At 38.2% G+C, this 72089-nt stretch overlaps 1 protein-coding gene across 3 annotated transcripts; it reads right to left on the bottom strand.

Annotated features, from left to right (window-relative positions):
* Positions 1 to 27819: 27819 nt before the first annotated feature.
* Positions 27820 to 63099, bottom strand: LOC134842438 (uncharacterized). Of its 3 annotated transcripts, none has more exons than XM_063858778.1 (5): positions 62872 to 63099; positions 48738 to 48962; positions 38711 to 38856; positions 37816 to 38170; positions 27820 to 28538 (listed from the first exon to the last, which is right to left on the bottom strand). In XM_063858778.1, the coding sequence occupies exons 1-5, from the start codon at positions 63030 to 63032 to the stop codon at positions 27980 to 27982; spliced, it is 1446 nt and encodes a 481-aa protein (XP_063714848.1). In that variant the 5' UTR covers positions 63033 to 63099; the 3' UTR covers positions 27820 to 27979. The 3 variants fall into 3 exon arrangements, with proteins under 3 accessions (XP_063714848.1, XP_063714847.1, XP_063714849.1); XM_063858777.1 differs by lacking the exon at positions 27820 to 28538 and adding an exon at positions 35638 to 36423; XM_063858779.1 differs by lacking the exons at positions 27820 to 28538; positions 62872 to 63099 and adding an exon at positions 35638 to 36423 and having other exon boundaries at positions 48738 to 49563.
* Between the last annotated feature and the right edge of the window lie 8990 nt (positions 63100 to 72089).

Raw genomic sequence — 72089 nt, 5'->3', positions numbered from 1 at the left:
GCAATTCTGGGATGCAGTGGCAGACATCAAGCATCCAAGACATGAAGAAGCTTTGTCAGGAGTGAAAGCCTGCAAGGCTCGACTTTTGAGTGAAGCGGAGGCACGCCGAAAGGATAAACCTCAAGAGCTGGCGGCAAAGAAAATGCAAGCGGTGACAGAGGAGACACGTGAACCAGAACCAGCAACTGCGGCTGATGACTTCAAGGTCGATTATAGGGCAGCCGCGAGGGATGCTCTAAATAGAGTGCAGCAGGAACTGGTGACGAAAGAGATCGAACAAAAAGTGAAACTTGAACTGGAGAATGAGAAACTTCAGGAGCAACTGAATACCTTCGAAGCAACGGAGTTCGAAGAAACTAAAGCACCAAGCAGTTTGAACATGAAACTTAATGTGATCTCCGGTCAGAGGTTCGGCATGGTGCCGCAAGGAAGCAAGATACAGTCGATAATCTCAGTGGCTGGACATCAGGTGATCAGAAATCTGAGTGAACCATCCGAGTTCACTTTGATGCATTTGGACACATATGCAGATTATCTGAGGCAGGTGGAGCCACGCACCGAGTCGAGAGCCGTGCGAGCACTACTAACGACGGCTGGCCCTCGCATGAAGAAACTTCATGGACGCTACCTAGAGGTCTATGGGCCGTATCAAGTGATGCTGAACGTGGATGGAATCAGTATCTACACCAGGACTTATGTAACAACAGATGATGACAAAATGGGGCAAATCTATTTGGGTGAGGAGGAACTCAAAGTCCGCAGGATAGGCCATGACGCCATGATGGAACAAGACGCAGTACACATTGGGTATGAAGCAGATGTGACCGCACATCTGCTCGACACCAACGGAACAAAAATCGGAGTCACAGGGCTTCTGGACACAGGAGCGGTAGTGAGTGTGATGCCGATAAAAACTTGGGAAAGAATGGGCTTCACGCGGGAAGATCTAATTCCAACAAATCTCCGACTGGCCGCCGCCAATCGAGGAGCTATCTATGTAGCCGGAAGAACACCAATAACGGTTCTCCACATGGGAGGACGGGATATTTGGATGAGCTTCCTGGTGGTAGAGAATTGGGACGACGCCGACCAATTCATCTTGGGCAGAGATTTTGTCAGGAATTTTGACGTAATGATTGACTTGAACAACGGTCTGATACGGATTAGAAACCCGGACCGGAAGTATGTTAAGAGACCCATTAATAGGATAATAACAGACGAAAACAAGGTACCAATTTTTTTGGATAGAAAATTAAAACTACAACCAGGACAAGCTGTGGTAGCAATTTTTAGAATGAGAAATTTGAATTCGTTAAGTGATAGTAAACATGTTTGCTTAGTACCGAATCCAAATAGTCAGAGTTCGGTGATTTTAGGCCGGAGCTTCTCGGTAACGCGAAACGGACTGTGTGTCAGTGTGTTGTTGAACACACTGGACACCACGGTTTCAATCCAGCGTGGAAAGAAGCTTGGCTACGCTTTGCCGATGAGGACCGACTATGAGGAGACACAAAATTTGAAGAAATATAGTGTGAAAGACTGTCCTTATCATGCCAAAAAAGATAAAATTTTAAAGAGGATTAATGAATTAAAATCTATTCATAAATTGTTTTCAATGAAATCCGAAACGGACGACGGTTTATCAAGCTGCTCGAATTTTCCGGAACGCCCCTCGTCATATGAACTAGAATCTGACAAACCGGTTGTGCCAGAGATAGAACATTTAAAAAGGAAAATAGGTGAGGGAGATTTCGAAAAATTGCGGGACCTCCTAAATCGGAACGCAGATGTATTTTCAAAACACAAGGCGGATATCGGTTGCTGTAATTTCGTCGAACACGAAATCGAACTAGAAGAGGGCGCCGTTCCCCATAGGGATGGCGCAAGGCGAATGACGCCACACAAATCGGAAGCGTGCCGAGCGGAAATAGAAATGTTGCTTGAATACGACATGATAGAACCCTCGAAATGGCCATGGGCTTGCGGGGTAGTAATGGCGAAAAAGAAAGGGGGGCAGCTTAGATTTTGTTGCGACTTTCGTTACTTGAACGCGGTAACAATAAAAGATGCGTACCCGATACCGCGAATAGACGAGAGCCTATCTAAGCTTGGTGATGCCAAGTTCTTCACCACATTGGACTTAGGTTCTGCATGCGAATTGGGATTGTACCAGTGGAAGAGGATGCCCTTCGGCTTGTGCAATGCAACGGCCACTTTTCAAAGACTGATGGCTCAGGCTTTGACGAGAGTGACCAAGAAGTACGGGAATCTCGTGATGTGTTACGTGGATGACGTAGTCATAGCGACACCGACCCTGGAAGACCACATTGACAGGCTCGATGAGGTCTTTGGATGCATGAAAAGAGCAGGATTGAAGTGCAAACCATCGAAATGTGAAATCCTTAGGGATTCGATAAAGTACCTGGGAAGAATGGTAGATAGGCATGGTGTGAGGCCGGACCCGGAAGCAGTGGAAGCAGTGTTGACATGGAAAGCTGCCAGAACGGACACACAGCTCCTGAGCTTCCTAGGGTTTGCCAATTACTACCGGGAATTCATAAAAGGATATGCGGACAAGGTGTACCCGATGCAGAGCTGATGCGCAACAAGGGGAAAAAGTTCGAATGGAACGATGAGGCGCAGGTTGCTTTCGAGAACATAAAGCGGGAACTGTGCGAAGCGCCAGTGCTAGGCATGCCTACAGAAAAGGGCATGTATGTTCTTGACACAGACGCATCGGTAGTGGCCATCTCAGGAATATTGCATCAAGAGCAAGAATGGAACGGAAGAACAGTTCTCCGTCCCATTGCATACGGCAGCAAGGTCTTGAGTGACACAGAGATGAAATATGGCGCACCAAAAGCAGAAATGTTTGCAGTAGTCACCTTCGTGGAAAAGTACCGTGCACACTTGGGGAGCGCTCCCTTTAAGTTACGCGTGGACAACAGAGCGTTATCCTGGTTGAAGACCTACTCGATGGATCAGAGTTATATTGGTAGATGGATAGTAAGATTGGATGGCTACCATATGATAATCGAACATAGGATGCGTGATAAACACCAGATTGCTGACAGCCTCAGCAAGAAAACTGAGTTCTATGAAAGATTGGAGCAGAAGCAGGCCAATCAGGCGGAAATAAAGGAGGGATTCTCGTTTCTGGACAAAGAAATTTATGAAGCACTTCCCTTAACGAGATGGTTGGATAAGTCTGGACATCCAATTCCAGGGCATCCTGAGTTACCTGTAAAGAAAGCAGCCGAGATAAAGATCCTATCCAAGGAGGACCCGGTCCCATTGGATCTGTTGCTGCGCTCGAATCTGGTCCAGCAATAACTCTCTCGCATGAACATAAACAGCCACTCATAATTGGATAAAACGGTGCAAGTCACACCGCAAATGATGCGGATGCTGGGTGGATTGTTAGAAAGAGAAGTGACCAGAGATGACCCCGAGTGGACAGCAGCAGTGGCATTGCTAACAGTCAGTGAGAAAGTGAAAATCATGCCGTCCAAACGACAGCACGAAGAGAACGAGAGGGATTGTAGGACAATAGTTCAGCAACTAGTATCCTCAATACCCCTCGAGATTTTGACCAGTACTTTTTACGGACAGAAAAAACAGGGGGCAGCAAGCGAAAGAAAACCGTCAACTTTGTGGACCAGGATAAGGAAGGTGAAAAGGTAGAACAAAACCTGCTGCATAACTATTTGTCCGGGGGGACGAATGATGAGAAGAACCAGCGATCACAAGATCAACACCCGGGACAAGAAAATTTGTCCGGGGAGTCTGAGATAGACGAGAAAATTCCTGATGAGAAACAGGACCTAGAGAACAAGGTTTTGTCCGGGGAGTTCAGATGGATGCGAAGAAGGCACATACATGATCTGGAGGAGCGTGCAGTCTCCAGCACAACCTCTTCGATGGATGATAATTCCCGCAACTCAGGATTGGACACCTATTCAGACAAGAACTCGAGCTCGGGATCAGAACTGTCAGAACAACTAGCGATACACACACTACTAGTAGAAACTCGGGCGAGGGATCTTGACAGAGAGGTGTACCAGGATCCTGACAGCGATCGCTACCTTATACCAGGCGAAAGAGTCTTTGACAACGCAGCGGATGACTTGGAGACAATAGCGGTATCGAAACGTTCGATAAGCCTGTTGCCGCAAAAAGAGGTAGTCAGGACTGATCTTCAGCCGTTTAAAGAAGAAACACAGCCGTTGGCGAAGATTTGGTGCGTTAAGATAGAAGAGGACACACACCAGCCCAACGAGCTGAATAGTCAGATGAGGGTCATGAAGACGTACTTAAAGGCGAGATACTGACTCTCGGACCTTCTAAGGGCGCAGAGAAATGATCGCATGACAAGTAACCTGAAAAGGTGGATCGAGAATGGTTCTCCGGATAAAGGGGACCTCGAGGAAGATAGTTATCGCATCCTGAGACAATACTTCATGCAGAAGGAAGGGAGGTTATATTTGAAAAAAGACGGGATTGTGGCTTGCAAAAGAAGGGAGGAAGACAGAGTCCTATACAAGTATAACGCGATAGTGTTACCGCAACTCTATCAGACAGAGCTATTATTCAGGTCACATGATCAGATGGGCCATCAGGGGATCGACAAAGTATATCAGAGGATCCTGAAGCGCTTTGAGTGGCCTGGGATGAAAAAAGCATGCGAGAAGTGGGTAACAGCATGTCTGTCATGCCAACAGGTCAAGGATCCGAGGAAGTTGCGATTTCCTTTACAATCGATCGAGTCGTCTGAATTCAACGACGTGGTGCAGATAGATCACCAAAAGATATGCATGACAGGCAACGGTTATAATCAGGTGCTGGTCATGATATATCATTTTACGAAGTATGCAGAGGCCGTGCCCGGCATAACTGCCTCGGCGGAAGAGACATGCGACCACCTGATCAATACGTGGATAGCCAGACATGGTTGTCCGATGACGTTTCAATCGGATAATGGAACAGCTTTCGTAGGAGAGCTTACGAAAGAGCTTATGAGACGCTCACAGGTTGCTCAGGCTCACTCCACGACATACCACCCTCAGACGAATGGCTTAGTGGAAAGACAGAATAGGACGTTAGTGTCGATGCTGAGAGTATATTGTTCCAGGTACATGACCGATTGGGACAGATACCTTCCACAGGTGATGGGAGCATAAAACAGCACGCAACACTCCACCACCGGAGTCAGTCCACACATGATGCTAACTGGACACGAAAAGTCTTTACCCTTAACCTTCTTCTACCCAGAGTATGAGGGAAAGAAAACGTCCCCACAGGTCTACGTGAGGGATGTGATCAGACGCCAACAGGAGTTGAACGATTTGTGTAGACGGAATACTCAGCAAGCACAGGCAAGTCAGAGGAAAAGATTCGACAAGAGAGCAGCTGGTGCAAAGGCTTACTCGGTGGGAGACTACGTATGGGTATTTCAGAACGTTATACCACCGAAAGGGACGAAAAAGCTCCTGAAAAAATGGAGGGGACCCTTCATGATTACAGAGGTGCACCAGGAGGGACGCTTTTATAGACTGAGTACTGGCCGAGCCGCCCACTACGAGAACATCAAGCCACACAATCCATCGACAGAAGACTGGTGTATACCTGCAGACTTGGAAGAAGGGGATTATCTAATGATGAATCCTGCTTGTGAGGTCAATGAGAAGGGCACCAGGGGGAACAACGATGGAAATGAAGTCGTAGAGGAAGGTACGGATACACCGCTGGACCTGGATCCAAACGAGGAGATCGAAGTGGACGATGAAACCTTACCCTACGCAGAGGAAGATTGGCAGGATCCCGAACAGACAGAAGTTCCCAAGAACTTGGCACCGGATCTTCCGTTCACGATACAGACTCGTCAGAAGGACGGGACGAGATCAAGAAAGAAATACAATCCTTACGGTGACGACTTTGTAGTGGATAGGATAGATCTGAAGAAGATAGTGGAGGAAGTAGTGGTCTAGAGGAAATAACTGTGTCACAAGACATTGACATAAACGATGATCACGACGATGAGTGGGTTGACGACTGGTCAAAACCCGAGGTAGAATTCGACGACGAGCAACAGCAGTCATGTGAACAAGACTTGACGAACTTGCGTGTCTTAGAATGGCTGAATGAAACGACCTCGGATCCTGAGGAGACCAGCGTCACGATTCAAGACGTAGATCGTGAAAGCATGAAATACATCAAGACCGAACGAGATGATCCTTCCTGGGCTGCCCAGGAAGGACGACTACTCATTCCAGCTTCTAACCTCGACTTGATACCCGGTATGCGATCGACGAGGACGTCGATGGATATTTTTGTCAGGGGAGTGGGAGTAGGACTTACCCACACTGAAAACTTGATAATAAAAAAATTAGGGATAGCAAGAGAAACATTAGACTTAGAAGCAGAAACAGGTGAAGAACCTAAGAAACCTGACATAGGCAGGGTAGTTGAGTCATATTTTAACTTACCAAATGAATATTCTAGTAACATAATACTAACAAACAGTGATTTCATACTCACAAATAGAACATATGCGATAGCAATCACAGCAGACATGAGTTTTAGGACAGCGTTAGCGGCAGATTTTAAGAGAGAATAGAGAAACGTGGAATTCCTTTGGAAGCAAAGACCAGGGATAGGGGGCGTAGCAGCCTTACTTCCGGCGGCGTCGCAGATACCGGGAAAATACTTATGCTTCTTTGTAACGAGGGGCGACGGAGAAGCAGCACGTGGACCCAGAGAACCTAGTCTTACCCTTGACGAGGCTGAGGGACTTCCTTGTGGAAATGGACGTGAAGGAGCTCTCGCTTCCAGTGTACGATCCAAACAGAGGAAGACTGCATCCTCGGGAATTGTACGCGCTTGTGCACGTGATATTCTCTGATACGACTATACAAGTATACCTACATAAGAAATTTTACTTAAGTATAGGCTGAGTGACGTGCGAGAGGGTATTAGGCCAAAGACTAAGTTGTATGTAATATGTGTTATGTTATGTTATGTTATGTGTTAGGTTATTAAGATCATGGGTAAGTAGGGGTTAGTGACCATGAACAACTGAATGACGATCTTAGGAATAGATCCAAAGTTTAGACTGTCCAATCTTAGGTCGAATTCCAAAATTTTAGAGACCGATTGAATTTAATAAATTTTAGGATAAAATATCTTTTTATCTGAACTGTTTTTAAGCAAATTTTAACGATATATGTTAAGGTGAAACTGACAAGTGTGATATTTGTTACTTCTTTTCTAGATCCTGATTGATCATTTAATTACTCACTTGAGTCAAAACCTTGGAATCGAATCGAATCAAATCAAAATCTGAAGAACAGTATGGACAATTTCAACTTAGATGAATTGATGGACCTGGCAGAGGCATGTGTAGGACCGATGGTAGATGCAATCTATCGTCGGCTGATCGATCGGGACTTCGCTCTGGAGGACCCAGAGGTAGTCATGTTGCTGACCGCCCTGATCAACATCTTGGGGCACGACAACCGTGGGGACCGCCCCACGGAAGTCCTGTTGATGGCAGCATATGGAGAAAGGGGAGTACTAGACCGCCCGAACATGAGAGTGATGAGGTGGAGAAACGGGGCTCTCTCAGGGAGTGACTTGGCGAATGAGCCTGGATTGGGAAGTTCTAGGACCTACCAACCAGGTGAGATGCCTATGCCCTCTAAGCCCAAACCTGGGCTGACGAGAATGCATCGGGAGATGAACAGCGAGGCGACCTCGTCTGGTTCACCACTGAGAGCAGCTGTGCCACCAAAAAGGGCGAAAGTAGGACAGAAGGTTCAGACGAACCAAACCATGCAAGATCTGGATGAGATGAACGATGAACTGAAAAGTACGAAGAAGGAGCTGGACGAGATGACCAAAAGTATGCTCCAGATGGAGGAAGATCGAGACATGTGGAGAAAGTTGTTTGAAGACTGCAACAAAAAGCAGGGTCAAGAGATTGAGCGCTTGAGGCAGGACTACAAAGAGCAATCGGAACAGATGGCGTTGACAACGGCTGTGGAGAAAGTGATACCTGCAAGGGATATTCCTCGTGGGCAGTCCCCGATGGAGCTCTTGACGCCTCGAGAAATGAGTCAAACAACGGAGACACGGCTCCCAGCAGAGACAAATCGAGTAACAATCCCGGATCCTAGTGACACCTTGGGTGACCCCGTCGTGGAACAGACAGTGAGGAAGCTGATAGAGACAGCTGGACGACTGGCCGCTAACAAGAATGCGCCAGGTTCCGGGGTGACTGCACCCTATGGAACGGTTGACGACACGGGCAGAGTACGACTCTCCCAGACCGTGATCAAACAGGGGATAAGTGACGTGACACCACTCATGGGGAGCTCGAGGGCCCCAGAGAGAAGAATACAGAAGATGCAAGCGAAGAAAGTGTCTCGCATAATAGACGTGCAAAAGAATAATCAATTGAAATATAATTTCACGGGAGTTCCGGAGACAGATCCGAGGGCCTGCTTCAATCGAGCGACTTGGAGCCCGGCTGTAAACCTGCAGCAACCACCACTCGGGACATCTCATCTGATACTGGGAGACAGCTTGGTCAGAGTGCTGTCGAATTTGAGGACCTCGTGGGTCAGCACGGTGATGGCCTTTGGAGGCGCGACGATAGCCCAGTTATATCGAATGGTGGAACTGATGAATCCAGGGAGGATCCCCAATGTGATGATCTTAGTCGGGACGAATGACATCTCCAGAGGTTCAAATGAGCAGGAGGCACTATGGGAGTCAATGATGGTGTGTTTGTTTACTACCCTCTGGCAGAAATTCAATTGCGCGGTACTGACCATTGCACTGTGCCAATGAAAACGAGAAGCCTGACAGCATCAGGAAGAAGGCACAACGAGGGAGTCGTCAGGTGGAATAACATCTTGAGGAACCTCGCAAGTCGGAACGCCGGAAGAATGATCCTCATGGACATTGAACATGAGTTGAGAGCTATGGATCAGGCCAGACTGACCACGGACGGCATCCACTTCGACAGTATCGAAGGACAAGCTTGGTTGAATCGAGTCTTCCAAGAGCGGTTGGACGAGCTGGAAGCAGAACTCTTTGACACAGGAGTGCTGAAGGAAGAAGGAACAGTGAGTGACGCGGTGATTACCACCTTTGCCTCCTAGCTTGGAAACACGCTTGGGCACGGTCCCGGCCGTCACGAACTACAGGCAACAAAGCTCCAGCGAACCAGGTCAAAGGACAGACGTACAGGATCGATTGGGAGAAGCGCCGATGAGGAGGACCATCCATCCTAGGAGAAGAATAGGACCTGTCAACCCAATCGAAGAGACAGCCGGCACGTCTAGATCGGACACTAGATCGGACACTCGATCGGAGACGACAAGAACCAGTCGAGAGGAGAGACGTCCGGGCAGAGGCTCGTTGATGTGGTCAAGACCCATACCGTCTCCCTGGCATGGATACAAAGACGAGCTAATGAGGCTGGATCTCCAGAGGGTAAGCTTCATCGAAGATGCAAGGAGGATGCTGAATGGAGCGACGCTATCCGTCAGCAGATTGTACTCGATAACCGGCGTAGACTGGTTGATAGCCGCTAGCATAAATTTCAGCTCCACGACGGCCTTGAGATTTGCTGACCTAGAGGGACTGCCCTCTAACAACACAATGGGACTAGTGAACGCGAGACCATTGCAAAATGTGAGGTTGAATCATGATGAGGGGAATCGTGAAGAGAGACCAGGAAGATTCCTGACGACGAGAGCGCCGATTGGACAACACGTGAAGATATTCAGGCAGCTGACGACACCCCCTGGTCAAGTGAAGGAGAGAATATACCCAAAACTAGTGAATCAAGATGGTGATGCCCAAAGATATGGCGGATTGAAGGCGATAAAGAAAGATGAGACCATCTTCGCCGCCTATGACAAAGCAGAAATGAGGAAGGCCAAGATAATGGTAGTAGCGAATTCAGAGTTCGTGCACACCTCCAAGTCTCTGTTTTGGCCGGACGTCATAATGTTGGCAGCGGTCGACCTGGACCTACTGCAATCGATATCTCTGGCTATAGGGGTACAAAGCTGGCATCAATGACCATCTACACAGTAGAGGTTTTCTGAGCAGACTCAGAGATCCTACAACGGCAGAGAACGCGGTATGGCCCGCGATAAAAGATATCCTTGAGTCGATGGGTGAAGTGGTGGATGCGACGAAGGAGGGGTCATTCACCAAAGTGACACTGAGAGTAGTATTCGCGTGGTCGCCGGGATATGCACATCTCCCGGATGGACTGAAATTTGTGTATGCGATTGTGGCCTTACTTTCGGAAGGAAAATATGATGTGATCATATCAGCCCCGAATCGCATGATAGAAATGGAGAACCTGAGGCCACTCAAGGCTGAACTACCTGCAGTGTGGTCAGATATCTCAAACGCGATGAGAGGATTCAGGGACCATGCGCTAAACATGTTAGTGTTGGACGAGGTGCTGGGGTTGGAACCGTCCAATTTCAGTCGACAGCTCAAACTGAAACCGGGAATAGACGACGACCATCCGGCTGAGAACTAAGCCGGAAGCCAACCAGTGGCTACACCTGAACCCTAGAGTAGCGGCATTGGGTGCAGATGCTTTTGAGCAAGGCCCCATGATGATCACAAAGATACATGCCTCTTAGTTGAAGGAGGTGAACCTGGCGGAAAATGCTGGGGAAAAGACCGCTGAATTCGTGAACAGAATATGTCAGATTACTCTGGAAACTTTCTGGACCCAGGAAGTGAAGGGACAGGAGGGCTTTGAACGGACAGACAGCATGCTGGAAGGGTTGGGAGCCGGATGGACCGCGTCCTTCTTGGCAAAAGTTTACCCGAAAGTCTCGCATTACTTGATAAAAGAATTCCTCCAAGCAGTAGTGGAAGTATCGGTAGTGGAACTAATAGCCTTGTTCGTGACATTTGGAGCAGAGAGTTTCGTGAAAGGACCGGCGATACTGCTCACCGATGGAATCCAGAACCTGCGGCTAGACGGACTTCTGACATTGATTGCAATTACCCACGGAAACTTGGGAGGACTGATGAAACTGGCACGTTGTCCAGAGCAGATGAGAGAGAGAGTGAGGAACTTGGATATGAAGAAATCCACGGACTCGTGGAGCAAGATAAGAGACCTGAGACACACTCTTATCCAGTATCTCTTACAACAAAATCGCTTTGGAACGGGAGAAGACGAGACGATTGAAAGAGAGGAAGATGTTAGACGACATGTTGGAGGCATGCCCCTGTTAACCGATCTGAGCTTGGCTATGAGAACCGATCCCTTGGCGCTGATCAGAGGAGTCACGGAGTTCGTGACAGTGATCTATGGACCAGCAGTCACGTTTGCGTTCCCTGACGTTAAAGTGGAAGCATATAGGAGGTCGGTGCTGCACCTGAACCTCATATCAGCAGGGGACGGTAGTACACTGAACTGCTGTGAGCAGCACGCATTGCGGGAGCTCATGAGTGAAGATCTATTGTTTACGAAAATATCGGAGCCAGAGATGACAGTCATCAATTTTGACGATCACTTCCGTGATCGCATGGGAGAAGTAGAAAGAGGACACATTGAAGTGTTTCCGAAGCTTTGGAACCTGAGACCCTATGATAAAACAAATGGTGAAATAACCAGAGTGCCTCGTCTCACTGCAGCATATCATAAAGTGAGAGAAGAAACGAAGGACTTGGGTGATTACAAGAAGCTGCCGGAGGCAATCCCTGAATTCCCTCTGATAAGAAGGATGTTGCTCGGAGCAGTCTCCGTGGTACAAACTCCTAGATTGAGAGCATTCGAAACCAATGAAAGGAGAATAGGGAATTTCGTGGGAACGATGGATCCATACTTTGTAGGGAGAAATGCCGCCGTGTTATAATACACACGATTTGCATACACGGATCAAGCGACGAGAAGGCGAATAAGCAACGCCGCGATTCCCAAGCCTGGGAAATTCGACGAGGAATGGACGGGATTAGGCTTAGCTCCGATGAGAATGAGAGGCAGGACCGAACTGCCTGAAGCCTCTTTAATCCTGACTAGTGTAAAACAGGAGATGAAAGTGGGAGGAATACTGCAAACGAGAACCTTCCTAGCACCCTTCGGCTGCGAGGAAATCAAAGTGGTCCATGGAGAAGAAGAAGATAGATCGGCCGGTACATTGCTCATACCGAGATTCCCGGGAGAAGCCGACAATGATGAACAAGGACCCTCGAGCTCGAAAAAGGATAAGTCAGAAGGAGATGACGGACAGGGAGGAAGCCGTCAAACCGAAGAACCCATGCAACAAGATCAAGCTGGTGGGGAAGACGACAGGGCATCGACAGGAGGAACATCCAGCCTGGATTTCAATATCTTCAGTGATCTTGAGAACAATGCAGATACGTTGGAAACGACTGAGCCAGCGGATGAAGGCATCTCGACACTGGAGCCTCCGTCAGCCTTTATGGAAATGAAACGGAATTTGCCGAAGAGCAGCTCTCCTGGCAATTCAAGAAATAACGACGAGAGAATCCTCATGGAATCACCTAGGAGGAGAAGCATAGAGGCCTCAGCCAGAGTACCTTTCTTGGGAACGCTGCCCGAAGAAGAATGGGAAGTACATCACCGAGACCACGAGAGTAGGACGGGATGCAAATTGGACAGAGTGGCGTTTATGGAAGAAGTCTGGAACGTGGTTCAGAGCTATGGGACCCAGTCCATTCTGAAAACGGGTCTCAACCAACCCTTGATGAGGGAAGTCCTTGACAAGCTTGATGATTGTGAAGGGAAACTGAGTGAGTTGTTGATCGACTCGGCCACTGATGAAAGTGAAGCGAATTCTCCCATCAAGATGACACCGCAGGACGATAAAGGAGAGGTGGTGTATCTGTCAAGAACCAGGAGAGGGACGATGCGATCAAAATTGGTGATTGATAAAATCAATGCGATGAAAATGAAGTTGAGCAGCAGAGTGATGCCGAGGAGAGTTGGAAAGACGAAGGTGGATTCAGAGATATCGATGAAAGCTGTTAATTCAGCGAAAAGGAAACGAGTCGAGGAGGTCATGGATTTGGGGCAAGGTGATTATCAACTGCCTGGCACAGATAAAATGTTAACTGATATAGCGATGGTGCCACCCATTCTCATGGCGGGGAGAAAGTCAACGGGTTATAAATCCAAAAGGAGTGACCGCACTCTGACTGGAGCAACCTTAGAAATGGAAATACTCAGCCAATGTGGAGAGAGCACAATGAAAGACTTTAGGCCGTCTCCCATGAATCACGGAAAGGGAAGTGTCGCAGGACAACTAATACCAGTGGAATATAACCGACTAACAGTGTCGGAGACTGTGTCGATAGATGAACCCACCGGTGGATACATGGAGATGTTAGAATACCGAAACTCGGCTAGAGGGTATGTGATGGCCCTGGAAGACGAAAAAGCCATGGAGGGTTATCTGGAAACGATGTTGCAAGGCACCACCCTCAAGCAGAAGGCGTACGGGACTTTAGCGTCGTCTGACATACAGGCAGAAACGATGGAGCAGTTGGTGAGCCTTCCATGGAAAGCAGTGGTATTAAGGTATTTCGAAGAAGAAATGAGGACCACGCCAAGAATACATGCTCTCGTGGCAGTACCTTACGTGAGAGCAGAGTTACAACTGAGGTTCGCCTGGTGCATGATGGGACTGACTCGCGAAGAATATGATTCAGAAGAAAGGAAGAGGTCAAAAGAGGAGAAAGTTTTCCTTATGACGAACCTGAGGGATCTGATAGTACAAGAGGGATCAGCAGTAGCGTGTGCGAAGCGGAGAGACGCTCTCTGTTTCATTCGATTTCTGATGGAGCAGATTTCAGTACCTGCATTGAACACTTGTGTTAAGATGTTGAGGGAAGGCGATGAGCGAGCGAAAGCCTTATTCTTGCTAGCACTGCTGGATATACAGCAAAGTAAACCGATGAGGGTGAATATGAAAGAACCCGAAGAATTAGAACCCATGAGAAAGATAGACGAAATCAGGAGATTCTCAAACAAGGAGCTGAGACTAGCTAAAGAATCTATGGGCGTGCGCATTGCCGAAATCCAGTGAATACTGTGGACCGATCAAGAAGAAATCGTATAGCTACGTATCCGGGATCATAGGGATAGCGTACAACCCTTTCCTGAGTGAAGACATACGCGATTGCTTCTTCGATTATGAGCAGGCGGTGTTGCTAAGATTCTGGACGTCCAGAATTGTAACGATTAAAAGCATTAAAAATCCACAGGCCAAATTGGGACTGGTCTTGGAAGAAGAGGTGACTGCGCCTTCAGTACCAAAATTTGATAAAAGAGTGGAGTTTGGGTTGGGATTCTCAGATGAATTACTGAGAACGAGCTTGATGGCAGTGTGAGAATTGATGAGGCCATCATGGTGTCCTAGTCCCAACGCTGACTCAATATTGCGAGCGACACAAGACGTGCAGAGGGAACTGAATGCAGACTGTAACCTGCGTGACCTCAACATCATATATAATGTGATGATAATGGCCTCTAGGAGCAACGGAGAAGATAAAGTGGAGTTGCCTGGCTGGGGACCAGAAGACTGGGTCAAACCTGGTAGCTGTCTGGCGGAAGTCTTTGGACTGGAGGGTCACGTTTGTGGAAGTCTGGACTGTGTGAAGACCCTGGAGAAACAACACAAGCAATTGACGGTATTGTTTGGAAACGTAGTGATGAAAGCAAGAACAGAAACGGAACTGATAGCAGATTGCCATGGAGGAACCGAGGTGAATCTAGTGACTGCACTAGGATTCTACAGCATGTTTGGTTCTTTAGAGTCACTATTGAATCTGGAACAGAAACATGAGATGGTCACAGCCATCAGTGTAGAAGTATTCCCAGGAGTTCTGCAGACTGAGCAGAAATACATAGGAAAATGGAGGGAAGCAATCGAGACTGAAATGAACATCAGACACATTGAGACTTATTGTAGACCATCAGGAGCACGATATTTGGTGGGTTCGACATTGGCTCCAATGTGCAAGAGCAGATACCCTGTACATTTCGTGGCTGTGGACGTAAAGAGTACAAGAACGATCGTGGATCAAGCCTTCTCAGTGCCGAAGTGTGTGAGACTGGCGAGAATGTCCGAGAAGTCTTAAGAGTTGCTATGTAAGATGTTCTCAGCAGTTCCAGAGAGAACCAAGGAAGAATTGGAGTCAATACTAGGAAAGAAGTTCATGGGATATGTGAGCGGGAACTTCAGTGACTTTGAGAGACAGAAACAGAGAGGATCAACTGTCACAGATTACAATGCAGTAGATGAGAATGATGAAGTCCACCGAGTGATGATGGAAGTGGAACCATTACTGGAAGCTTCGGGAAAACGTAATTGGAGGAGCATCATGTTGACACATGACGAGTTTCCTTGCCACTGCTTGCTGCAGACCTGGTGGTATCCCAAGCGTAGTAATCTGATGTTGATCTGGGACTCTGGAGAGCTGCTCTCCATGGGTTTACCAGATTCATCACAGCCCATAACAATAGTGATAGTGGGAGTTATGATGGCGATACAATGGCTGGAGGCTCATGTGAGAGAAAATAATAGACAGGAGGCACCGAAGAGAGAACAGTTGCGGAAATTAGATTGTCTAAAAGATTTAGATATTTTTGAGACAATGTGCAAAATTCTAAACATTCCGATGGAAGTGAAGAAAATATGGGCAAGAAAACGATTGATGCCATGGTTCAGAGCTAACATGACTGCATGGTTGTACGAATATGCGAAAAAGCATATGTCGAAGCATGGCAGGGTGTACAGTGAATATCAGCTGGACATTGGAGCAGGAGCTTTCAAGCGTGCTCTCGTGACTCATCGGAATGCAGTGACCACCACTGTGAAAAGAATTTCCAGGACGAGTGAACGTAGTGGAAAGGAGAAGGCAGAGATGTTAAAGGAAGATTTGGAGAGAAACGTGACGTTGTGTCTCCACAACAGCTTCTGCAGGAACAGAGAATCTAACGTGGATCCCCTACCTTGTTGCAAACAGAGGGTAGAAGAGCAGAAGTGTTGGAGGACGGCTTCCAGCAGCGTCAGGATAGCTAACGACGTGTTGCAAGATACGGAAACTGAGAGTGCAGAGTCAGTATCACAGGAGGAAGAAATGGAACATTGACGAATGATCGAAAAACAAGATGCAAAAAGAGACGAAATTAGAAGAATTTACAAGTTTTAGAACTTCTAAACGACGAAAAAAGACGAAAGCAAAGGAGTGATGAAGAAAAAGTTAAAACTCAGAATTGTTTTATTTGTGTGAAAAAACTCAAGTGAGAAACCAAGCAACCAAGTTGTAATTGAAAACTGAAACATTTAGTTGAGTTTGGAAATTGTTGCATTTATAAATTTGCATTTTGATTTTAGTTGGGTGGCTTTAGAGACACTCACTTACTATTTATTTAGAAAGGCTTAAGTAAAGGAGTGTATTTAAATATTCCAGCCTACAGGACTGTTTTTAATCAGATAGGAGAACTGATCACTTTGTGGTGACATGGAAGGCTTGAATAATCTCTCGAAGAAGGAGGTTGTTTCATTGTTCTTTCTAACCACGGAGTTTCCTAATTTTAATATTCAGGACAATAACAAGCAAGATTTCCGAAGGGAAAAAGTATAGTAGGATAATTTTAGCTTGTTGGTTGGCAGGACTGTCCTGCAAACCAACACCTTTTAAATCTAAGAGAAAAAGTTTTAATCGGGACATTGACATTGGAAGTCAGAAAATATGTTTTATCTTAGGTCATATCCTCAATGTGCAGATTAAGGAAAGAGTTTGAAGGCTATAGTGATGTGGTATGATGCCAATTATATTCTGCAGTGAGTCGATGTGACGTGGATAAAAGTAATTTCGTGCATTTTGTAATTTCTGTTCGATGACACTGTATCTATTTTACGAACATTGCGTGATTCAATGAGGACATTGACCGGACTGTCCGGGGAGTATGTGACATTCGACCAGAATGGACAAAATGCAATCTCTGCAGATTTCGAATTTTTAGCAGTGAACCTTCCGAGTTAATGATTTTGAAGGATTAACGACGTTATTCGGATGATTAGCAGAACGGTGAAGGTCAGGATATTCCCGTATTTTAAAATTTTAAATTTTCGAAGTGATGACGTAACGTTTCTGAGAAACGTCAGAAACGGCCATTTTGGCAAAGAAGTCAAAGAAAAACAGAACAACATTAGTAGTGATTGCGAGAAGAACGGAAATAGTGATCAAGAAACGACAACAAATCACGGAGCTGACAGTGAACGTTCCGAGTTGCAACTATTGTGTCGCTACAATAGTTGCAAGGCCGTTGCGAACAACGGTGAAGGGTGGAAGACAGCCTTCCGGATTACGGAGAAGTCAAGTTTAACGTGCTTGATTCAGTGGATTCAAGAATCCGGAAGGGTTTCGGGACTGAAACTTTTATCTTTTTACATAAACTTTTAGCTTCCTGTCATGTCCTGAATTGAATTTAATTAACAACTAGATTCATTTTGATAAGGATGAGAAGCTAGGAGTTGGGGGAAGGGGTTGATCCATCTTCGATGGAGATGATGATTTTTATCTACTGAGCAAAAACAATAGTAATATAATAAATAGTAGTAGCCCTGTTTTTAGGAGTGACCTCGTGGTCTGGGGATACTGAGACCTAGCCATGAGCTCACTATTTCTGCATGTAATTAAGTTAATTTGAGTGTTTTGACGGAAGCCGAAAGCAGTAACGTTTTGTCGACCCGATGTTAGAAAAGACCACCGAAAAGTACTGGCTTGGTAGAGACGGTGAAAAGCATATAAAGCTCTGTTTAGACGTTAGCCAGTCGTCTTAAGACATAGTTTTATTTTCCGTCGATATGTATCTTCCGGGCGAATGTTACAAAGATAACGAAACTCACAAGCGATAAATTTTTTAATGGCAGCGAAAATGTTGAAGGAAAAAATGTCGAATCACTTGCATCTATACCCGGGTTGACCTCCATACACCGAAAATGCTTATCATACAATTCCATGCATCAAGTGTGTGGAAAAATGCTTGTCATACAATTTTCATACATCTTCTAAAAATGGTTGAAAACTGGTATAAACTTATTTCTGTGGCTGTTTGATTCTAATAAAACAACCTGTTGATAAAAAACTGAGATTTTTGTTTTTTGAAAAAATGCTTATCATACAACTCCCATAAATGGAAATTGTATGACTGGTATTTTTTTGATGGCGACAAAAAAATTTTTTTCAAGCAATTTTGAAAATTTGGCCTAAAAATTTTTTTGTTTTTTTTTTACCGCAAATCGAATTTCGTACGCAAACAAACATTTTTCAAAAAAAAAAAATTTGCATGCAAAATTTAATATCTTGTGTGCATAACGTAGTCCTGGATACGATAAAATCGGCTTTTGTTTTCTTTTCACTTGAATTTTTTTTCTTCAAAAACGCTGAAAATTCCTATTTCTTTTGTATGGGGTGTTAATGTATGCCTTGATCAATGTCTGATAATTTGAAAATTCAAAAATTTAAAACAATCATCATTAAAAATTTTGCCAAAAAATAAAAATTTGGTACTTTTGTTATATGAATTGTGAAAGACAGCTAACTTCAGGTCCTTTTTTATGCATTGCAAATGCAGGACGGTTCGACCTTTGGTGTTTTGAGTAACCAAGGTCTTTGTCACTTGTGTTCGGTTGCAAACACAACCGAAAATTTGTCAGAAAATAAATTTACGAACGAAAAACAACTTTTTTGGTTTATGGAGAAAATACCTATCATACATTTTCCATTTATGGGAAAATGCTTATCATAGAATTTTCATACAATTTTCTATACGTATGGAGTTGTATGAAATTGTGTGAAAAGAATCCCATTTATGAAAATTGTATGATAAGCATTTTTGGTCAACCCGGGTAGTTTTGGTTAATGAAACTAAAACAAACAGTGCATCAACTCCAAGCAAAGAAAAACAAAAGGATGAGGGTCTCATTAATCAGGTCGTAGATTTCCATTCTTACTCTGCCAAGGAAAAATGATATTTTAAATATCGGTAATAGCAAACTGAAATGTTCTTCTGACGGAAGAATGCTTCAAAAAGAGATCGTGCAATTTCACCAACCTCTTGAAAGTTTTAACACGGAAGAAAGGGCCTAAAATGAAATCTAAACTTCCGGAGAAGACTTGGAGGGAAAATTAAGCAAGTTGTCTATGTGCAAAAAACCAGATATTTTTTACGTTAAAATTTTTAGCATAAAAAATCCAGCTAAATCACACTCACTTATCAAAAAATGTCAAGAATTAAAAGAATCGTCCAGTTTCATTTTGTGCCTTCAGGATGCAAAAATATCAAAACTTACAAATGTACATCTGAGTTTACTGGATAAATAAAATGTTTCATTTCATTTCATAACGAGCTCAAAAAATTCTGGTGGTTTTTTAACGTTAAGGTCGTCAAATTTGGGTCCTGCAAAAAGAATTGCTTCAAGTACAGGTTTTCAATTGTTAAAATTTGTCAAAATTGATTGGTCTGTTATCAACATTTATGCGAGCTTAAGTTCCTTCCGAGATACTTTGAATTCCCTGAAATTAAGCATCAAATTTTTACCCAATCAATCAAAAATTATCATGACGGGTGATTTTGAGCACTCAATTTTGACAATATTAACAATTTTTTAATACTTAAGTTCAATGATGCACGTATCAAACAATTTACCCAACTCAAAGAACAGATTCTTATTTATGTTGGCTTTGCTGATTTCGTACTCAAGAATGATTTCTGTGATTATACAAATTATGAAAACAACATAAAGATTTTGCTCGCTTAGATTATGTTTTATGAATTTCGAAACAGAGTATGACTCAAAGCAAAGCACTCAAATATCAATCTCTGATCATTTTTTTACACGTTTTTGTTAAGCTATCAAACTTGTATCAGCGCGACCCTACTTACTGGAAATTAAATGACAAAATTTGAAACAAAGCCAGCTTAGTTCGTAAATATCTAAGAAATTTTATGGAAAATGAATCACCAAGTAGTTACGAAAACTTTAAGCATAATTTCCACCACCTTCTGAAGTTTATTCAAGAGAACAAAATGCGTGTAGATCAGAAAGAACTCATTAGTTTTAAATAACATGAAAATGATCTCAGAGGTTGCCTTCACAGCGGAAAAGGTCCGTATCCGAGTTTAGTTGAAAAAACATTGTATACTGATGCCATAATCAACCTTATCAGAAGTGAGGTTGCGCATAACTTTCCATTTCGACCAGCCATGCGATCAAACAAAGAGGACAATTACAAAGCCGATGGACACAGAGTTAAAATTGATGAATGGGTGACTAGCAATCTGAAACTAGGATCGATTGACGACGCCATCATGGCACTGGTTGCTCCCGAGCTGAAAACCTAGATAATCTTGAGCAACTATGCTTGTTCTTTGGGTTTTCACTGCGACCAATTGTGGACAAAAACAAAGGACGGAACGATAGTACCGATAAAGAAAGAGTCGCTCAGTTTACCGCTTTTACCCGCTAAACGAGGGTGAACTAAGGGATTGCGACAGCCTTGCTACCCAACGAGCAAGTCAAGAATGCAGCACTTGCTCCAATGCTCCGTTGGGTCCATACTTCAAATCCTGCGAGGGTTGTGACTACGGCAACAAACCCATAGACTTGCCATTTCAGAAATGGAATGTCATCGAGTTTCATCTCCTTTGCTGCTCTTTCTTTTTGCTCTAAAAAATCTTTGACATTGCATTTTTATACCTACAACTTGTTAGTGAGATCAATTTTATTTATGATGTTCTATTAGTTGTTTTCGCAAAATTGTTTTTATTTAGTTCGGTTATTTTAAAGAGTCGCTCCCCCTAGAGCAACTCTCTTCAAAAATTGAGTGTGTGTCATAAGTGTGGTGTTGGGCGGCGCGTTAGGCCGGTTATAGATCCAAAAACAGATTGTTGGTTTTTCTTTTGAAATCTTGGTGTTTCAATAAAACTTGAAAGTGGGTTTCAAAAGAATAATTAAATCTTTTTCTATTTGGGTTTAGTCTGGTTTGAGTACCTTGGGACCATCTTATACATGCGGTTGGTTTTGTGGTATTAGTAAGCTCCGTTGGTTAGAATATGCTTACTTATAGTTCCTTCCAACCGGCCTAAAGGAAAGTCTGAAACGCGTGAAATTAAGTTAGAGTTGTTATCAGTGATCGTTGAATTTTAAAATTCATTTATTAAACAATTCTAAGTGGGCGAGTTGTGCGGGTTTGGTGGATAAATGTTTTGAAATTTGGTCGATTAAAGTACAAATATTGAGTTATAAAAGAAGCACACATAAAAAAGTTAATTGCTTGTAATTAATTTGCTTTTTATAAATTTAGTACTTCGTAATTGTGAATTTTATTACACAATTAATAATTTATCGACTTGATTATAATACACATTGCACTTAGATAACTCAGTTTCATTGTTAGATCAAAATTTAAAAATTATAAAACAAATTTGTAGTTTTTTTTGTATTTTCTTGTTTTAGATGAATGACTGGTGAAATCTAAGAAAGAAATGTAAAAAATGTGTGTAATTATGGTGAGTGTCTTGTTTCATTTGTTAGTAGTTTTAATAAAATTCATGCTTACGAGGGTTCTAGTTCAGGGAAAAATCCATGTGTGAAGTTAGTTTTCATCGTATCAGAAGTTATCAGAAGCTTGGAGAGCATGAGGATTACGTTTTTAACGCAAACCAGGGGCCAAGGAAGCTCAAGCGCTCTGATGGTTCTTGCTTCTTCGTTGTGTTGAAAGTTCTTGATTTGTGTTTTGGATTAGATTATAAAGCTTGTGATTAATTCTAGTATTATGAATGTACTTGAGTAGGGTTATTTCAATTGGCTGTACAAATTCTTGGTTGGGGAAATGATTATTGGGCGAGTGTCATCAATGGGAAAGGTGTTGGTTAGTGGGCAGAATATATACATCAGCCTGACGGGATCATAATTGCGGAGGATGCCGTATAAGTTAGTAGATTTAATAAAATAGGTTGAATTTAAAAAATAAAGTGGTGTATATGTATATTTGGATTTGATAAACATAAATCGATGTTGTGGGTTACGGGCTGGAGTGTTTGATAAATAATGTTTTTGTATAAACTTTTAATATGTATAGGTGTGGGTTAGTTTGGTCTTTAACATAATTTCGTCCGAGCAAGGAACGTCTCTTTTCTTGGGGGTAAGGAAGTGAAATCTGAGTCCAAAATGTTAAAATTTACTGAAAAATGTTTCGTGGGCTTTGGTGTTCGCTAATGCGCGGGCGATGATGTTGTCGAACTTTTTATTAGTGCTATCTGAATGGAATATATATTCTGCTCGAATGAAAAAATTTTCAGTTAATTGAGGATTAGTTTTCGGGTCGTCTCCGTGTGATGTATCTGCCATGTATCTGGTGACAGCATGAACGTAGTGATTAATGGAAAATCTATTTGCGCGTGGTGCAACTAATCTTCTGAAGTTTATTCAAGAGAACAAAATGCGTGTAGATCAGAAAGAACTCATTAGTTTTAAATAACATGATAATGATCTCAGAGGTTGCATTCACAACGGAAAAGGTCCGTATCCGAGTTTAGTTGAAAAAATATCGTATACTGATGCCATAATCAACCTTATCAGAAGTGAGGTTGCGCATAACTTTCCATTTCGACCAGCCATGCGATCAAACAAAGAGGACAATTACAAAGCCGATGGACACAGAGTTAAAATTGATGAATGGGTGACTAGCAATCTGAAACTAGGATCGATTGACGACGCCATCATGGCACTGGTTGCTCTCGAGCTGAAAACCTAGATAATCTTGAGCAACTATGCTTGTTCTTTGGGTTTTCACTGCGACCAATTGTGGACAAAAACAAAGGACGGAACGATAGTACCGATAAAGAAAGAGTCGCTCAGTTTACCGCTTTTACCCGCAAAACGAGGGTGAACTAAGGGATTGCGACAGCCTTGCTACCCAACGAGCAAGTCAGGAATGCAGCACTTGCTCCAATGCTCCGTTGGGTCCATACTTCAAATCCTGCGAGGGTTGTGACTACGACAACAAACCCATAGATTTGCCATTTCAGAAATGAAATGTCATCGAGTTTCATCTCCTTTGCTGCTCTTTCTTTTTGCTCTAAAAAATCTTTGACATTGCATTTTTATACCTACAACTTGTTAGTGAGATCAATTTTTTTTATGATGTTCTATTAGTTGTTTTCGCACAATTGTTTTTATTTAGTTCGGTTATTTTAAAGAGTCGCTCCCCCTAGAGCAACTCTCTTCAAAAATTGAGTGTGTGTCATAAGTGTGGTGTTGGGCGGCGCGTTAGGCCGGTTATAGATCCAAAAACAGATTGTTGGTTTTTCTTTTGAAATCTTAGTGTTTCAATAAAACTTGAAAGTGGGTTTCAAAAGAATAATTTATTCTGTTTCTATTTGGATTTAGTCTGGTTTGAGTACCTTGGGACCATCTTATACATGCGGTTAGTTTTGTGGTATTAGTAAGCTCCGTTGGTTAGAATAAGCTTACTTATAGTTCCTTCCAACCGGCCTAAAGGAAAGTCTGAAACGCGTGAAATTAAGTTAGAGTTGTTATCAGTGATCGTTGAATCTTAAAATTCATTTATTAAACAATTCTAAGTAGGCGAGTTGTGCGGGTTTGGTGGATAAATGTTTTGAAATTTGGTCGATTAAAGTACAAATATCAAGTTATAAAAGAAGCACACATAAAAAAGTTAATTGCTTGTAATTAACTTGCTTTTTATAAATTTAGTACTTCGTAATTGTGAATTTTATTACACAATTAATAATTTATCGACTTGATTATAATACTCATTGCACTTGGATAACTCAGTTTCATTGTTAGATCAAAATTTAAAAATTATAAAACAAATTTGTAGTTTTTTTTGTATTTTCTTGTTTTAGATGAATGACTGGTGAAATCTAAGAAAGAAATGTAAAAAATGTGAGTAATTATGGTGAGTGTCTTGTTTCATTTGTTAGTAGTTTTAATAAAATTCATGCTTACGAGGGTTCTAGTTCAGGGAAAAATCCATGTGTGAAGTTAGTTTTCATCGTATCAGAAGTTATCAGAAGCTTGGAGAGCATGAGGATTACGTTTTTAACGCAAACCAGGGGCGAAGGAAGCTCAAGCGCTCTGATGGTTCTTGCTTCTTCGTTGAGTGTTGAAAGTTCTTGATTTGTGTTTTGGATTAGATTATAAAGCTTGTCATTAATTCTAGTATTATGAATGTACTTGAGTAGGGTTATTTCAATTGGCTGTACAAATTCTTGGTTGGCGAAATGATTATTGGGCGAGTGTCATCAATGGGAAAGGTGTTGGTTAGTGGGCAGAATATATACATCAACCTGACGGGATCATAATTGCGGAGGATGCCGTATAAGTTAGTAGATTCAATAAAATAGGTTGAATTTAAAAAATAAAGTGGTGTATATGTATATTTGGATTTGATAAACATAAATCGATGTTGTGGGTTACGGGCTGGAGTGTTTGATAAATAGTGTTTTTGTATAAACTTTTAATATGTATAGGTGTGGGTTAGTTTGGTCTTTAACATAATTTCGTCCGAGCAAGGAACGTCTCTTTTCTTGGGGTAAGGAAGTGAAATCTGAGTCCAAAATGTTTAAACTTACTGAAAAATGGTTCGTGGGCCTTGGTGTTCGCTAATGCGCGGGCGATGATGTTGTCGAACTTTTTATTAGTGCTATCTGAATGGAAGATATATTTTGCTCGAATGAAAAAATTTTCAGTTAGTTGAGGATTAGTTTTCGGGTCGTCTCCGTGTGATGTATCTTCCATGTATCTGGTGACAGCATGAACGTAGTGATTAATGGAAAATCTATTTGCGCGTGGTGCAACTAATCTTTTTAGGGTTTGGTGTGAGCCGATGGTAGTGAACTGATTTTCGTTAAGTTGCGGTGGTGGTCAGTTGGTGAATGAAGGAATGGCAGAGTAAGTTATTTTTGGGGTTGTTTTTTTAGTGGGAGTTTCGGTTGATTAGTATATTTGTATTAGAAAGTCCAAGATATTGTGGGAACTAGCACAATTTTATTAACCAATAAGTTCAGTTGGCTTATATTGTTAGTCTCATAGTATGTGTATTGCGGGAAAAATAGTAAGCCGTCGATTAAGAAGTCTGGGGTGTTAGTGTATTGCGGGTGATGTGAATACAGTCGGGATGAACGTGGACAAATAATAAGAAATTGAGGTGTAGTGTTAGGGTGCTTTCGTTTTAAAACTCGGTGTGCTCTTTTTGGAGCGATCTGAATTGTATGAGATGAGGATTGGGATATTGAGGCTGTGATTTAATTGATGATTTGTTTATGCGTTATTTGTATCATGAAGGCGTTGTTGTTGAGTTATAAAATATCCTAGTTCATGCTCTAGTTGATTGTCGGTCATTGGGCGTGCTGCATTGGGTTGATTACTTGACATTGGGGAAAGGATAGGGGTAGCGTCAGTGTATGAAGAGTGGGAGAGAGACGTTTCATCGGGAAGTTGGGAAGCAATTGGTTGAAAAGGTGGTTGGGAACTTTTCTAGGGCGGGGTGCGGAGTTGAGGAATTCATCGGGGGTTTCTATATCAGACTTATTAAAGTTAGATATGGTGTTAAAAACTGTTTGGGTTGAATCGTCTGAGTCTATGCGTGGTGAGTTAGAAAAACTGGGAAAGGGGGAAGAGGGAAGGTCTGAGAGGGAAATGCGGGAGGAGTGGCGTGGGAGGTTTGATGGATAGGAAAGAGAATGGTTGAAGGATCTAATCTGTCGGCTCATCGTGGGCTGAAAAGATGATTATTCTGAAAGCGAAAAATTATTGTGTGTGGTTGTTCTACTATTTGTTCGTATAAGTCGCCAATGATTGGATGTTTGAGTGTTATATGGGATATTGGACTTCGTGGGAAAGATCGTTGCTAAAAGATAAAAAAAACATGCGTTCAAAAACAAACGGAAATGAAATGACAGAAACTGAGACGAAAATTAAAACTCTTAAACGAAAAATTGAGAAACTTTTTGAAAAACTGATTACAGCCTGAAGCAGTACGTTTACGTAATTACTCTAAAATGATGCTAGTTTTCTTTGAATTTCTAGATTTTGAGCAGGGTAGAAATGATAATTACAATTGCTACAAAAATGACCATTATGTGAACAAACTTGTTTACGGGAAAAAAGTCCCGTACCCATTTGCAGTATCCTTGCTTATCGCAAGGGTAATAAAATTCATATAAAATTTTTTTGACTGCATGTTTTCCTATTTTGACGCAATTCTAATGCTGTCTTAGTAGTGCAACGTTCCGGCATCATTGATTGTACGAAGACAAATTCGAAAATGGGGAAAAACGTAAAAACATTTGGAAAAAAATAGGCAACTTTTTGATTCTTTTTCCAGCCCATGGCTACAAAAAAGTGCATTTTAAGTAGTAATTTTAGTAAACATAATAGTAATATTAGTAGCCAAAAGATAGTTGAAAAAGAGTCATGAACGCAATGAAACAGAAAAAACAATAACGACATGTTTTTTGACACACCTTCTATTTCTCAAATTCAAAAAATATATATTTGGCCTTATAACTCGAATTTCAAAAACAAGTTGTGATTGACATTTTATATTAAAATCAACTCAATTTGAGAAAAATCGATCAATAGGTAGAACGTTTGTTCCACTGGGATATCTGAAAATTAAATTTCATATTCGAAACTAGAATTTGATCACGTTTTCTGTGATCTTTACACTTTTGCTTTTTAATAGTCAAATTTGCCTATCTTTCAACAAAAAAAATGAAGTAAACTTAAGAAAAATTAAATGTTGAACCGCTAAAAAAATCAAATTTTAGCATGAACTAAACTTTTCCAGGACTATTTCCTGGAAAAAAATCACCAAGACCAGGGGCGGATTTAGGGGGGGGGGGGGGGGAGCGGACGCACTACCCCTCCTCTCAGGGTTTCGACCCCCTGCCTACCCAAAGGGTCCCCCTTCGTACTATTTTTGACTTACCCTATTAATTTTCTAAAGGCGCCAAACAATACTCATTTTGAGGTGGAGCGCGAGCCGAAACATGCAATTTTTTGCTCACAATCTTCCAAAAATTAGGCCCTTTTTTGGTCTGTTTTTTCAAAAAATTGCCATCCTCTCATATTTTTTGTCCATTTTAATCTGAAAAACGGAAAAGTTCAGACCAATTTTCTATGACACCGAGACATCTTTTATGCCAAGTTCAAGAAAAACGTGTTAAGTAAGTCAGGTTGTGAGTGAGGAAAAATTCAGTTGCAATTTGGTTTGAAAATAGAAAATAATCAGACCAAAATTTTGAGAGTATCAGAATCACGATTGAAAGGAACCTACTATAATACTAAACTTGGCCCCTGCAAGTTTTCTCTAGGTAATCAAAATTAGAGGTTATAATTAGAATTTTTATTATAAATTTTGTCAAAGAATTGTGATAGTTTTTTTTCCAATCAGTGAGTGGGCGGAACGAGGAAACCCAGACAAAAAAGTAACTTGCTGCGCAATTTGTAAAATTTTATCACGCGGCAATCGTCCACGTAAAGTGCCAAGTTTAGCTTCCGAAAGAACTGATCACTTACGGATGTTTTGTTTTTTAGCTACATTGTGAATTCTGCCTGATTAAATCAGTTCAAATCAACTTAAGAGCATATTTTTTATAATCAGTACTCTCTAAAACGTAGCAGTCTCCTAACTCAAGTTATGAGGAAACTTTGCAGCTCTTGTAAATTACCTGAAGTTTGTTAATCATTAAAAGCTGTAATGGAATCAGAAATACAACATTTTCAAATCGGAACAGATTACCAGAGAATTCATTTTTCTTTAGAAACAAAACAAATGATAATAAGTACGATATAGACGACAAGGATTTGTGACTAAATAATGCCTCGTAATGAGAAGAAACTTCAGTTGAATTCGATTCAACTATTCAACAGTTCGTTTGTACATTGTTCTCCAAAGTAACATGATTGTTCTCGTTAAGTCCTTCCTTTACTTTTTGCTCAATTATCTCCGACTTCTTTCTTTTGAACCATCGAACAATGACCACGTCTAAGTTAAGTGAGAGATCAAAAGCCGTTATTGTTACCACAATCGCGCCCAACACCGTCGACCAGAAGATTCCTTCATCGGGGAACAAAATGACTTGAAGAGTATAGTCTAAGACTACTTTTGAATTGCCAATAGACGTATAAACTGCAGCTTTTATCCTCTGTAATGCAAGAGTCTCTAATGGAGATATAAAGGATGCTAAAATAGACGATATGGCAATAATAAGGGCGCAGTAGATATTGTGAGAACAGAAATACTCGTTGTACAGTTTTTCGTCCGAGTAGAATATTTGGTATGCGGTTCCACTGAGAGTGAGAGCGATTCCCACTAAAGTGTTGAGGAGATATGCGTTCACTTCGAATCCCATTTTGCGCACTGCAAGAACCTGGGTTGTGATGAGACAAGCGAGGCCCACACAAGTCAAGGTTGCTAATAGCCTGAAAAAAAATACATTTTTCCAAATGATAATAGAAGAAACACCTTGACTAAAGATTGAAAGTGTTAGAGTCGTAACTGTATAAGATCAAAAAGGTTGTTGATAAGTTGTATTATAGACAAACTGTTAGGCATCAAATCGAAATCTTACTGCACTCTTTTATTTCAGATCCAATCGGACATTAGAGATCGCAAGGTCACGACAGCAGGTCCCCAGACAAAAAGAACAAGTTGATAGCCCTTACATAAACTCAAACTGGTTCCTATCTCGAACAATTGATAGCACTTACATAAACTCAAAACTGGTCCCTATCTCATTCGGGCAACCACAAATAAATTTTAGAGCGTAGATATAAAATTTATTAACTCACTATTACTTTTTGTATTGGATCATGTTACTAGTTAAGTTTATTTCTTTCCTGACACCTCAACCTGGACTCGGGCCCCAGGGACCTTCAGTTCAGTCTCATTCTTCTTCCTTTTTATTGACATTACCATGTAATCGTCCGATCCTGACGTCATGGATTCATTTTCCCCGCTTCCCTGCTGGTTCACCCACAACACTGGATCTTCATTCAAGTCATTCACATTCTGCGTACTCTGATGATGCTCATTTTCATCTCTAACTAAGCCGACTCGTCCTCGTCCTCTCCATTGGTTAGTACCCCTCCTAACTCCTCGACATGTTCGTTCAAAATGTCCCAGTTTTCGGTACGAGTTGCATGTTGCTCCCTTTGCAGGACAGCTTGCGATGTGGTCAAGGGTAAAATTTGGTGCGTCGCAATTATAACACCTACGGTTATTGCCGCTTCCCCACTACTTGGTCCTTGGGTGTATCCTCCACGTCCCCCGCGTCCTCGACCTCGGAAAATCCTTGTCCCCTTCTTATGTTATTTAACGGTCCCTGTTTTATTGAAATTGCCGGAGCTGTTGAAGCTGTTTTTCCCGTATATGATTTGTATGCGCGCTCACCACGTTCATATGATAAGGCGATCCGGTAGACTTCCTCAGGTAACTTTGTTGATCGTGATAATTCTCGTTGGCAATCCGATTCCAACATATTCATAATGAAAATATCACGAACATTTTCGGCCGCATTTGCAAAATCACATCTACCTGCTAGGGCGCTTAATTCCGCGTGGAAGTTTTCGAACGTTTCATTCTCACGTTGTTTTCGTCCGTAGAAAAGTCCCCGTTCATGAGTTACATTCCGCTCATATTGAAAAACATTTTGCATCTCGTCAAGGACCCGTGGGTACCGTACCGTTTTAATATTAACCGCCGGTTTTCGTGCTTTGAATATCCGTTGCGCCTTGTCTCCGATACAAAGAAATAGATTAGATTTTAACTTCTTTTCCGAATCGTGACGGTTTTTCCCATTGACCTCCTCAGGCAACGCCGTGATAGCCGCCGCATTTAGAGTACTCGCAAAATAGAAATCATCGGGATCAATGTCGTATTCTGCTATCATCCCCCAGTGAAATTTAATTATCCACTCCTCCCAGTAAACTGGAGGTTCCGGTGTTCGTGTATTCCAAAATGCTATTATATTTGGTGGATTTTTCCCCCTACTTTTTTTTCTGCTGGCTGCGCCATGTTAAAGTCGTAAATGTATAAGATCAAAAAGTTTGTTGATAAGTTGTATTGTAGACAAACTGTTAGGCATCAAATCGAAATCTTACTGCACTCTTTTATTTCAGATCCCATCGGACATTAGAGATCGCAAGGTCACGAAAGCAGGTCCCCAGACAGAAAGAACAAGTTGATAGCACTTACATAAACTCAAACTGGTTCCTATCTCGAACAATTGATAGCACTTACATAAACCTCAAAACTGGTTCCTATCTCAAAAGATTTTTTTTTCCAAGTTAGTAGATCGGAGTATTCTGACAACTGAGAAAACTGTCAAATTAAGCAATTCCATGCCTTTAAAAAATAAATCTTTTTTCAACGATTAATGTACAAATGCTAATATCTACTTCTTTGCCAAACGTAATTTGAATCAATTGCGAATTGGGAGGGTGGATCGGGATTTATGTTTCAGCACTACCCATAATTTAATTATGTTTTATACTTAGTTTTGTACAATTTCGCAGAAACTGTTGTTTCTACCAAAATATGCAAGGATGCTCAATTTTCATTCAACTAAAATGAGCAAAAAAACAAACAGTCAAAAATAGGCGGATGTGGGGTCGACCTCTTCCCAACCAGGAGTTCAAACCCTGTACTATCCAAAAAGACTTTTTTGTAACAGGGGTTTTTTCAGGTTGACAAAATTAGTTTCCGAGATCTTTAAAAACATTATGAACTTGCTATTATTCAAAATAAGCACCCTAAATTTTGTGTTCTTCGAAGATGGGCTATTTCTGGATACATTTTGTAAATTGTAAACAAATTTTCCCATTCTTGAAAACGAATGTATTAAGATGATAAAACTTGCTTACGGCCATACTTTTGAATAACTTGCAAATACCATCGTTTTGTTTTTTGGCACTCTTGCACCAAGTTTTGACCAAAAAAAATGCGTTTTCGGTGCGCGCTACCTCTTAAAATTAATATACATTGGGGCCAACGGCTCTTACAGAAAACTTTTAGTGTTGCTCAGCCAAAAATGTGAAGCGTGGCTCAGTCGATAATTGAGTGTGTGTCACAAGTGTGGTGTAGGGCGGCGCGTTAGGCCGGTTATAGATCCAAAAACAGATTCTTGGTTTTTCTTTTGAAATCTTGGTGTTTCAATAAAACTTGAAAGTGGGTTTCAAAAGAATAATTTATTCTGTTTCTATTTGGGTTTAGTCTGGTTTGAGTACCTTGGGACCATCTTATACATGCGGTTGGTTTTGTGGTAATTGTAAGCTCCGTTGGTTAGAATAAGCTTACTTATAGTTCCTTCCAACAGGCCTAAAGGAAAGTCTGAAACGCGTGAAATTAAGTTAGAGTTGTTATCAGTGATCGTTGAATCTTAAAATTCAATTATTAAACAATTCTAAGTGGGCGAGTTGTGCGGGTTTGGTGGATAACTGTTTTGAAATTTGGTCGATTAAAGTACAAATATCAAGTTATAAAAGAAGCACACATAAAAAAAATAATTGCTTGTAATTAATTTGCTTTTTATAAATTTAGTACTTCGTAATTGTGAATTTTATTACACAATTAATAATTTATTGACTTGATTATAATACTCATTGCACTTGGATAACTCAGTTTCATTGTTAGATCAAAATTTAAAATTTATAAAAACAAGTTAGTTTTAATAAAATTCATGCTTACGAGGGTTCTAGTTCAGGGAAAAATCCATGTGTGAAGTTAGTTTTCATCGTATCAGAAGTTATCAGAAGCTTGGAGAGCATGAGGATTACGTTTTTAACGCAAACCAGGGGCGAAGGAAGCTCAAGCGCTCTGATGGTTCTTGCTTCTTCGTTGAGTGTTGAAAGTTCTTGATTTGTGTTTTGGATTAGATTATAAAGCTTGTCATTATTTCTAGTATTATGAATGTACTTGAGTAGGGTTATTTCAATTGGCTGTACAAATTCTTGGTTGGGGAAATGATTATTGGGCGAGTGTCATCAATGGGAAAGGTGTTGGTTAGTGGGCAGAATATATACATCAGCCTGACGGGATCATAATTGCGGAGGATGCCGTATAAGTTAGTAGATTTAATAAAATAGGTTGAATTTAAAAAATAAAGTGGTGTATATGTATATTTGGATTTGATAAACATAAATCGATGTTGTGGGTTACGGGCTGGAGTGTTTGATAAATAATGTTTTTGTATAAACTTATAATATGTATAGGTGTGGGTTAGTTTGGTCTTTAACATAATTTCGTCCGAGCAAGGAACGTCTCTTTTCTTGGGGGTAAGGAAGTGAAATCTGAGTCCAAAATGTTAAAATTTACTGAAAAATGTTTCGTGGGCTTTGGTGTTCGCTAATGCGCGGGCGATGATGTTGTCGAACTTTTTATTAGTGCTATCTGAATGGAATATATATTCTGCTCGAATGAAAAAATTTTCAGTTAGTTGAGGATTAGTTTTCGGGTCGTCTCCGTGTGATGTATCTTCCATGTATCTGGTGACAGCATGAACGTAGTGATTAATGGAAAATCTATTTGCGCGTGGTGCAACTATTCTTTTTAGGGTTTGGTGTGAGCCGATGGTAGTGAACTGAGTTTCGTTAAGCTGCGGTGGTGGTCAGTTGGTGAATGAAGGAATGGCAGAGTAAGTTATTTTTGGGGTTGTTTTTTTTAGTGGGAGTTTCGGTTGATTAGTATATTTGTATTAGAAAGTCCAAGATATTGTGGGAACTAGCACAATTTTATTAACCAATAAGTTCAGTTGGCTTATATTGTTAGTCTCATAGTATGTGTATTGGGGGAAAAATAGTAAGCCGTCGATTAAGAAGTCTGGGGTGTTAGTGTATTGCGGGTGATATGAATACAGTCGGGATGAACGTGAACAACTAATAAGAAATTGAGGTGTAGTGTTAGGGTGCTTTCGTTTTAAAACTCGGTGTGCTCTTTTTGGAGCGATCTGAATTGTATGAGTTGAGGATTGGGATATTGAGGCTGTGATTCAATTGATGATTTGTTAGTGCTTTATTTGTGTCATGAAGGCGTTGTTGTTGAGTTATAAAATATCCTAGTTCATGCTCTAGTTGATTGTCGGTCATTGGGCGTGCTGCATTGGGTTGATTACTTGACATTGGGGAAAGGATAGGGGTAGCGTCAGTGTATGAAGAGTGGGAGAGAGACGTTTCATCAGAAAGTTGGGAAGCAATTGGTTGAAAAGGTGGTTGGGAAAATTTCTAGGGCGGGGTTCGGAGTTGAGGAATTCATCGGGGGTTTCTATATCAGACTTATTAAAGTTAGATATGGTGTTAAAAACTGTTTGGGTTGAATCGTCTGAGTCTATGCGTGGTGAGTTAGAAAAACTGGGAAAGGGGGAAGAGGGAAGGTCTGAGAGGAAAATGCGGGAGGAGTGGCGTGGGAGGTTTGATGGATAGGAAAGAGAATGGTTGAAGGATCCAATCTGTCGGCTCATCGTGGGCTGAAAAGATGATTATTCTGAAAGCGAAAAATTATTGTGTGTGGTTGTTCTACTATTTGTTCGTATAAGTCGCCAATGATTGGTTGTTTGAGTGTTATATGGGATATTGGACTTCGTGGGAAAGATAGTTGCTAAAAGATAAAAAAAACATGCGTTCAAAAACAAACGGAAATGAAATGACAGAAACTGAGACGAAAATTAAGAACTCTTAAACGAAAAATTGAGAAATTTTTTGAAAAACTGATTACAACCTGAAGCAGTACGTTTACGTAATTACTCTAAAATGATGCTAGTTTCCTTTGAATTTCTAGATTTTGAGCAGGGTAGAAATTATAATTATGTGAAGCTACAAAAATGACCATTATGTGAACAAACTTGTTTACGGGAAAAAAAGTCCTGTACCCATTTGCAGTATCCTTGCTTATCGCAAGGGTAATAAAGTTCATAAAAAATTTTTTTGATTGCATTTTTTCCTATTTTGACGCAATTCTAATGCTGCCTTAGTAGTGCAACGTTCCGGCATCATTGATTGTACGAAGAGAAATTCGAAAATGGGAAAAAACGTAAAAACTTTGGGAAAAAAATAGGCAACTTTCTGATTCTTTTTCCAGCCCATGGCTACAAAAAAGTGCATTTTAAGTAGTAATTTTAGTAAACATAATAGTAATATTAGTAGCCAAAAGATAGTTGAAAAAGAGTCATGAACGCGATGAAACAGAAAAAACAATAACGACATGTTTTTTGACACACCTTCTATTTCTCAAATTCAAAAAATATATATTTGGCCTTATAACTCGACTTTCAAAAACAAGTTGTGATTGACATTTTATAATAAAATCAACTCAATTTGAGAAAACTCGATCAATAGGTAGAACGTTTGTTCCACTGGGATATCTGAAAATTAAATTTCATATTCGAAACTAGAATTTGATCACGTTTTCTGTGATCTTTACACTTTTGCTTTTTAATAGTCAAATTTGCCTATCTTTCAACGAAAAAAATGAAGTAAACTTGAGAAAAATTAAATGTTGAACCGCTAAAAAAAATCAAATTTTAGCATGAACTAAATTTAGGACTATTTCCTGGAAAAAAATCACCAAGACCAGGGGCGGATTTAGGGGGGGGGGGGGGGGGAGAGCGGACGCACTACCCCTCCTCTCAGGGTTTCGACCCCCTGCCTACCCAAAGGGTCCCCCTTCGTACTATTTTTGACTTACCCTACTAATTTTCTAAAGGCGCCAAACAATACTCATTTTGAAGTGGAGCGCGCGCCGAAACATGCGATTTTTTGCTCAATCTTCTAAAAATTAGGCCCTTTTTTGGCCTGTTTTTTCAAAAAATTGCCTGAGTCGAAGAACTTGTTGCCAAAACAGTCTTTTTAGTGCTTTCGAAAATTTTTTGAAAATCTGCCCCACCCCCTCGAGAAAATCCTAGATCAGCCCCTGCCAAGACCTGTATAGTTTTGACTATGCTCTTAGAAACACTAAATTATTCCTAAATTAGTCATCCTCTCAAATGTTTTGTCCATTTTAATCTGAAAAACGGAAAATTTCAGACCAATTTTCTATGACACCGAGACATCTTTTATGCCAAGTTCAAGAAAAACGTGTTAAGTAAGTCAGGTTGTGAGTGAGGAAAAATTCGGTTGCAATTTGGTTTGAAAATAGAAAATAATCAGACCAAAATTTTGAAAGTATCAGAATCACGATTGAAAGGAACCTACTATAATACTAAACTTGGCCCCTGCAAGTTTTCTCTAGGTAATCAAAATTAGAGGTTATAATTAGAGTTTTTGTTATAATTTTTGTCAAAGAATTGTGATAGTTTTTTTTTCCAATCAGTGAGTGGGCGGAACGATGAAACCTAGACAAAAAAGTAACTTGCTGCGCACTTCGTAAAATTTTATCAAGCGGCAATCGTCCACGTAAAGTGCCAAGTTTAGCTTACGAAAGAACTGATCACGAAAGGATGTTTCGTTTTTTAGCTACATTGTGAATTCTGCCTGATTTATAATCAGTACTCTCTAAAACATAGCAGTCTCCTAACTCAAGTTATGAGGAAACTTTGCAGCTCTTGTAAATTACCAGAAGTTTTCTTTAATCATTAAGAGCTGTAATGGAATCAGAAATACAAAATTTTCAAATCGGAACAGATTACCAGAGAATTCATTTTTCTTTAGAAACAAAACAAATGATAATAAGTACGATATAGACGACAAGGATTTGTGACTAAATAATGCCTCGTAATGAGAAGAAACTTCCGCAGTTGAATTCGATTCAACTATTCAACAGTTCGTTTGTACATTCATTGTCTCCAAAGTAACATGATTGTTCTCGTTAAGTCCATCCTTTACTTTTTGCTCAATTATCTCCGACTTCTTTCTTTTGAACCATCGAACAATGACCACGTCTAAGTTAAGTGAGAGATCAAAAGCCGTTATTGTGACCACAATCGCGCCCAACACCGTCGACCAGAAGATTCCTTCATCGGGGAACAAAATGACTTGAAGAGTATAGTCTAAGACTACTTTTGAAGTGCCAATAGACGTATAAACTGCAGCTTTTACCCTCTGTAATGCAAGAGTCTCTAATGGAGATATAAAAGATGCTAAAATAGACGATATGGCAATAATAAGGGCGCAGTAGATATTGTGAGAACAGAAATACTCGTTGTACAGTTTTTCGTCCGAGTAGAATATTTGGTATGCGGTTCCACTGAGAGTGAGAGCGATTCCCACTAAAGTGTTGAGGAGATATGCGTTCACTTCGAATCCCATTTTGCGCACTGCAAGAACCTGGGTTGTGATGAGAACTGCGAGGCCCACACAAAACAAGGTTGCTAATACTCTGAAAAACGACATTTTTCCAAATGATAATAGAAGAAACACCTTGACAAAAGATTGAAAGATTTTCATTTTCCCAAGTCGGTAGATCGGAGTATTCTGAGAACTGAGAAAACTGTCAAATTAAGCAAGTTCATGCCTGTAAAAAAATAAATTTTTGTTCAACGATTAATGTACAAATGCTTATATCTACTTCTTTGCCAAACGTAATTTGAATCAATTGCGAATTGGGAGGGTGGATCGGGATTTATGTTTCAGCACTACCCATAATTTAATTATGTTTTATACTTAGTTTTGTACAACTCCGCAGAAACTGTTGTTTCAACCCAAATATGCAAGGATGCTCAATTTTCATGAAACTAAAATGAGCAAAAAAAAACAAACAGTTAAAAATAGGTGGATGTGGGGTCGACTTCTTCCCAAACAGGAGTTCAAACCCTGAACTATCCAAAGAGACCGACTTTTAGACAAAATTAGTTTCCGAGCTCTCTAAAAACAGTATGAACAAGCTATTATTCAAAATAAGCACCCTACATTTGGTGTCCTTTCAAGATGGGCTATTTATGGATACATTTTGTAAATTGTAAACAAATTTTCCCATTCTTGAAAACGAATGTATTAAGATTATAAAAGTTACTTACGGCCATACTTTTGAATAACTTGCAAATACCATCGTTTTGTTTTTTGGCACTCTTGCACCGTGTTTTGATTTTTTTTAAAAATGCGTTTTCGGTGCGCGCTACCCCTTAAAATTAATATACATGGGGGCCAACGGCTCTTACAGAAAAATTTAGTGTTGCTCAGCCGAAAATGTTTCGTAAAATAGTACCAAAGGGGGACCCTTTGGATGCTGAAGGGGTCGAGTTCCCCTTTAATCTTCCCCATGCTGCCTTTTTATATACGAAATGTTTTTGGGCGACTCATTTTTTCAAGAAAAAAGTCAATGTATTGGAAAATGTCTTTTTAGCTTGCAGTAGAAGAGTTTCTAAAATTAGCTTGGTCTTCTCCAATGTCAAAAGACCCCCCCCCCCCCCTCACCACTCACTGGCTACACTAGCAAAAACTCTGAAGATCTAATGATGTACTATCTGTTTTGCCTGTGTTACCAAACCATTCGCTTAAAGTAAGACCATTTATCCACGAGGGATAGGCCCACCATACGAGCTGTACAGCTCATCACGGCGAACCGCTGTTGTTACCCTGCTTAAGTTCTACATGCACTCTTTTTGGTTATTTTTCTCGGCTGCGTAATGTTGCCTCACCCGCAAGCAACGAGCACGGATCAAGGTGGGCCTCGAACATCCGACCTTTCGATTGAGCGGCGGAGACGTAACCACTTCACCACTGCTCTCCGATCTAAGAACTCAAAATTGCCTACCTTACCACCAAAACTCACCTGTGAGGATAAACTTGATCCGAATTCGTTGCTCCAAAGATGATTGCCGGTCTGATAATGAACACAACTCCGAAAGAACTCAATACAACCAAGAACACCTGGATCCTCGTCAGTTTTTCATCAAACAGTATAAATGCGAAAATGGCCACAAGCAGTGATGGGCCACAAGTGAGTATAACTGACAGGTCTCCGAATGGCATCTCTGGTATGATTCGAAACAAGACTGGGAGAAGGAGGAACATGACTCCAAGTTTCATCAGGATGCCAATCCAATTGCGTCTGATGACATTGGGCGCACCAGCGTCTGATTTTGTCTTAATTGTGAGCGAAGACTGGATGAAAACCATGGCTATTCCTAAATTGAAATCAATTGCTTATATCGAAATACAATAGTAAACAGTTATATATTAAACGCAAGGTTAGTCGATTGGAGAGTAGGTAACACAGAATGTGCTGACCATTCATCAGCCCAAAAATAATTTAAAAAATAAAACAAGATTCCAATAAAAAAAAAATTAATTTCAAAATAAATTTTAGACGTTCTTTTTTTTCGGTAAGGGCTGAAGGGGCGAAGGGTGATAAGGTACTTAACTTTGCTTTCCAATATGATAAATAATGATTTCCTGTAAAAAGAAACCGGATTAGTAGAAATACCATAATGCAAAGATGACTCAGGGAGAGCGAGGCAAACAGCAAAACAGCCATGTGACTTTATCGCAATAATTGCATAAAGCTATTGCAAAAATTAATGTAGAAGACAGCTAATTTATAATTTAGTATTTTTGGTTAAATGAGACTATTAAAAAAAGTAAGAATGTCACTTTTTTTTCAGCCTTATTAATTGCATCTCACTCCTTAGTTAGGAAGGAGTTTAGTATGTAGAAGTAGATGTAACCTTGCCATAGTAGGAACCAGGAGACAGTGATGTTGGGGTTGAGTTTGATGACGAGGGTGTTGGCACTGACCGCGGACACAGCCATGAATGCGAAGAGAGAGCCCAACAGCTGATTCCACACTGACACCGGAGGCTCATTCGGATCCCTAAGCACAAAATCACTGCAGTTTAAAGACACAACACAATTTTCATTGCTGCCAATAGGCGTGAATCGAACTGAAGCCCTTAATATCCTGATTCTAATTTTCAATAAATCTTATTTCTGTGATACAGCTCGATATAATAATCTGTTCTGTGAACAGCTAGATAATAATCTTAAGTTATGAAGGTTTGAAAAGTGACAGGTTGAAGGATAATTATCAAACCCTAATTACGGTTGCCTATACACCTTTTTAGAGTAATTTTGAAGCGGTTTGAGCCAATAATGAAATTTCGAATAATTAGCCTATTCAAGATATGAATTATCGTTCTCATGAATCGCTCGAAAAGGCATTAATTTTCAAGGCTTGATTGATTGATTGATTTATCGGAAGTTGTTCATAATAAATATAATTGACGTCTTGATGGAAGGAAAAGGCAACTAATTGGACGATTTAAGATTGAATGACTAAGCAGTCATTCTGATCGGAAATCTCGGTTCATAGCAAGACGCTCTTATGCCAGACTTGTGAGAACGAACTCATTAGAGCCAAAAAAAAACATCTGGACGGCCGCCAAAACTATCAAAACTATAATGAGAAACGTCCTTAAAGACCCACTAGACATCACTAGAACGCAACAAAGTAAGCTAGAAATCATTTGCATCAGAAATAAAACACTAAGTCGCTCCATCACTGGAAGAATGTTAAAACACGGCGTTTTTGCTTGAAAAACCGCCGAAAAACTCAGCATCGGACAAAAACAGAAAGCAAATCGTTTCAAATAGCGTCGAAAAAAAAGAAGACGCAGATTTTAGAAAAGAATAGTTTTCATTTACAGACCAGAGTTCACCTCAACAGTGATGAAATAATACATGTCTTCAGGGGAAAAACGAGTTTTGGAAAAAAAACTTAAATAACTTTCACATTGGACAAACGATCCTCATTTTTGGGGGTGCAATTTTCGAATTGTTCAGAAAGTTCCCGGGAATTTTCGGAAATGTTTAATCATTTTCAATAGCAGCAATTTATTGTCTCCTCTCGAAACGTTTAATAAAATTGCGAAAAGATCCTGATTGACTTTCCAACAAGCCAATGTACCTTTTCACAAAGTCAAAAGAATTCAAGGTTTTTCAACATAAAACTCTTGACTCTTGAGTTGTTCTTGACTGGCCACCTTACAGTCCTAATAAAACCCTTTCAAGATTTTATGGTGGGCATCATTGAAGAAAAAGTGAAAAAAAAACATAGCCAACAGACAGTTGGGAAAGAGTCAAGGAACGCAGTTAAACAGAATAAAAAATGACTTGAACTTCAACAGAAAAAAAACTTCAACGAATTTTAAAGGAAAAACATATGCCTTTAAAGCTCTTTGAATTTCACGAAAAATTTCTGTTTGACCCTTTTTGATAAAACTAACTCAATTTGAGCAACTTGATCAATAGTAAAGCTTTTTATTTCGCTGCAAAATCCAAAATAAAATTCCATTTTCGAAACTAGAAGGCAATCACGTTTTTCGTGATCTTTTAAATTTCGCTGTTAGATGTTGGATTTTGTCTTTCAAAAAGGAAATGAACTGAACTTAAAAATGAATCAAAAGTCAAACCGCGAAAAAGTAAATTTGAGCTTGAACAAATTTTAAGACTTCCTAACAACGGAAAAAGTAACTTGTTTTATGAAAAAACTTCAACTTGCGAATTTAAAGGAAAAAATACGCCCTTAAAGCTCCTTGAAATTCACAAACAATTTATGTTTGACATTTTTGATAAAATTCACCCAATTTGGGACAGCTTGATGAATATGTTAATATTTTATTTCACTGGGTATTCTGATGATTAATTTCTTTTTTCGAAAATAGAAGTCGATCACGTTTTTTGTGACCTTTACATTTTTGCTGCTTTGTATTGAAGTTTGCCTTCCATTGAAACGAACTTAAAAAGAAATCAAAAGTGAAAACGCGAAAAAAAGCACAAGAATTACCTAAAATTCCAAGCAATAAACGCGAAGAAACTTTAATGAATTGAGAACCTAATCACAACCAAACTTATAACTTAAAAAAAGTTAACAAAAACGAAATAACTAAAATATGTGACAAAAAGTGATTTTGTATCAGCATTACAAGAAATTACTGAGAAAAAACTCCAAAAAAAAACGGAAAAAAGTTTTTCCGCGTATTCTAAATACCGGAGCACCTTTAGTAAGCCAAGGTCAAATAACGAAAATTTTCAGATACGCAACCAAATTTCTTTATCATAAAATTGTCGCAAAAAATTTTTAGGACAATTGAAAACAAAAGATTCACGTGACTTTATAAGAGTTCCTTTTTGTGCTCAACTAGTGGAACGATCGATTGAAACAATAAAATAAAGATTCACATGCAAATCCATACAAACATTTTTCGTACCTAGGCGGGAATTGTCTAATCAATTGAAAATAATTTAGAGAGATCGGAAATATTTGATTGGAGAAAATGCACTTTTTTTCTTCATCAAAAGATGTCATGCGCCGTATCAACTTGGTCTATGGTTGCAGGCACAAGCTTACCGCGGGGTACACATGACTTGGACAATTGACTACCTTTTTCATTAAAAGCGTCTTCGTTTGGGCTTCACACGGAAGTTATTATCGAACTATGGGGAAATATAGACAGATTGCCTCTTATCTATCAATTCTGGAAGCTTTAACGTGCTCCCCTTGTGGGCTGCTATTGTGTGAGAAGCAGGATGTAGGCTGCAGAAGAATGTCATATAAATTAGATAACGGTCTATCGCTTTTCGAGGTTCTATTTTTAAAAATTATGAATACATAAGGCAATTTATTTAGTTCAAAAATATAGAAACTAGCTCGACGAATCAGCGAAAAGCCTCATCTGTAAAATTCACAACTTGCACACATCAATCTTCATTTACTCGGAGACCTGTAAACTGACGCTTCCCTTATTGAGCCACCCTGCAACCAAATTATTCATTTTTGGTTCATTGAGAGTCCCGATAACCTCAAAGATTTGACCCACTCACAAATCAAAAATTCCTGGTTCGCTATTTTTGGCATCAATTTTCGAATCTTTATGTATTAATTGTGAGGAGGAAGCGTTTGCCGGAAATAATGAGGGCCTAGGAAAATTAAATTGGTCGACCTAATAAATAGTTTCCATAACTTTTCGAAAAACCGCATCCCTCAAAAAACTCATACGTACGCCACTGATCTTAACGCTGTTTCAATTCCAAAAATTCTTTAATTTTTTCTTGGCGTTAATGAAAAAAGCTGATTTTTTGACGAGTCGTTTACTTCCTGTAAAAAGTCCTGAAGCGATATTGTCACCAAAAAGCGCTATTGCCACACAAAACTGCTCTATAATTTCAAAACAGCGCTCTAGTTCCAAAAAGCTACTATTTTTGCCCAAAACATTGCCTGAGGCGCGGAAAATGTTTGCTAAAAAATTTCATTGTGCTAATTTAAGTTATCAGGACAAAACGTAAGAAAAAAATGCAATTTCAAATGCTTTTTTCTCAAATTGGGTAAAAATTAGAGAAAAAGTGAAGAATACATGAGTTATTCGGAATTTCAGAATTACTACGGTGCAATATGTTTTTCAAAATTTGCAGCCAAATGGGTCATTGTGGCTTTCTTTAGATCATCAAGAATAGTTACGCTGAAACTACTGAGTTACAAGTAGTTGAAGCTATAACAAAAGAAGCCTTTTACACAGCTCGACTAAGTTTTAGAAAGGTAAAATTTAGAAATTGACTGACCAATTTGAACAAAAGAAGTCTCAATAAAATTATTTTTTTTGTTCTGATTTCCCCTAAAAAAAAGTGGCGTATGACTTTTTTCTCCAGTCAAGACTCGACTTCATGCCAGATGAAAATTATTGATTCACACAGAGGCGAAGTTGCACTTCACATACACAAGCAAAAATATGACCGATAACGCTACGACGCATTAGCAGTAACAGTCATTTTGAAAAGGAAAAAAATACCAATTGCACATGCCTCAATTTATAGAGCGGACGGATTTTAGCAAGTATACGAAAATCGAAAGCTAGAAATTCTTCATGTTTCTTCCCATTATTTGTGCTATCGTAATTGAAGGTCGTAATTCTGGGGAACTATGGACAATTTGAAATAAAAAATGCGTGCAATTTTTCAATTAACGATAACAAAAGCGGCGAATTAATCCGGCTCAGCAATGATGGTAACGGTAATTGGTCCAAATAGCTCTTACTTGGTGAGAAATATCATGTTCAGATGATGTATTTAGGCTGGTTTGGATGAATTTTGAAAAAAAAAAACGAAACTGCCTTGATACCTTTAAGCACAGTCGGAGGATATAGGGCTTTGAGATCTTGTTAACTACCCCCCCCCTATTGCAATTTTGTATTTTGACCGGCTATGCAATCGGTTGAATCGATGAATCGACGTTTTATTCATGTTCCGATAATTTGACCTTTTTAGTGTGATGATATAATTTTCTCAAGTTATCTTATGATTATTAAATTGATTGGGGGGATATTGTACGTTTGTTCCGAACAAGTGTTTAAGTATTAAAATTTTAAACTTGTCAAAATTACAACCGCAATTAAAAACTTTGTCAATTGGATATTTTCATCAAATTTTTTATAGAAGTAATAATAGAAAAAATATATATGAACCTACTCAATTTATGTATATTGTATTTAGTTCATTGGTATGACAGTTTTAGTACTGGTTTTATCGATTAGCCGTTTATTTCAACATTTGCCAACATTTCTGCTCTTGGACCCTTTCGGCACTTATAAAACTCTGCTGAGTGACCAGTCATCAAAATTATGCCGAGCGGTAGAGTTGTTTGGGAGTTGTTGTTAGGCAGAGATGTTGCTGCAGTACAACATTGCCGAAGTACAACAGTGTCGAAAATGAATGCAACTGGGGTAATTCGGTACTGCTGAACGCCCCCAATCAAATTCGAGATCAAACGATCATGAAACGACGAATCATCGATATAGCTCGACGAATCATCGAAAAGCCTCATCTGTAAAGTTCACAACTTGCACACATTCAATCTTCATTTACTCGAAGACCTGTAAACTGACGCTTACCTTATTGAGCCACCCTGCAACCAAATAACTCAATGTTTTTGGTTCATTGAGAGCCCCGATAACCTCAAAGATTTGACCCACTCACAAACCAAAAATTCCTGGTATTTTTTGGCATCAATTTTCGAATCTTTATGTATTAATTGTGAGGAGGAAGCGTTTGCCGAAAATAATGAGGGCCTAGGAAAATTAAACTGGTCAACCTAATAAATAGTATCGATAACTTTTCGAAAAAAACTCATACTTACGCCACTGATCTTAACGCTGTTTCAATTCCAAAAATTCTTAAATTTTTTTCTTGGCGTTAATAAAAAAGCTGATTTTTTGGCGAGTCGTTTACTTCCTGTAAAAAGTCCTGAAGCGATATTGTCACCAAAAAGCGCTATTGCCACACAAAACTGCTCTATAATTTCAAAACAACGCTCTAGTTCCAAAAAGCTACTATTTTTGCCCAAAACATTGCCTGAGGCGCGGAAAATGTTTGCTAAAAAATTTCATTGTGCTAATTTAAGTTATCAGGACAAAACGTAAGAAAAAAATGCAATTTCAAATGCTTTTTTCTCAAATTGGGTAAAAATTAGAGAAAAAGTGAAGAATACATGAGTTACTCGGAATTTCAGAATTACTACGGTGCAATATATTTTTCAAAATTTGCAGCCAAATGGGTCATTGTGGCTTTCTTTAGATCATCAAGAATAGTTACGCTGAAACTACTGAGTTACAAGTAGTTGAAGCTATAACAAAAGAAGCCTTTTACACAGCTCGACTAAGTTTTAGAAAGGTAAAATTTAGAAATTGACTGACCAATTTGAACAAAAGAAGTCTCAATAAAATTATTTTTTTTGTTCTGATTTCCCCTAAAAAAAAGTGGCGTATGACTTTTTTCTCCAGTCAAGACTCGACTTCATGCCAGATGAAAATTATTGATTCACACAGAGGCGAAGTTGCACTTCACATACACAAGCAAAAATATGACCGATAACGCTACGACGCATTAGCAGTAACAGTCATTTTGAAAAGGAAAAAAATACCAATTGCACATGCCTCAATTTATAGAGCGGACGGATTTTAGCAAGTATACGAAAATCGAAAGCTAGAAATTCTTCATGGTTCTTCCCATTATTTGTGCTATCGTAATTGAAGGTCGTAATTCTGGGGAAATATGGACAATTTGAAATAAAAAATGCGTGCAATTTTTCAATTAACGATAACAAAAGCGGCGAATTAATCCGGCTCAGCAATGATGGTAACGGTAATTGGTCCAAATAGCTCTTACTTGGTGAGAAATATCATGTTCAGATGATGTATTTAGGCTGGTTTGGATGAATTTTGAAAAAAAAAACGAAACTGCCTTGATACCTTTAAGCACAGTCGGAGGATATAGGGCTTTGAGATCTTGTTAACTACCCCCCCCCCTATTGCAATTTTGTATTTTGACCGGCTATGCAATCGGTTGAATCGATGAATCGACGTTTTATTCATGTTCCGATAATTTGACGTTTTTAGTGTGATGATATAATTTTCTCAAGTTATCTTATGATTATTAAATTGATTGGGGGGATATTGTACGTTTGTTCCGAACAAGTGTTTAAGTATTAAAATTTTAAACTTGTCAAAATTACAACCGCAATTAAAAACTTTGTCAATTGGATATTTTCATCAAATTTTTTATAGAAGTAATAATAGAAAAAATATATATGAACCTACTCAATTTATGTATATTGTATTTAGTTCATTGGTATGACAGTTTTAGTACTGGTTTTATCGATTAGCCGTTTATTTCAACATTTGCCAACATTTCTGCTCTTGGACCCTTTCGGCACTTATAAAACTCTGCTGAGTGACCAGTCATCAAAGTTATGCCGAGCGGTAGAGTTGTTTGGGAGTTGTTGTTAGGCAGAGATGTTGCTGCAGTACAACAGTGCCGAAGTACAACAGTGTCGAAAATGAATGCAACTGGGGTAATTCGGTACTGCTGAACGCCCCAATCAAATTCGAGCATCATGATCAAACTTTCAAAAAAATACATTGCTGATTTCAATCATCCGGACAAAACGCATTTAACTCAAAAATTAAAAAATATATATATGAAACTACTCAATTTATGTATATTTTTAGTTCATTGGTATGACAATTTTAGTATTGGTTTTATCGATTAGCCGTTTATTTCAATATTTGTCTGTATTTCTGCTCTTGGATGCTTTCGGATTTTAGAAACCTCTGCTCAGTGACCAGTCATCAAAATTATGCCGAGCGGTAGAGTTGTTTAGGAGTTGTTGTTTGGCAGAGATGTTGCTGCTGTACAACAGTGCCGAAGTACAACAGTTTCGAAAATGAATGCAACTGTTGTTCTTCGGTACTGCTGAACGCCCCCAATCAGATTCGAGCATCATGATCAAACTTTCAAAAAATACATTGCTGATTTCAATCATCCGGACAAAACGCATTCAACTCAAAAATTAAACAACGTTTTAGTCAAATTCGGTTGAGTTTAGGTGAAAAAATACGAAGACAAAATTAGCGTAGAATCGCAGCAAAATTGATATAGTGCAATTTGTTTTGCAAATATCGGACCCAAAACTTTTCCCCAAAATCGATCATTCTTTTGGAATCAAAAGTTAAGGCAAATTGACTTTTGCAAGTTGTTTTTAAATATAAAGGGGTGTTTTACAATCGAACAAAAATAAACTAATTTTTACAAGGTTTTGGAGATTATACCTTTGTTAAACTTTTACGATATTATACCCTTTGTTTGGCTGCGTAAGAAGTCTGCTTGGATATAATTTTGACAGTAATAAACTTGGTATTTTCGGCGTAACTTTTAATTAACAAAAAATGATCAATTTTAAGATTAAGTTTTAAACAAAATTCGCAAAACAAATTGCACAATATTGCCCGAAATTCGAGAAACAAATTGCACCAAGATTTATTTATTGCACCAATTTGAGACATACGCTTTTTAAAATTCAAGTTTTTTTCGTTTTTCCGGATAATTTAAATCAGCTCTGTAGTTTTTTGGCAGTATAACAGAAAAAAGTAGCGATTAGCATGTGCACCTATGAACATGCGACAATTGTTTTAATTGCGTGTGCACTCAGATTAAAAACAAATTAGCCTAAATTTACAGTAGTTTAGAAAACCACTTGATTGGTTCAGGAAATTTCACTTACACCTAAATAAAAACTCGGCTCAGTGCACGCTGATAAAAATTGCATCTTTGAGTAAGAAAAATTTTAAATAGCGAGTCTTCAAACTACATGCTTTTACATGGGCATGATAACCAACACACATGCTAATAGGACCGTCCCCAACAGACAAGGCCTCAGAACCGATCATATAATTAAGTTTTTAAAACAATTAATCCAAAAAGAATAGTAAATTATTAGTAGTAGTAGTAGTAGTATACAACTTCAACATTAATGCCCTGATTTGCGGTTGGACAACCAGTGTTTACTAACCAAAGTTAATTTAAGTCGGTAAGCAAGTTTCACTGAATTAGCTGGCAAGCTATCGTCTCAGCTCAGTTACTATTGGATCGCTTAATTTGCTTGTCGTCTAATTTCCCAGCCCCCAATTGCGGTCATACTTTCAGCTTTTACTCCAGCAACCAATCAATCATTTGATGCTGCTGGAATGGTAAATGACTTCAATTTTGCCAAGTAAAAAACAGGAAGAATTGTTTCCGTTTGCAAAAAAATTCGCCTTCAATTCAGAGTCAAGTAATTTTTTCAGGTCATTTGAAACAAAAAAAAAATCACTTGAGTTCAGGGGCGGATTTAGGGGAGGGGGGCAGTGGGGGACGGACGCCCTTTTCTCAGGGATTCGGCCCCCTGCCGACCCAAAGGGTCCCCCCTTTGGTACTTTTTAAGAAATCCATTTTATTTTTGGCCGACCGACTCTAAAATTTTTCTAAAGGCGCCTTAGGCGCCAATATACTAACTTTGAGGGGTTTTACTGTCAAAATTTTCCAAAAAGTGCCCAAAAACGGTTTTTTTTACCTGTTTTTTCAAACATTTGCTTGCGGCGCAGAAAGTTTGGCCAAAACAGCGTGTTTTTAGTGCTTTAGGAGAGCTCGGGGATCTACTTAACAATCACCCCCCTTATTGTACCTACTAAAGAATCTCCCCCCTTTCTTGAAAGGGGAGGGGAGATTGTTAAGTAGATACGAGCTCGGAAAACCAATTTGTTCGACCTAAAAAAAAGGTCAAAATTTTCGAAAATTTTTCGAAAATCCGCCCCCCCCCCCTCGAGAAAATCCAAGATCCGCCCCTGCTTAAATTGAATTGCTTATGAGATTGAGTTGAATGAATTTTCTACGCCCATAGGTCCAAAAATTAGCAGTCGTTTAAGTACCAAATCTTTTCAATTGGTCAAAAGACTAAATTATCCGAGTCTCGGCTTAAGGTCGCCGGTGGATAACCGGCTCTAAATTTCGTATAGAGTCCTACCCTTTGGTGGCAAGCTCGCAACACGTTGGCGCGGCTGCGGCGGTCACTATTCTGCAGCTTGAGTTTATGCTGCTTAAACAGTAAACAATCAATCCATAAACTCGTTGGCTCAAATTTCAACCAATCAGAATTCTAGAAGATAAATTTTAGGACTTGTGCGACTGATAATAAATTTTGGGACCTATGGGAAGTCATTACGCACACTTCTAAACGAGTACCGACCTTCGAATGGAAGGACCTTCGGGAGTGAACCTCGAATGAGTGCGGAACTTGGGTTGAGTGAGCCTACGTTTGAGTTTCGGGTGTGGACCTTCGGCTGTGTGGACCGCCACCCTTGTACTGTATTTATCATAATTTAAACCAAGTACCTGATAGACGCGGCTGTGGAGATATCTGCCCCTGCCACGCCCATTTCAAGGTCATCGGGCAGTTTGGCCTCCTTGTGCCTCAAATGGGTCAGAGGGTTGGCTTCTGTTTCGGGGGTCACCACAGGGGTGCAATCCGGAGATGAAGAAATGACGTCATCGTTATCTGAGGTCCCGGACTGTTCTTTAGATGATGACAGTGTTTTCATTACTTTTCTTCTTGTTCGCCTGAAAAAATAGCGCTTTTCGACTGACTCCAGTTTCTGCGCACTATACAATATTTTGGCTCGATTTCGATGTCGATAAAATAGAATAACTAGGATCTTTTTTGAGACGACATGATAATAAGAACAAAAAACAGTAAACGGTAACGGCGAAGCCAAACACTAAACAATAATTCTTTATGTTTTTCAGTAAATTAGTTCAATTTTTGCCAGGTAAAAAAAACAGGAAGAATTGTTTCCGTTTGCAAAAAAATTCACATTCAGTGTTTGTTCTTCAGAATAATGATCTTGAATTCTTTCATTTTTAACTCAGTTTTTGTGAATTAAGTAATCTTTTCACGTCGTTTGAAACAAAAAAAATGACTTGAATTGAATTGATTATGTTGCGGTTGTGTGTGAACAAAAAGGGACAAATGAAATGCATAAGTAGTGACGCAGCCTGCAGCGTTTTACATGGCCTATTTCAATCTACACACTATAACGTATTTCCTTGCGCGGTGAATATTACATTTTACTGTCAAATGCGTTGCGTTTAATTTCCTCGTTGAATGAAGAATCGCTAAGCGCAGTCTTATTTGCTGTCACAATTCCATGGAAAACGGATACTGTTTTGGCTTGCGTGCCGTCGTTTTGCAAATAAGTAAATGAAAGGGGCAAGGCAACCCAATTAGAAAAAGAGGTACTAATATGATTGTTACGTGTCAGTATTTAGACAGCCGCGTATTCATACTGGTCAGTATTTAGACAAATACTGTTTCAACCAATCAGAATCGAGACAAAGAAGAAATTAATAAATAATTATTATTTATTTTGGATTATTTATGTTTTTTCCCGATTCTGATTGGTTGAAACAGTATTTGTCTAAATACTGACCAGTATGAATACGCGGCTGTCTAAATACTGGCCGCACTCCTAATATGATAGAGTGGTCCCTTGAAAATAACCAGGTCCCTTGAGAATAAGACACCTAGAGCTCTCAAATCGTTTATTAATTATGATTGAGCCCTTCAGAAAGATGTCGCAGTATATTTTCATAAATTTTATGTTTTGTTATCTCAAAACCTCCCCCTCACCATTTTAAAGTTGAAAATCTAAAAAAAACCGCCAATAGTGGGTTTTGATGACAAATAAGTCAACCCAATTATATGGTTGTTAAACCGTAAAATAAAGTAAAGCGAGCAAATTTCAATATATAAACAATAGTGATAACAATTTTCAATCTGAAAAGTTTTTGGCTGAACATCTTTTGCAAGATTTTTGAAATGAATAATTTATAAACCAACTAGTTTTCAAAATTATAACATGCAAAATGCATGCGGGTCCTGTCTATCATAGTTGCTTTTTCGAGGGACCACTCTATCATAGTAGTACGGAAAAAGATTACAATCTTACTCCAAAATTTAATGCTTGCTCGCACGTTTAATGGCACGCATCACCACTTATGATAAAGTCTAAGAGGATACATCTTCCAGGGTAAAAGTATGTGATAGAGGGGTGAACAAGCGCCCGGGTCGAGGTTGTGGGTTTATGATCAAACGGTCGCGACCATATTTTGGTACTTCTAGACTGCCGCGACGACATTTAGTATTTCCAGACTTTGCGGACCGCGGCAATGTGTCCGCAACCGGCGCGACCAAAGGATATTTATCCGCGACCGGCACGACCGAAGGAGAGTTAACCGCGACCGGCGCGACTAATTTTTCGACCATCGCGACCGAGAGACGGTAATTCCAGAGTTTGTTCGCGACTTAAAACCCTGTCCAGACATGATTTTCGGTAACATTTCCGCGACCGACAAAGTCGAAAAGTTAGTCGCGGACATCGACCCGCGCGCTCTTCTGAATACACCAATTGAATAAACTCCTCCTTAAAATTAAACGTCTAACATTAAATAAGCAAAACAAGGGGGCTACTCTCATGCGCGAAGGACCGAATGCGCGACGAAAATTTTGTGCGAAAAACCGAAAACAAAATTAGGCGAAAGTCATTTTTGAAAAGAAGCAGTTGACATTCAATTAAAAACAAGTAAATGAAGAAACAGTTTGCTTCTTTGAGGCACTTAGCACAGTGGTAAGGCGTTCACTTGGAAATCGTCAGATCGTGTATTCGATCCCATGCCATGGCAATGATAGTGTGTGAGGACAAGCTCTCACTTGACCTCCATCTTCAGGTCTACCACAACCTGACCAAATTTGGCTGCAATAGTGGTACCACTTAAAAAGTTCTAGACACAAAAAAAAAACGGCCTTGAGTCGCAAAAAAAACAGCTTCGCTCAGCAAATATAACACTGTCTGGAATGTGGGGAGATAATACAAATGGACTATCCTCGACAGGACTGTTAAAGCCTACTGATAGCTCCTCTGCGATTCGCAGGAACTACAATTAATTAATTATTATTCTTTCTTTACGAAACCCTTGAAATGTAAAATTTGTCCACTTTTGCGGCGGTCAATGACAATGTTTAATTTTTGCTTATTTCTGCCGTTTTTATATTATGCCAATCTCAATACCCCAGTCCCGGGAAATGTTTACTTTCTTTCCAAATTTTAGATTACTGAAATCTGATTGCCTGATTTATATTTTCGCGCATTTGAACCTTCGGGCATTAGGGATTCCACCCAAAACAAGACCCGAATGTTCCGCCTGCCCTTTAAGAAAGGGGAATAATTGTTATGTAGATTAAGTTAGTAGAACTTTCGACCAATCAGAATGCACCAAACTTGGAACTATAAATAGAGCGCTCTAGTGCTAATTTGGTGGTTTTACTTATAGTGGTGTTAATTCTTCGTATACGACAATTCGCAACAAAGAGAACTCGTATAAATTAGCAATTAAGACAACTCGCAGAACGCGATAGCTCTCATTAAACTCGTAAGATCATCATTTAATTACCTCTAAAGTAAGACCCGTAATGCCCCACTAAATATCAGTTAATTTTTTTTAATGTACTCAAAACAATTATCGGTGAAACATATGAGTCTTTTTGTTCGTTTAACACCAAAGATTGAGTCCAAAACTTTGATTGCATTAATTGGTATATCGTCATTCATTTGGTTTTTAAATTGTTTTTACTCATTCGAATTATGTTGCAAATCACCACAACTCAGCGCGGGAAACGAATCTTTATCTTTGAAGATGAAGATGTTATGAAGTTCGATTTAATGAAAAAAGCGGGTTACCTTGGAGATGCTCAAGAAGACTTTGTAAATAACAAAGATTTTTTACACATGAAAAATTAAACCATTTAAATTCAGTGTTGCCTCATGAACGAGAAGTTGGAAAAAAAATTACTACAAGTGTCTTAACTTTTCCGCATTTGTTCAATTTAAATTTTCAACAAATTCGTTGAAGACATCGCAATTCTCATGGAATTTCAAACCACTCCGAGGAGGGAGAATTTTTTTACTCATGACTCGAAGATGGTAGATTCCGACCAGTTACTCGTGTTCACCACTGAGACAGATTTTGAACTTCTCGAGCGTTACACAGCTTGGTACGCTGATGGCACATTCAAAAAGTTGCTTCTCATTATTCAATCAAGTAAGTCATTTAACTGCTGTAATAAATAACTGCTCACTCCCTGGCTTACTTTCTGTTGCAGCGAAAAACTTAACAGCAATATCAACAATCATTTCGTGTGTTACTTGAACTTAACCCTTTATTAGAGCCAACAAAATTGTCATTGTTTTTGAAAAAGTGGAAACTTCTGCTTTCAAACTGAAAATCCCCTTAGCGCCCGTAAAAGGGTGCTTTTTTTCATTTTGCGCTGCTCAATTAATGAAAAGTTTAAGAATTAGGACTGGCAGTTGAATACAGAAAAGACAAAGACTTAAGGAACCAAGTGAAATCATTTATTGCGCTGGCTCTCATTCCTGAACGCGACTTGAAGTTGGCACTAGAAGCTCTCTGCGCAAAAGCAACTGAGAATGATAATCTTCATTCATGTGTCGATTATTTCGAAAAAAAAAACATGGCTGGGGGAACATTTACGTGGGTTTCTACGAAAAGATCCAGACCTCGAACCAGCTATATGGAATCATTTCAGCAATGCGATAAATGGAAATCAAAAATCCATTCGGTCAAAAGATGGCATAGAGGTTTCAATTAGTAACGGGTTATGCTCGCTTCACTGTATGAAAACTCATTCAGCAAATAAGGACGAAGCAAAGATTAAAGGAAAATTGCCTGATTTGTTTCAATTCGGGAGCAAAGCCCTATGTTTTTCTGCCTGAGATAGATTGGTTTCTTGAGGTAGATTAGTTTCGGTTCTGAGGTAGATTGGTTTCTTGTAGCTGGCTGATTGACAACAATTCATCTCATACGTAAGTCAACCGTAATTATTCGGTCTTTTAGTACTTATGATTTTTTTTCCACACTGTTCTTCGTTCATTAGAAAACTCATTGTTTTCTACCTTGGTCTTTCCCAGTATAAATTATTGCGAGAACACTGTAAATGTTCTAAATATGAACAATTGCAATAAGAGATATCAGAAACATTCACATCCAGATGAAAGGAAATTTTAGTTTTTTTTCGAGTCTTATACTAGTTGTCTGTTTCTGCGAATTGTCTTTTTCTTAATATTTTGCCAGTTGCCTTTTGATGCTAGTTGTCGCGGTACCGTAATTCTTTAGTAAGATACCATTAAGGGAATGTTCTAGTAGATCTCAAAATTTGCCTAGAATGCCATTTTTGTTCAGGGTTTGGAATGTCATTTGGTGACCAGTTAATTGACATTCTTTTTTCCTAACTAACGAGTTCTATTCAAACTTTCTAAAGTCTGGCACCAAAATGAATCGGAAAAATTGAAGCTTTTCAAATTGTAAGACAAAACAAAACACGAATGATCCAACTGCGCGAAGCCCTGAAAATTTCGATAGCATTTCATTTTTTGTTTCGTTTTTCCCTTAATTCATTTTCTTCTACGTTTTAAGCAAAATAAGAAGGGATATTCTTAGCGTATTTTAACGTAACCAATTTTTTCCTCCGCTTACGCGTGCTATTAAAACGCAGTATGTTGCGAGGTAATTATCCCAATTTCCAAGGCTGCATAATTTTTTGAAAAAAGATAGCAGGTGAAGTTTTGTTTATATATTTGATCTCCGGGCAACCATATATTTACGAAGTTTAAAAAAAATCGAAAAAGATTGAATAAAAACGACCCAAGCATAAAATTTTCCGCTCATTTTTAGAAAGTCAAAAAATCAATACAAACTTCGATACAAACAACTTCACTTGTTTTCACCAGGTTTTGAGACTGAGTTGTTTTTTTTCTCAAGTGGTTGCTTATAAGTAAGCTAGGTGCAGTCAAAAACCCTTCCAATAAATTCCTACTTGCTAATAGATTCAAGGGTTGTCGTTTCCCGCCAAGCCTGCCTGGTGTTTTCAAAAACAGTTCGTGCTTCAGTTCGCGTCTTTTTACATTTTCCCAACAAAAAATTAACAACGCGTCATTCAATGCTTAAACTAATTGTTCAAAGTACGTTTCCACAATTTTCCATCTATTATCATAATTCGACACTTCATGACTTGGGCGAAGTAAAGTACAACAAAACGGCTCGTATATCAGGTCAAAGCCTTGAATGTTCCGACTGCCCCTTAATCTATATCGACCAGTTTTGGGGAAAAAGTTGTTGAAAAACTAAAAATTTTGTACAATAACAAAGATCAAGTGTGAAAATTAACACGACCAATTAGCTAGCCTCTATTCAATTTGGAACGATTTTGTTGTGCGGGATAACCGGCCACGCATAAAAAATTCGCGTTACGCTTTCAGGATTAAGGATAAAATCTAGAACATGCACATGAATTAGTCCAGAGCATGGTCAAATTGGCACTTTTTATAACTCCCAAACCTTTGCAAAAAAGATTGGAGGCAAAATATGTTTTGAAATTTAATTTTAGGGAGTTATTATCTTCAATAGGACATAAAAATTCTGTTGTTAAAAACTGATATTTCGATCAACAAAAATTGAATGAGTAAACAAAAACGCACCAGACATAAATATTCCATTTTTACTTATTCAGTTTTCTTTTTTTTTGCGATTTTTTAATATTCAACGCATAATCACTTTACTCTATTCTTAGACCGACTTCTGAACAAGCCGAGCTTTGAGCCGATAGGAAGGTAGTCACTTTTCCCTCTGTACCTGTTTCTTTGTTTTTTTTCCTAGTCTGGGTAAAACTCTGGATTGTGTTTAAAAAAATTTCGAGCAGTTTACTTATAATTGTGAACAATTCATTTTAAGATGGTACTGAAATTTGATTGGCATTTAATTCTAACAAATCCGATTGAAACAAAATATCTTCAGATCAAGATGTTGAACTGTTAACTTTTGCTGAGCTCGCAACTAAGATTACGATTGATAGACTTTTGAAAACTTTTATACCATTCTGTCTCCCTTAAGATGCCTTTTTAGACAGAACTGGAAAAACTTGGGCGAAAAAAGAGAAGACCAATTGAATTATTTATTTTTGTTCAAAACCTCAATGAAGATTCATTTTGCAATTCTCCCTTAAAAAATTAAGAAAACTTGCAAGTAGACTAAGATCCAAAACAACAACTAGCACCAGTGTATAACGCAAAATGCTCATACCTTTGTCTTTGTCTCAAGCAGGCATCCCGGGCCAGCAAAGTTCCATGTAGTTTTTAGAATATGATCCTGATTGAACTAGCGGAAAAAACACCTCCTAATTTTTCGTTCCGGACTATGAGGAACATCCCCGTTACAAGAATTAAAGGGCATTTTTTTGCATTCATGTGACACTCTTATGCTTTCGAACGTTTTTGTTTATTTGAAACCGATTGATATAATTATAGGAGTGAGAAAATTTGTCGAATTGATTTGAACTTTTAGCTCCAAGGTGAGTCATAATGTTTCTCCTGTAAATAACTGTGTTAGTAAAATGACGATTGATGTGTTAAAATTGACTGAATGTTTCATTTGATATTTTTCGAGCTGTCTATTTTTGTTGTGACGATTTTGTCGTTGCCCCAAAAATTTAGTTAATATTTTTTGAGACCAGGTGTAGGCTTTCTCGTGGAAGTCTTGTGAATGACAAGCAATTATGCTTGTTTAGCTAACTGCATCTTAATAACACCTTTTGAACAGGTTTAGTCTGCTATTTGCATCTGTCTTTCAGTTGTGCCAGCAAAAAATCCGACAAAAATTGTATTTCTATGTCAATTTTTTGACTTTCGCTCTGTTTCGACTGTGCTCGACTTATGTTTCGACTTTCGCGACCTATTTTTTGACTTTCTCGACCAAAATTGGGTATTTTTCGACTTTGGGTTCGACTTAAAATAGCTCGTCCGCGGATTTTCAGTCGCAAAACTGCAAGTGCTCGACTTTAAAAGCCTAGACATAAGTCGAGAACCTCGACCCAGGAAGGAGGAATCGCCTTATCAATCTTTATAGACTAACTTATAGACTCAACACAAAGATATAATTTGGTTTCTCGTTGGCTATGACATTAGTTTCTAGTTGGCTAGGGTGTAAAATACTCGTTTCTGATCGACTGAAAACTCCATTTTCCAACAAAATTAACATCCGCTCTTCTAAAGTGTTCTAGGGATAAGGATGCTAAGTTGGTCTAGAGGATGTCAACGTCCCGAGAATTTGAGACTAAACTCAAATATGGCAAGAATGTTTTTTATTTCGGTAGAACAGATTTGCTTTTAGTGGCTCGCTTCTCAGACTTTGGCGATGAATTCGAAAAACAATTTTCCTGGACGTCGACGCTGACGTTGGCCAAAACCGGGTTGATAAAACCAGTAACTTTCATCAACTATTCGCACATAACTGATATATGCTAACTTGGTCTTCACTTAATTGACATAAGTTTCAAGAATTCTACTTTTCACCTCACAATTGATTGTTTTGCAACCCCGAAAATTAATGACGATACTGAAAAACTTCCCTCAAGCGAACTACGTTTTAAAATTTTCAGGAAATCAGAGCTACGGCATCACGTGTGTTTTCTGATTGTCCCGCAAAAGTGATCGAAATTATTCATTTCAAAAACCGGCCAGTTATTGCATCAAAACTAAAAAAAAGAGAATTACCAGTTGCAAATAGCACAGAAGCTATCGTCCTCAGTCATTTTTAAAACAAAACTCATTAAAAAAAAAACAATTTTTTGCGCTTGCTTCACATTTTTCGTAGTTTTTTGGGCCATGGTTAGAAGAGAGAAAATATTGAAATATAGAGGTTTTAACTAATTACAGTGTTCAGCCAACTACAAGGTTACAACCAAGTACATGGATCAATATACACGCTTCAACATCAAAATGTTATAGAAAAAGCTTTAATGAGATATATTACTCGTCAATATCTGAGATTTTTTGTAGTACAAGAACTAACGTGAGGAAAAAGACAAGAAAAATTATCGTAGTATAAGTACTAACGTAGAGAAAAAGACAAAAAACGCAACTAAAGACAAATTTCCTTCTCAGTTTGTCGTTCAAGCTAACTAAAAATCAAAAAACGATAACTAGAGTTGAAACTTCAGTGTTTTGTATTTCCATTATAAAAGTAAAAAACAGAAAAACCACGAGTTAATCAATTGGTTACTAAAACAGAACGCTTTCTATCTTGTAAACAACTCTCGACGAAAGTTTGCCAGACCCAACATAAGAAAAACTGAAGATGGTAAGTCTGAATTTACTTCGGAGTTGAAAAACAAGTCTGATTTTTTTTATTCAGTTTGTTTTGAAAAAAAGTTTAACAAAACGCAACCTGTTTAGTCTTCGCAAAAAATAATACCAATGAATAAAATTATTTAAAATGATCGCAAATTTTGAAAATTCTTCTTTTTTTCTACCCCGCATATGATAAAGAAAAAAGTGAACATTATTTTTTTTCAATAAAAATCACTAAAGGTCAAGTTGGCATCTGTAATAAATTGAATGTTTTGAGATAATTAGCTATCCAATAGCTAATTTGGTCAATCAATTAAACATCTATGGACATTCTCCAGACGTGGGCAAATAAGCCAAAATTCTAGTTTTTTATAAAAAAGGTTCTTACAAGGACTCACTAAATTTTAGACCTTAAAAGCTTGCTTTCATCAATAAGCATAGTGTTTCGAGCTTTGTTAACAAGCTTAACATTCGTAACATAAGCTGAACAATTTGAATCCTGAAAACTTGCTCATGTACCCACGCTATCATTGCAGCAACATAAATTGAGCGATCATCCAAAAATTTGAAAAAAAAATAAGAATTGCATGACTTATAAAATTCGAAGAAGCATTTGACATCATTGATTATACTATGCTGATTGAAAAACTAAAAAAACTGTGGTTTTTGTGGCACCTTCGACAATCTAACACAATTATACTTACCTAATCGTTATCAATAGGTATCTTCAAAAAACAGTAGAATTCAAATACACTAGATTAAATACGGTCTTCCACGGAGCTCTGAACTTAGACCGCTGCTAGTTTTAAAGTACCTTAAAGACCTGCCTATAATTTCAAAAAGCAAACAATGTATAATTTTGCGAATAATTCAATTTGCTTTGCAGAAATAAAAAAAATAGGCGCACCACAAAAATTTTAAAAATACATTTATGGTGCTCAGTCAAAAAACACAACAGATAAAACAAAAAAATTAAGGTCGCCAACTTTGTTTTCCGACCAAAACTGGCGGCTTCAACTTGTTTGTTTTAAATGTTATTTTATGACTTAGCACCATAAGTAAATTTTTCATTTTTTTTGGTAGTGCGCAGTATCTATGGGACGAGAAAAAGGACTATGTAGGTAGTTTCAAAGGTTTGGGCGTCGTAATAGACAATTAATTAAATTTTCATCAGCAAGTTGACACTCTTTGCCAAAAAAAGGATTTTCAACGGCATAATAAACTCAGCAAGGAAAGTTTTTTCTGGAAAACTCCTCCTGAAAATGCCCGCTAGTTCTTTTGATGTTTAAGCATAAGGCTTTTTGTCAGAAATTACTGCAAAGAATTTTAAAAGTGTAAAAAGAACATTCAGAGCTCTGTTATTCAAAAAAATATAGTTGTAAACTGTAATGTCATTAATTCTTGAAATCAAAACTGTCTTTGAAATCTTTTGTGATTAGCTACATAAAGAAACTATTAATCAGTTGCTTATGAAATCTCCACTCACTCTTCTAAACGAAGAACGATTTCCACAAAAGAGATGCCCAAGAGTTCGTGAATAAAAATCCTTTGATTTACAACTGGTAAGGACAAATTGGCTCCACAGGTCGTTCAGCCAGAAGTTTTTTAAGAAAGTTTTAGAAGTTTTTGTCCTCAAACAATTGCTACCTCAAACTTATAGACTCAAACTTATAGACTCAACACAAAGGTTTATTTGGTTTTTCGTTGGCTAAGACAGTAGTTTCTAGTTGGCTAGGGTGTAAAATACTTGTTTCTGATAGACTGAAAACTCCATTTTCCAACAAAATTAACATCCGCTTTTCTAAAGTGTTCTAGGGATAAGGATGCTAAGTTGGTCTAGAGGATGTCAACGTCCCGAGAATTTGAGACTAAACTCAAATATGGCAAGAATGTTTTTCATTTCGGTAGAACAGATTTGCTTTTAGTGGCTCGCTTCTCAGACTTTGGCGATGAATTCAAAAAACAAGTTTCCTGAACGTTGACGTTGACGTAGGCCAAAACCGGGTTGATAAAACCAGTAACATTCATCAATTATTCGCACATAACTGATATATGCTAACTTGCTCTTCACTTAATTGACATAAGTTTCAAGAATTCTACTTTTCAACTCACAATTGATATTTTTGCAACCCCGAAAATTAATGACGATAATGAATACGTTCCTCAAGCGAATAAATCCAGACTACGCTTTAAAATTTTCAGGAAATCAGAGCTACGGCATCACGTGTGTTTTCTGATTGTCCCACAAAACTGATCGAAATTATTCATTTCAAAAACCGGCCAGTTATTGCATCAAAACTAAAAAAAAAGAGAATTACCAGTTGCAAATAGCACAGAAGCTATCGTCCTTAGTCATTTTTAAAACAAAACTCATTTAGAAAAAAAAAAACAATTTTTTGCGCTTGCTTCACATTTTTCGTAGTTTTTTGGGCCATGGTTAGAAGAGAGAAAATATTGAAATATAGAGGTTTTAACTAATTACAGTGTTCAGCCAACTACAAGGTTACAACCAAGTACATGGATCAATATACACGCTTCAACATCAAAATGTTATAGAAAAAGCTTTAATGAGATATATTACTCGTCATTATCTGAGATTTTTTGTAATACAAGAACTAACGTGAGGAAAAAGACAAGAAAAATTATCGTAGTATAAGAACTAACGTAGAGAAAAAGACAAAAAACGCAACTGAAGACAAATTTCCTTCTCAGTTTGTCGTTCAAGCTAACTAAAAATCAAAAAATGATAACTAGAGTTGAAAATTCAGTGTTTTGTATTTCCATTGTAAAAGTAAAAAACAGAAAAACCACGAGTTAATCAATTAGTTACTAAAACAGAACGCTTTCTATCTTGTAAACAACTCTCGACGAAAGTTTGCCAGACCCAACATAAGAAAAACTGAAGATGGTAAGTCTGAATTTACTTCGGAGTTGAAAAACAAGTCTGATTTTTTTTAATTCAGTTTGTTTTGAAAAAAAGGTTAACAAAACGCAACCTGTTTAGTCTTCGCAAAAAATAATACCAATGAGAAAAATTATTTAAAATGATCGCAAATTTTGAAAATTCTTCTTTTTTTCTACCCCGCATATGATAAGGAAAAAAGTGAACATTATTTTTTTTCAATAAAAATTATCTAATGGTCAAGTTGGCATCTGTAATAAATTAAATGTTTTGAGATAATTAGCTATCCAATAGCTAATTTGTTCAATCAATTAAAAATCTATGGTCATTCTCCAGACGTGGGCAAATAAGCCAAAATTCTAGTTTTTTATAAAATAGGTTCTTACAAGGACTCACTAAATTTTAGACCTTAAAAGCTTGCTTTCATCAATAAGCATAGTGTTTCGAACTTTGTTAACAAGCTTAACATTCGTAACATAATTTGAACAATTTGAATCCTGAAAATTTGCTCATGTACCCACGCTATCATTGCAGCAACATAAATTGAGCGATCATCCAAAAATTTGAAAAAAAAATAAGAATTGCATGACTTATAAAATTCCAAGAAGCATTTGACATCATTGATTATTTTATGCTGATTGAAAAACTAAAAAAACTGTGGTTTTTGTGGTACCTTCGACAATTTAACACAATTATACTTACCTAATCGTTATTATTAGGTATCTTCAAAAAAAAGTAGAATTCAAATACACTACAGATTAAATGCGGTCTTCCACGGAGCTCTGAACTTAGACCGCTGCTAGTTTTAAAGTACCTTAAAGACCTGCCTATAATTTCAAAAAGCAAACAATGTATAATTTTGCGAATAATTCAAACTGCTTTGCACAAATAAAAAAAAATAGGCGCACCACAAAAATTTTACAAATACATTTATGGTGCTCAGTCAAAAAACACAACAGATAAAACAAAAAAATTAAGGTCGCCAACTTTGTTTTCCGACCAAAACTGGCGGCTTCAACTTGTTTGTTTTAAATGTTATTTTATGACTTAGCACCATAAGTAAATTTTTCATTTTTTTTGGTAGTGCGCAGTATCTATGGGACGAGAAAAAGGACTATGTAGGTAGTTTCAAAGGTTTGGGCGTCGTAATAGACAATTAATTAAATTTTCATCAGCAAGTTGACACTCTTTGCCAAAAAAAGGATTTTCAACGGCATAATAAACTCAGCAAGGAAAGTTTTTTCTGGAAAACTCCTCCTGAAAATGCCCGCTAGTTCTTTTGATGTTTAAGCATAAGGCTTTTTGTCAGAAATTACTGCAAAGAATTTTAAAAGTGTAAAAAGAACATTCAGAGCTCTATTATTCAAAAAAATATAGTTGGAAACTGTAATGTCATTAATTCTTGAACTCAAAATCAAAACTGTCTTTGAAATCTTTTGTGATCAGCTACATAAAGAAACTATTGATCAGTTGCTTATGAAATCTCCACTCACTTTTCTAAACGAAGAACGATTTCCACAAAAGAGATGCCCAAGAGTTCGTGAATAAAAATCCTTTGATTTACAACTGGTAAGGACAAATTGGCTCCACAGGTCGTTCAGCCAGAAGTTTTTTAAGAAAGTTTTAGAAGTTTTTGTCCTCAAACAATTGCTACCTGATAAGTTAAAGCAGTTATGGATATAGGAAATTAAAAATTACATATACAAAATTATGAGAAGTTTTCATATAGATAAATCCGATTTACGTGCAATCATGCTCGTGTTTTTTGTTTTCCAGGGTCTCGCCTCGATAAACCTCAGGGGTCGTGCACGATCTGTGTGAGTTAAATAAAATACTCTATACGTATATTTTTCTCTTTAAATAACTGAAACTCAATTTTTTTAAGGAAAAGAACTTTCTTTGTACTTGCTTTTAATTGTTAAACTAAAGCATTTTTTATTTCGTGCTGTGTGTTATCCTACTGCCCACTTTATTCTTACTCTAGAAGGAAAGTTCAATCAATCAAAAAATAATGTATTATTTGGTGAAAGCATGCTAGAGTTTAGTATCTTACTCTTGGGTGTATAGGATAAATGAAATTGAAAAAAAAATGAAATTTAAAAACAAAAAATAATAAAATTCAAGTTTATGCGTGGGTAGGGGGGTAACAGAAAATAAGTCTAAAACACACAGATTTTCGAGTCCCGCGTGGAGTTAGGAACCTCAATGTATACATCTTAAGCGAAACTTTGCCAAAAAATTGTAAGCCAGATTTTCGAAGTGCATGATGGCTACGCATTGTGAACTCTTTTTTTATTTTAGCAGTGATTCAATTAAAATAACTTAGCAAGAAAGAGGGGAACGGGTAAAGTGGGACTCGTGTGTTTTTTACCTTGTTTTCATAGAAAAGTAATCTCCAATTTTTTTTCCAGTGAAGATAAGGACGATAAAATGACGCTGAATTTTCTTCAAACAGGTACAGATAACATTTAACGATGCAGCTGCTACACCAACGTAAAAACAGAAAAACGACGTTGTGTAATAAATTTGCATCAAATACCGTTTACCAAAGTACGAGTTTATGCTCAACTAAGAAAAGTTTGTTACAGACGAGATAATTCTTTGTTCTAAGTTAAGACGATTTTTTAAACCAAAACAATAATAGTTCTACACAAAGAAAATGAGACGAGAATTAAAATTATTATCAAAAATCAGTTAAAAATAGAGCAAATTAGACTATGCGTGATGATTATTGGTGCTCTGATGCGTAAAAAGAACAGAAACAAAAGCCATGTTTTATTTTATTGTCTGAATCAATCAGCTCTTGATCAGACATTCTTTCTTGGACTTTTTTAAAAAAAAAAGTCAACATCGTGTGGAGCATCTTAACATCTCAAACTCAAAGTCTATAGAAGCGCTAATGTTAAAATTGCGTAAAGGTGCTATGGGGTCAAGCAAGGACGTAATATTAGCTTTTCAAGGACGCTAAAATCTATTTGCAGTTCAATTATATAGTAGCGCGGTTGAGCTCTGGGACACATTTTTGGTGGCGGCAACATAAACCTAGGTGGATGGTTGGCCAAATTCGAAGGCTCTGAAAATGGTTGGCCAATTTCAGTTGCTCAAAGTAAGTGTTCTGGAGGCTGTAGCAGATTTTTTAGCAGACTAAGCAGAATTTTTCCAGCAGAATGCGATTAAAAAAATCAAAAATGAACATAACGTGCGACTCATCAAAAACTTTCATGAAATCTGGATAATATGGACCGGCCTATTAGCATGAGTACTGATTAGGGCACCAATGTAACAAAATGCAGTGCACTTACTCTCTATTTTAGGTTTTGCCTAGTCAAATTTATTAACTAAATAAAATAGCGTGCTTATTAAAAAAACTAAATTCGAAATGTGTAATTTTTTCGTCAATATGAAAACAGGCATCGAAGTATGTTACAATGGTATCACTTCACATATGTAATTGTGATTTAATTTTTCTTGAAGACATCTGACAATCAGTTTCCAATCTTAAACAAACCTGGACCTGAAAGTTTTCACAAAATCTGTGTTTAAATGTAAATTTTTTCAAGTACAGAAAATTAATTCCCAATTTTTTGTTTGAGCAATTTTCAACATTTCAACACCTCATGGTTTGTTTTCATGACATTTAAAATCTAAACTGCTTAAAACCACTACTCATTAAACCACTTTTAAAAATTTAAGGCCCTTGCTATCCTTATAAAGAAAAAAACCTAGTTCAAAAGGGACATCGGCAATATCAAAGAAGGAAATCAGATAATTTAACGCCAGTTAAAGCCGTGCGCTTTTTCAATCCAAAACAAGCAAACTCGGAATGAATTTCAGAGGCTCCCTTATTAATTAAATTTGAAACAAAGTTCAATAAAAGTCAAGTGATTTCATAGATAATTTCAACTAGCACGAGACACTAGAAGCTGGTGGTTTATACAAATCGTAAAGCTGTATAAATCAATGAAAAAATTCAATCCCATCTCTAAACCTAGTAACCGACCCTTTTGTTTGAATTTTTTTGAATTGCTGGCTCAAAAAAGCAAGGCTTAAAGGTGTTACCAAGCTCATAGTGTCAAGCGAGCATCACATCATGAACGCAATTGTCTTGGATAAAATTGCTAGCTGCACGAGTCAATGTATGGTATTTATGACGAATCCGAAATTATCCCACGAGACATTATTTAAAAAACAGCTGAGTAACAAATGTTGATAAAAAAGTGTTCGTTAGAATTGATAGAAAATGTTAAGCGTATTTGTAAAACTTACATCTGCTAAACAAATTGATATCTTTTATAGAGCGTTTTGACCAATCCGTGCTTTTTAACAGGTTCAAGATGAATTAGTAAAACACGGGTATAGACTAAGCTTCTCATGAGGTTAACTGACGATTTCTTTTTAAAGAGTGAAAAATAATTTCTGGTTCTCAGTGAACTTAAAGAACTAAGACTTGATTGTTTAATCGAATAGGAAACTGACTTGTATTGTAGCCTCTTTGTAGTAATTAGAACATAGTTGAAAGATTCCGGAGGGAAAAAGAGCCCGGCCTGAGGACACGAAGTGCCCGAGTGCGGCTCTTTTGCCCGAGGCCATCTTCAACTATGTTCTAACTGTTGAAGAGTATGTTTTTGCTCTTTTTGAGGGAAAGATGCCGGAAAATTGTGAAAGAACCCGGAAAAATGCGCGAAATTATGCAAATGATTTCTTTTTTCCTTCATGCGGTCTAATATTTCTTTTTTTATTCGTGCCTTGTCGTGAAAGAACATGTGTGAAAGAGCAAAAACATACTCTTCTTTTTCTGCGGGCTAAGTCAATTACAAATATATATTTCTGACTTCAGTTATCACGATTCAATTCATTACAGATTCAAGAAGGGCTTTATACCGAATTACAGGCATAATTATTTAAAATTAGAGTAGAAAAATCCTTTAGCAAAATAATTTGCAGTATAAGTTGCCAAAGTGTATACGAATTTTTTAATGAGGAGAAACTACTGCACGTTTAACGATTCTAGGGATTTTAGCGGACGGCTTTTTTTAAAGCAAACTCAGAACAGTTATAAACTCAGAACAGTTATAAAGTTTGAAGTTAGAACTTCAAACGCGGCATTGGTGATTAGCGACCGCTTCATCTCAACAAAAGTGTTATTGTTCGCGTAAATCTTTATTTTGCCGTTAATTTAGACTGTTGTGTTTTTGAAGTTGATAGTTTTGTTGATAAATCGTGAGATAATTGTTTTAATTGGGAAGCTTGGCCTCAGACTGAGCGTTTTTTTTGAGCCTGTCAATCAATCATTCATCCTTTTATTACGTTGGTCTGCTAAAAGACTCATTTTTCACTTTTTATGCTAAAAGATTGGTCTGCTAAACGATCGGTCCCCACGTTAAACAATGAATGCTTGATAACACACATGTAATTGGATGCAAGGGTAAACTTGGATGCGTAAGTACATTGTCATCATTGAACAAAAAGAGCAAGGTGGAGTCAAAACTGATATGATTTAATTGAATCGTCAACATAAGACTTGCTTCCGCAAGGTTTTGTACAGCAGCATAAAAATTGACCGTTGTAAGTTTCATAGAAATTAATCAACGAAAGAAACGGAAACTTTGTTTTCTTTTTTTTTATACAGATATAGCCAGGGCCGGATTTAGAGGGGAAGGGGGGCGGACGCCCTCCTCCCCTCATGGATTCGGCCCCTTTCCAACCCAAAGGCTCCCCTTTGAACTATTTTGAGACATCCATTTTTTGCTGACGGACCCTAAAATTTTTCTAAAGGTGCCTTCGGCTCAAATATATACTAATATTAAGGGGGGATCGCGCGCCAAAAAACGCAATTTTTAGGTAAAATTTTTTCAAAAGTGCCTAAAAACGCTGTTTTGGAATGTTTTTTGAAATTTTGCCTGCGGCGCAGAAACTTTTGGCCAAAACAGGCACTTTTTAAGTGCTTTGGGAGAGCTCGGAAAGTCTACTTAGTCGGCCAAAAATTCAAAAAGGTCAACAAAATTTCGAAATTTTTTAAAAATACGAAAATAGGTTAACTAATCGATCGCATTAAAGTCGTTAGACTCATATTTTTACACTTGATCTTTGATTATGTCCAAAAATTATAGTTTTTTGAAATTTTCGTATCCAAAAACTATTCGATGTGGGTTAAGGGCCAATCGAAACATTCAGGGCTTTACCCTGATATACGAGCAGTATTGTAACTGTTTTTACGGCATCTTTATTGACATCTTCACTAAAAAGTTTGAACTATTGGGCAATCGATATTTTTAAGCGAAATAATTGAAGCTCCCATAATTTCTAGTTTTATAAGCAAAATACGTATGAAATGTGGTAAATCAACCTAAGACCCATTTCAAATTTTTTTAATTCAAATTGTTGCCAAAAAATCACTGCTGAACACCAGCTAAACATGAGTTTTCATTAGTATAATTTGATTCCAGCTGTCTTATTTAATCAGTTATTATGATGATGACTCACAAACAATAATTACACAAAGAAAAGTTACACTTATTTGTACCTACATCCAAGTTTGGACTTAAATAATTGATTATTTGGAATTATTTTGTTTGTTTTTTGACAATTATAATTGATAATAATTATCAAAATTAGGTGTTCAAAAATAATTCTGAATGTGATTTTTTATTGTTGTCGAACCAAAAGTAACATTTTCTCATCTTATAAACCTTATTAACCTTATAAACTTCAATTGATTAGAAAACTGCTAAACATGACTTTCCTATTTTTCACAGAAGCCAACCTCGATGAAAAGCAAAAGTCAAAAGGAAGGACACAGAAAAGGGGCAAACTGAGACGGTTATCTTCAATTAAAATGGATTTTTGTGCATCAATCAAATAAGAAATTGTACTAAGAACAATTGATTATAATCGATTATAATTCATTCATTAAAAAAATGGAATAATTATTATCTAAAATGGATTAAAAGGTATTATAATTGATTTGAATTTGTATTCAAAAAAAGAGAGTGTTATCATCGATTAAAAATCCATATATTATTTCTCCGTTTTTGTAAAACTTGTTCTGGATCCAAAGTATAATCGACTATTAACGCTTGAAACTAGATGCGGGTATGCATACTTTTTGTTCCGACTTTCGATACGAAAGTAACGGAATATTTGTGCTCGGGGTGGGTTTTTTTTTCTTCAGACAAATTTCGACTTTTTAACTAGCCAATTTTGACGGACTTTTTTTACATCATTCGAAAGCTATTGTTGTCCTGAGATTCAATTTGAAAAGATATTTCACCTTTGATCATTTTTCGTAAAGTTATAAGGGTTTAAAGATTGCCATTTTGGCCAATTTGGGACAATTAAAGCGCGACTTATTTCGCGCTATTAACGCGTAAGCGAGATTTAATCCGTCTTGGAAATCGTTCTAAATTGGTTCAAGGAAGCTTATATGCCATAATTGATTTGTTAATAGGAGCAAAATCTATCACTTTGTACTTAATATGGCATGTGGGGGGATGTTTTCACAAAAAATCTCCAACTTTTTAGAAAAAAAATTTTAACTTTACTTTATTACATTTAAATTTTCCATTTTATTAGTGCTCCATAGACCTTAAAAGGCAGTAGGAACATTCAGGGCTTCGCCCTGATACGAACAGTCTTGTTTTTTTTTTTTAGCTAGACCTTAGTCATTTAATTTCCCATATTACAAGAATTATTTTAGCGTCACAAACTTGATATTACGAGCTTTTGTAGAATATACAGGCATTTGGCTAAGACATTGTATCGCTCCAAACCGCTTCAAAAACTGCAAATTTGTAGAATCCATATCAACATTAGAGGAATCTAAGACATTTTGTAGAATCCGCTTTTGTGAGCGGAATCTGAAAATTGTTAGCAGATTCAATCTGCATAAATTTTGCGGGAAATGCTATATTTTTACGAAATCCACTTATGATTTGTTGAATTCAATTTCAAAACAGAATCCACAGCAGAATTTTTGCTCAAAAAAGATTCGCGACGCAATTGACTCCAGAAATGTAACGCTAAAAGCAGTTGCTCGAGAAGGCCACAATAAACAAATATGGCAAAAATCATAACAATTGTTTAGTTCATTTTTTGCTTTTTGGGAAAAGCTCACAGAGCATGAAGAGACAGCCAAGTTGCTTCTTAAAAAAGTAAGATCAAAACATTAATACGAATTAACTGACAACTTCAATGATCTGTCTGTTAAAATTTGTTTTAGTCTATCACGGTCATAATCACCCGGATCGAGGTGCTCGATTTATGTTTCAATTTTCTAGGCCAAAGATTGGTCTGTTTCGACCGTATCGACCAAACTTTGGTGGGTTTTGAGTATCTCGACCAATTTTTGGTATGTTTCGATTTTAACGACCCAACAAAAAAGTTCGACTTTGTTCGACCCAGTTCGGGTATGTTCCGACTTTCGCGACCAAAATTCGACAGTTTCAAAAAGTTTGTTTGTTTGACCCCACATAGACACATAGATGGGTTTCAGGTTTTTCGACCAAAAACGGATATATTTTGACTGTTTCAACTTTCTCGACAAACAAAAAATTTAATCACCTTTTGTTGCTGTGGTTGCTCCAAAAAACTGTTCAAAAGGCTTTTTTAGTCTTTCATTGAGAACACATCTGGTTTAAATTTTTATTTCAAGTTTTGGACCCGAACAGTTTAATTTTATGATTTGGCTTTTTATAGACTTCATTATCAATCAAATTGCTCGGATTACGAGACAGTTTCTTTTATAAAGTTTTCTCTGTTTTGATAACGTTTCTTTGATACAGTCGAATTGTGGAAACGGTACCAAAAAGTTCAAAAAAATCTGCTCGCCTTATGTTTTGATTGGGCTCGATGAATGTTTACAATGGGCTCGACCTATGTTTTTGCCGTGCTGGACCGATATTTCGACTGTGCTCGACCTATTTTTTGACTTGGCTCGACGTATGTTTCGACTTTTTCTCGATCGAAACTCGGTATGCTTCGACTCTGCTCGACTTATTTTCGACTTTCTCAACTATCAAATAACATGAGCAAATTGACAAAAAACTAGAATGTATGCTTTTCAGAGGATTTTTTGCGATGTTGCTTGCTTTGAAAATAAACCATAGGAATCTGTAAAAAGCAAAATTCCTCCATCGAAAACTTTTTTTTTTCAAGTGAATCTCCAAGTTGCTATTATTTTCTTACCAAACCTTTTCCGAAACTGTTGATGTGAAAACCCATATTTGAGGAATTTTTGGTAAAATTTATTTTTTCTTGCCGCAGGAAACCTTAGATTTCCAAAACTTAAAGGGTTCACTCTGAAACTCAGGCAAAATTACTCAATTGAGGTAGGCAAATCAGAAAAAACCTGCGGTAGAAAAATCTTCCCAATTGATTGTTGCGGGTTGCACCTTACTGACGAAAGTCTTTTCGGAGCAGATTTTTGTGGTCAATTTCCAATTTCAATTTAATTAGAAATTTTAAAAAAATTAAATGTAAAACAAATTAGGTTGTGCTCGACCTATGTTTCGATTTTCTTGACCAAAATCAGGTATCTTTTGACCGTGTTTGAACTATGTTTTGACTTTTTTGACCTATGCTTCGACTTTCTCGACCAAAATAGGTTATGTTTCGAATCTCTCGAGCAAAATCGTGTATGCTTTGAGTTTGTGCTCGATTTCAAATATCTTCTCGGACGCGGAGTTTCAGCTGCAAAAGTGCACTTCCTCGACTTTCATATTCGAAACATAAATCGAGCTCCTCCACCCGGGCATGTTTGAAATATGTTCTACAGAATTCAAATAGTGTTTTAACTATATATATTTTTATATATTTGGTGCCCACTTTGGAAGATTAACGATTTAGGACAAGACGATAGCATGTAGCAAAAGACTGCTACAAAATGGCGGAGCCAAACAATGAAAAGTAAAGTAGCGTTTTAGTGCTTTCTGGATCCGGTCATCATAGGACCCTCAAATACGACGAAAGGAGAAAAACAAGCCATTTAAAACAGGCGTCAAAGCTATTGAGAACGTTGACACAGAGGATTCAATTAATCCAAAGGAATCACTGGTGATAAAAGGTCCGATATCAGAGGAAACAAAAAAAGCGAAGATAATTTGATCAAAAATGCGAAAAAAGATCGGTTCAAAAAGTTTTCGATTGTTTAACAACGAAATGAAGAATGGAAAACAATACGAGGTATAGAGCGGACAAAAAAATTGCGCTCAACGTCAGATGCATTAATCCTGGCTAAATATGGACAGTAAAATAATGCACAGTAGGATACACAAAGATGAAAATTTCAAACATCTTGTCGGGCGGTTTTATGTTGGTTCGGACAGGACCAATGGTGGTTGAGATGTTGCACTGTTCTCTGGTTCGCACCACTCGTTGAGACACGGATTTCCTTGCGTTGCACCGGTCGTTCCGTCTTCACCTTGTTTGCGAAAATCGAGACTAAATTTTCTCGCCGCAAAAGTCTGGAAAGGACAAAGTTTGATTGAGAAAGTCTGACCATAAATTGCAAAAAAATCAAAGTTTAATGATGCAAAAAAAATCTTGACAATTTAAAAACAGAAATTCAAAAAGCAAGATTGTCTAACTGCTTTTATTTGTATCATCAAAACAATTCAGCATCGATTTGCCAAAGGGCTACATCAAAACATTGCGTCAGTGCGATGTACTCAAATTTTGCTTCAGTTGTTGATTTGTCTGCAAATTGATTACAGCCCAATCAACAAAAATTCCTTACCAGAGGAAACCGAAAAAGAATTTTCATTAAAAATTACCCAATCCGAAACATACAACGTTTGGAACTTATTAGGAGACAGAAAAAATTGCGAAAAAAATGAATTTTAAGTTTTTACGTGAAATACAAAAACACGACGAAGAAATGACAAACTAAGATTTCACTGAGTATGTTTCTTTCTTTAACCAGATACTTAGAAAAAAAATTTGTTCCAATTGAAGCTAGAGACAATCGAATAATAAAAACTTAGATAGATAAAAAGATTTAAAATGGCGAGCAAAAAAACGGAAAAAGTTTGCAAACAACAGTGTGCCGGGAGGTGAAAATTGCAAAAACTAGAAATGCCTTGCTGATACTGATAGTCAAGCAACGAAAATAATTTTACCAACACAAAATTGAAAGGATTGGACAACAAAACAGAAGAGCACGTATCAATACTTAAAAAGAATTATCGGGTAAAGGGCAAAAAAATTGTTAACCTAAACTAAAAAAAAACTTCAAATTTAATCAAGTTTTTGCTAATATTGGACAACAATTGGCTTTAAAAAATTAAACCTTCTCAAAGAGTTGATCAGAAGCGAGTTTTTGTCGTCGAACAACCAGCGGAACGAATCTTTTGTGACTTTCCATAAACTTCATACGAAACACAAACGTAATTTTTTGATTTGATTACCTTCATCATTAAAAAAATTATTTTCTGACAAACAAATATTCAGGAATATTCAGGCCGTAACGTTTTTCCTGAAATTTTTACTTTAGCTGTAGTAGGAGCAAATCATTAAAATGGAAAAACGAAAGAACCAGAAAAGTATAGTCCATTATCTCAGCAACCTCTATAATGTCACAACTGAAAATTATTC

The sequence above is a fragment of the Symsagittifera roscoffensis genome, chromosome 3, assembly GCF_963678635.1.
Source record: "Symsagittifera roscoffensis chromosome 3, txSymRosc1.1, whole genome shotgun sequence".
Taxonomy (NCBI): domain Eukaryota; kingdom Metazoa; phylum Xenacoelomorpha; order Acoela; family Convolutidae; genus Symsagittifera; species Symsagittifera roscoffensis.
The sequence above is the reverse complement of the archived record's forward strand: the minus strand, read 5'-3'. Positions and strand labels throughout refer to the sequence as shown.

Bases quoted from the DNA above. Each gene is read 5' to 3' on its own strand.
- LOC134842438 (XM_063858777.1), bottom strand. From the start codon at position 63,032: ATGCAAATTTATTACACAACGTCGTTTTTCTGTTTTTACGTTGGTGTA. The intron at 38,857-48,737 runs GTACTTGGTTTA...TTTTGTGCTTAG, and splicing joins TCCACAGCCGCGTCTATCAG to GGATCCGAATGAGCCTCCGG. The intron at 38,171-38,710 runs GTTACATCTACT...ATTTCAATTTAG, and splicing joins CTGGTTCCTACTATGGCAAG to GAATAGCCATGGTTTTCATC.